Source organism: Schistocerca serialis, chromosome 10 (assembly GCF_023864345.2).
Source record: "Schistocerca serialis cubense isolate TAMUIC-IGC-003099 chromosome 10, iqSchSeri2.2, whole genome shotgun sequence".
Classification (NCBI taxonomy): Eukaryota; Metazoa; Arthropoda; class Insecta; order Orthoptera; family Acrididae; genus Schistocerca; species Schistocerca serialis.
Genome location: NC_064647.1, coordinates 57,493,078 through 57,565,166, shown reverse-complemented (window position 1 = coordinate 57,565,166; position 72,089 = coordinate 57,493,078). Strand labels below are relative to the sequence as shown.

Here is a 72,089-nt window from a genome sequence, read left to right as displayed (position 1 = left end):
CAACAAGTTTACAGTTAAAAATAAAAAATAGAACCCACTGACGATAGCACATAAGTGCTGATACATGGAATGGGTGAAACAAAAGAGAAAAGGTGCCTTGCATTAGGTGGAACTTTGCATCCCATTTTCTTAGCAAGCACAGAGACAACAAGAAGAACTGCACCATAAGATTGTTATTTCTGCACCAAGCCAGGTATTTCCACACTAAGCCAGGTATTTCCGTCGCAGCTCTTCAACAAATAACAGAACACAACTATCAGACTTCATAAAACCATACTCAACATTAAGTTCAATAAACTATGTTTGGCTTATAAAATAGTACCTGACTATGTAACAATAACTGTAAACAACATGTCACCAGCAGCACAGCAGACAAAACGTAAGGCAGAAATGATGTGGATAAAGCAAGAAATCTGGTCTTTGTATTCCAAAAAACAGACTCTGAATACTGAATTATACAGATTGCGTATAAAACTAGCTAATCACGTAACATATCCACCATTTTTTGATGAACTAGTATACAGGGTTAGAACATACACAGATACCATAATAGGCAGAAAACAGTCAATCCAACAAAAGAAAGTCACCAAAATGATAAATCACACAAACATCCACCAATACAACAAACACACCTTTCACAAAAGAGTGATTATTCTAAGAGACATAAAATTATCTGAACAAGAAAGCAGCCTACTTGAAAAGGGTCCCAAACATAACATTAAGCCGGCCGTAGTGGCCGAGAGGTTCTAGGCGCTACAGTCTGAAACCGCGCGACCGCTACGGTCGCAGGTTCGAATCCTGCCTCGGGCATGGACGTGTGTGATGTCCTTAGGTTAGTTAGGTTTAAGTAGTTCTAAGTTCTAGGGGACTGATGACCTCAGAAGTTAAGTCCCATAGTGCTCAGAGTCATTTGAACCATTTGACTCCTGAAGAAAAAACCTACAGAAAACTACAGAAAAAATTAACACAAGAAAATGCCATCATCACAAAATCTGACAAAGGTAATTCAGTAGTAGTCATAAACAAACAGGAATACATTCACAAAACATTAGAATTCATCCGAAGCAACAACATCACCGAATTAATAAGTGACCCAACAAACTGATACCAAAGTAAGTTACAGAACACCCTGAGAAACATAGAAACAATTTTCTCACAAACGCAGATTAAAAAAATGATACAGATAGATTATATAATGGTAAGACAGAGATTTTGGAACCAGGTTTTAAATTGTAAGACATTTCCAGGGGCAGATGTGGACTCTGACCACAATCTGTTGGTTATGACCTGTAGATTAAAACTGAAGAAACTGCAAAAAGGTGGGAATTTAAGGAGATGGGACCTGGATAAACTGAAAGAACCAGAGGTTGTACAGAGTTTCAGGGAGAGCATAAGGGAACAATTGAAAGGAATGGGGGAAAGAAATACAGTAGAAGAAGAATGGGTAGCTCTGAGGGATGAAGTAGTGAAGGCAGCAGACGATCAAGTAGGTAAAAAGAAGAGGGTTAGTAGAAATCCTTGGGTAACAGAAGAAATATTGAATTTAATTGATGAAAGGAGAAAATATAAAAATGCAGTAAATGATGCAGGCAAAAAGGAATAAAAACGTCTCAAAAATGAGATCGACAGGAAGTGCAAAATGGCTAAGCAGGGTTGGCTAGAGGACAAATGTAAGGATGTAGAGGCTTATCTCACTAGTGGTAAGATAGATACTGCCTACAGGAAAATTAAAGACACCTTTGGAGATAAGAGAACCACATGTATGGACATCAAGAGCTCAGATGGAAACCCAGTTCTAAGCAAAGAAGGGAAAGCAGAAAGGTGGAAGGAGTTTATAGAGGGTCTATACAAGGGCGATGCACTTGAGGACAATATTATGGAAATGGAAGAGGATGTAGATGAAGATGAAATGGGAGATACGATACTGTGTGAAGAGTTGGACAGAGCACTGAAGGACCTGAGTCGAAACAAGGCCCCCGGAGTAGACAAAATTCCATTGGAACTACTGACGGCCTTGGGAGAGCCAGTCCTGACAAAACTCTACCATCTGGTGAGCAAGATGTACGAAACAGGCGAAATACCCTCAGACTTCAAGAAGTATATAATAATTCCAATCCCAAAGAAAGCAGGTGTTGACAGACGTGAAAATTACCGAACAATCAGTTTAATAAGTCACAGCTGCAAAATACTAACACGAATTCTTTACAGACGAATGGAAAAACTAGTAGAAGCCGACCTCGGGGAAGATCAGTTTGGATTCCGTAGAAACACTGGAACACGTGAGGCAATACTGACCTTACGACTTATCTTAGAAGAAAGATTAAGGAAAGGCAAACCTACGCTTCTAGCATTTGTAGACTTAGAGAAAGCTTTTGACAATGTTGACTGGAATACGCTCTTTCAAATTATAAAGGTGGCAGGGGTAAAATACAGGGAGCGAAAGGCTATTTACAACTTGTACAGAAACCAGATGGCAGTTATAACAGTTGAGCGACATGAAAGGGAAGCAGTGGTTGGGAAGGGAGTAAGACCGGGTTGTAGCCTCTCCCCGATGTTATTCAATCTCTATATTGAGCAAGCAGTAAAGGAAACAAAAGAAAAATTTGGAGTAGGTATTAAAATCCATGGAGAAGAAATAAAAACTTTGAGGTTTGCCGATGACATTGTAATTCTGTCAGAGACAGCAAAGGACTTGGAAGAGCAGTTGAACGGAATGGATGGTGTCTTGAAGGGAGGATATAAGATGAACATCAACAAAAGCAAAACGAGGATAATGGAATGTAGTCGAATTAAGTCGGGTGATGCTGAGGGTATTAGATTAGGAAATGAGACACTTAAAGTAGTAAAGGAGTTTTGCTATTTGGGGAGCAAAATAACTGATGATGGACGAAGTAGAGGATATAAAATGTAGACTGGCAATGGCAAGGAAAGCGTTTCTGAAGAAGAGAAATTTGTTAACATCGAGTATAGATTTAAGTGTCAGGAAGTTATTTCTGAAAGTATTTGTATGGAGTGTAGCCATGTATGGAAGTGAAACATGGACGGTAAATAGTTTGGACAAGAAGAGAATAGAAGCTTTTGAAATGTGGTGCTACAGAAGAATGCTGAAGATTAGATGGGTAGATCACATAACTAATGATGAAGTATTGAACAGGATTGGGGAGAAGAGAAGTTTGTGGCACAACTTGACCAGAAGAAGGGATCGGTTGGTAGGACATGTTCTGAGGCATCAAGGGATCACCAATTTAGTATTGGAGGACAGCGTGGAGGTTAAAAATCATAGGGGGAGACCAAGAGATGAATACACTAAGCATTTTCAGAAGGATGTAGGTTGCAGTAGGTACTGGGAGATGAAAAAGCTTGCACAGGATAGAGTAGCATGGAGAGCTGCATCAAACCAGTCTCAGGACTGAAGACCACAACAACAACAACAACAACAGAAAAATCCCAAGGTCCCCGCCCTAAAATCATTGCCTAAGGTTCACAAACCCAGAATACCCATAGATCCATTAATAAACTTCACCAAAGCACCAACATACCACTTAGCCAAACACACACACACTCTGCTACAGACAATATACAAATACACTGACAGCAGAAATCTAAAGATCTCAGGTGACTTAATAGAAAAAATAAGAAATGAAAACATACCAAACACAGCAACATTGGTTTCATTTGATATAATTTCAATGTACACACACATCCCAACAGAAGAAACCGTCAACATCATAGAAAGAAACCTCCAACTGCAAGGAAACACACCCACAACAAACATACAAGAAATATTAGCCATACTCAGGCTCATCACAGAACAGAACTACTTCACATTCAACAACAGATTTTACTCTCAACAAGATGGACTACCCATGTCATCCCCAATCAGTGACCTCCTAGCTGACATTTTCCTCAATCAGATAGAAAAACAAATCTTTGACAAAATAGTAATACCAAAACAGTACAAAATAATATATTGGTACAGATATGTAGATGACATAATTTGCTTAACAGATGAACCACTGTCTCGCATAAAAGAACTTCATAATAACATAAACTCCATCCACCCACAAATACAATTCACCATTGAAACACAAACAGACGAAAAACTTAATTTCTTAGATCTCACTATACACAAGAGAAACAACAAACATGAATTCACAATCTACAGAATACCCACAATCACCAGCGCCATTATTCATAACCAATCCAATCACCCCATAACTCACAAAGAAGCCAGCTTCAGATATTTACTTCACAGGCTGAACAAAATACCCATGAACAAGCATGACTACACACAAGAACTGAACACGATAAAACAAATTGCACAGGAGAATGGATATGACGCAAAGAGAGTAGACAAAATAAACCACAAAATACAAAAACAAACAGCACATAACTATGAAACACACACACATACAAACACAACTCATCACACAACAAATCAGCAGGCAGTAAGCAACAAACGGCACAACGGCAAATATACTAAAGAAACAAGGACTCACCATAGCATACAGAACCAACAACACAATACAGAGCAGACTCGGAAGTAATACCACAAACACTGACAAATACAGCCAGTCCGGCATCTACCAACTTACTTGCAACTGCTGCCAATCTGTATATGAGGGCGAAACATGTAGGACCTTCAGAACCAGATATAATGAACACCTCACAGCACTGAAAAGCAATAGCACACACTCAACTTTTGCAGACGACCTGGTAGCATACAACCACCACCCAACAAACATTGAAACTGACCTTCACGTCCTAAAAACTAGCAGCAGCCTATACCAAAAATTAACTATAGAAGAAAACTACCACATCCAAAAATCAATAGCCCAAGGAAAGAGAGTACTCAATGAATACACATCACTGTGCAACAAAACCCTCTTCGCCATAATAGAAGAATTATACAAGTAACACACACACACACACACACACACACACACACACACACACACACACAACAAATCCTCTCTCTCTCTCTCTCTCTCTCTCTCTCTCTCTCCCTCCCTCTCTTTTTCTTTCTCTCCTTCTTTCTGTCTCTCCCTCTCTCTCAGCCCCAGTACTCAACACACACACGCAAACCCACACAAACCACACACCACTAAACCCAAATACAATTCAAACTCGCGCGCCTCACCCAGCAGAACACGCTACGAAACAAATGAACGCCACACAGCCACAACAACACGTAATGGCAGCGAAAACTCCGCATATGTTTTGAGTAATCGGAAAAAGTGCATTGCCACGCGAACACAGGCAAAGAGGTAAGCCTATTTACTTCGCCAACAACACAGGAGAACGCACCACAACTTCAAAACTGTAAGTTACAGAATGAAAACGTGATACAGTCTTATTTCCGTTCGTAAATGCATAAGAAACAGAAAATAAATTACGGTTTGCTGTTTGCAGATGACATGTTGTATATTGTGTAGCAGAACAGCTACCAAAATAAATGGACAATAACATCATGTAAGGTATGTTACTTATGCTTACACTCACTGTTCGCCAATTAAGTTATAAATGCAACTTTCACGTAATGTTGTAAACAACACAAGTGTTAATATGTTAACAACAAATTTACAGTTAAAAATAAAAAATAGAACCCACTGACGATAACGCAAAAGTGCTGAAACGTGTGTGGGTGAAACAAAAGGAAAAAGGTGTCTTGCATAAGGTGGAACTTCGCATTCCATTTCCTTAGCAGGTTCAGAGACAACAAGAAGAACTGCACCACAAGATTATATATATATAGTAAAGTTAAGTTTTAGAATTCATTACATTTCGTTTTCTGTTTTCCATTTTCATAGTTATTGTTTTTATTGCATTACTGTGTTCACTTCGTTTATTTCATTTCTAAAACCTTTTCCGTTTGTATTGAAATTTTGTCGAATTTTTGTCTTTCTGTTTCATGATAATGGACTTGACGGTTCCTAATCATGAGTTTTTTGGCAACGATAAATGTGGACAATGATTTTCTAATGTATTAAAAAAACACAAGGAAATAGAATTGACAGTTGATTATTTGCTTATTATTGCTTTGGTGTAAGAAGGGTGATTTTGCTTTTGCTTTTGCTTTTGATTTCACTTTAACTATTCCCAGCGAGGGCATTGGTGTAGCACCGAACACAAAACAAACACTGCACTCGGCACTGAAGGAGAACTTCACAGAAGCACTTTGACGGTTTTCCTGGGGTGGCTGGTAGGTGTGGCGAGGACGAGGGCGAGGGCGAGGGCGCGGGCGGGGGCGGGGGCGGTGGGCGGGGGCGGCCGCCCTCCCTCGGCTGGGCTCCGTCCGCGGCGGTCTGGCTGGTCGTGACCGCAGGGTGGAGGGGGGGGGGGGTTGGCACGGCCCTTTTGTAGCTCGCTTCTATGGCGATCCTCAGGAAGTTCGCGAATTCTGCTTTGTATCTTTTGGATCTTATGGCTTAATTGTTTTGAGTACGAGAGGTATTCCATGACATCTTCCTGGTTTTGTTCTATAATTGCATGCGCTGTTTGACCTAGGATCCAAGTGGTGCTTTGTTTCTTTGGTTGAGGGAAAGGTTTTATGTCCGGTGCAGTTAATAGTTCGATGTTTATCCTTTCTGGTGTACTTCTGTTTATCAGTGCCAGCATCGCTTTGCATGTCTCCCGTATTTGTTTCTTTTCTCCGCATCGAAAGCGATGTTCCAGGGTATCGTTTTCATTACAGGCCTGACATTCTCCTGATGGTCTGAGGTGAATTGCTGCTAACCTTTCATTTGTGGGTACAGTGTTGTTTATTGCTTTGTACCACTTCGCTTTGACGTTCGTATTAAGTTTGCTTTCGTGCAGGTTCAGCCACACTTGTCTCCAGTTGTGCGCGGGTTTCTTTGCTTCAATCTTGTTCCGTTTCTCTTCCCCTCTCAGTTCCGCGTAGAGCTTTTTGGTCGTCCTCGTTCTTGGGTCCCCTGCTGTGGCTAGTAGGTATCCTTTCTGGATGAAGTATTGTCTCAAGTGTTTTAATTTGTAGGGTACTGCTGATACGTTTACTGGTGCTTCTTCTGAGGCGGGTCGACACCTATTTATCAGGGCGGCTGTGAGGTGGTTTGGGTTCTTCTCTGTAATACTGATCAGACGTTGTATTAGCAGTGCGTCGACCAGGCCTACTCCTCCTTCGTGGATGCCTAGCGTGCACGTGGAGCGCTGCACTTTGAAAATTTCTCGACGCCAGAGGAAGTAATGTATTGCACATGGAGGTAAAAATAAGAGGAGTTGTCATGACGTCACAAACTTGAAGCCGATCCAAATGAAGATCCGCCATGTTAGCTACGCCAAAACATTCGCTCTGGTGGTTTGATTCCATGTAGTTGTGAAGTGTTTTGATAAAAAATGCCGGCTTGCGTCGCTTACGGGTGTACTAATCGTTCTGATCATATTTTCGTGTCGTATTACTGTATCGAATACGCATTTAAGAGCAGAAAAACGTTTGAAGTTGCGTTCCTTATGCTGTGTTGTCGCTAAAAAGTGTAACATTTACTATATAAAATAAATATCGCGTGCACACGACAGAAATAACGAAAAAGAAGCAATTGTAATCACTCGTCTGCTTATGTTTTGGGGGATCCAAGATGGCGGAAGGCCCCGCTCACTGGCTTCAAAACAACGTACAGTGTACTGTAGCGCCATCTTCCCTTGTTCTACCTCCATGGTATTGCACCTTCAACGGACCTTGCTATTTCCTTTGGCGGGTAGGACACTTGTGCTAGGAACCAAACTCTGGACAGGAGTTGCTCGTTAATGAGCCTCGCCTTCTGGAACAGGTCTAGCTCTCTATTGCCATTCGTTCTGGCTCAATCGTTCCATTTGCTAAGTCCTAAACTTCAGAGATGCTCACTCTCTCTCAGGCAAGCTGAGTAAAGAACGCCACGTCTGCACTCTAGGCAAGCTGGGAACGGAAGACCTCTACCGAGACTTCTCACAGTCCACTCTTCGCCTCGGTTTCCCCTCCAGCAAACTCACGCCAATTGCAGCGCAAGTCGCATTAATTATGCGTCGCTTCCCAGTGCCGACCAATGTCTGCTCTGGGAAGTGAACAAATTCCCACAAAATTTCCCTTCCTCTCAACTTCTGCTATTTAGCTCTGCTCAGGCCACCCATCACGATTAGCGTCCGCACAAACATCAATTTTTCCGGAATTCTGACTCCCAGGAGAGTACTTCAAATTCCTCGGTCCTACGTTCCCATCGGAGGCCAGCGTATTTCATTCTGTCGCTCTTCACCTGATTTACTTCAGGCTCTGCGGACCGTGAATTCAGCGTGAAGTTGCTATAGTCACGAACACGCATATTTTGACCTCTGTTGACCGCTCCACCGTAGCTTTGCGCGGCTTTGTCGCATGTTTCACAGAAGATGGAACGACGGACATTTATCAACAGGCGTACAAGTTCTCCGTCTGTTTCCCGGTACAACAGCATGTAGTCGGGGTCAACCACCCATGCTGTCACTCATCTTAAGGCGGCTGGAGGTCGCGGCCCGTTACCGCTTTCTCAGAACTTGAGCCGCCCTAAACTGCCTATTGTCGCTTCCCTTTGCCGCTCCCCAGCCGGCCATGGTCAACTCTAAATGCTTCCCTGGGGTAAACTAGCGTCCAGTAAATCGACTCATTTCCACAAAGTTTTCATGTCGTGTGAATTACTTTAAAATCATCAATCGACATTAATTATTCCAATACGTCGATACTATACCCTTTACAAGATGCATTGTGCCTTGTCAGTCATTTTGTTCAGCCCTACTGTTCGCTCAACGTGAGTTAGGTGATCTTTAATGACTTCATGTAAGGGGCATAGTTCTTGCCATCTTACATACTCATCTCTGTGTTTGGATGACTTTCGTATTTCGGCCATTTACTGACGCCTGTGATGTGGCACTCCTAAGGATGCTCTTAATGATTTTAATGAATGGTTCGGCGTGGCCGTATTTTTCCATCGTTTTGAATAGGAAATCGTGGCCTACGCGGTTGAACGCTTTATGGAAGTCTCTCGATATTATCGCAGCTTCTGATTTATTTACTGGTGTAATGCTGATGCAGTCTCTGTATTCGCCTATGGCCTCGAATATTGTCCTCCCCGGTACGGCACGTGTCTGGCGAGGGCTTATTATTTTTGCCATGACTGTTTTTAGTTTGTCTGCCATGCATCTTGCAGCTATTTTGTAATCTGCGTTTAGCAGCGTGATGGGGCGGTAATCTTCCACTTTCCGGGGCGCATCTTTCTTCGGGATTAGTATTATGTTTCCCATTGTGAAGTCTTCTGGCAGTTTCTCTCCCTGTATTATATCGTTGACGACTTCGGTGATCGTGTCGCCGATTATATCCTAGTATTGGATGTAGAATTCGGTTGGAATTCCGTCCATTCCTAGGGCTTTTCCAACCGCTCTGGATTTGACAATGTTGTGTACGTCGTCTTTTTCCGTGTTTGCCACCAGCTCCGCCTTTTCTGTGTCTGTCAGGACGGCCGGCAAGTCGTGGAGTAGGGTGTCTTCTCTCGCTTCTTCTCGCTTGAAGAGTTGGCTGAAATACTCGTGTACAAGCTTCAGGATCTCTGCTGGCGCTTCTGTGGTGGATCCGTCTTCTTTCTGCAGGTGTTTGATCTGTTTGTGTTGCGTCCTTCGGACTATTCTGTGTATGTGGTCAAATGTGACCGGTTCTTGTTCCACTGTCCATAAGGGCTGGCTGCTTCTTTTTATCGCTTCAGTTTGTTGTTTCTGCATGTTTACTAGTTTTGTTTTTATGCGCCTTAATTTTGCGTATTTTGAGACACAATAGGAAACTATAACACTTCTATCTGTGATGTGGAGAATAAATAAGTGCGATTGATATCCGTGAGCATGAACAGCGGTTGAACATATGGCACAACAAATCAGAAACGGAAGAATTTCGTTCCCACGAATATTTCGGTGTGCGATAAGTTGTTAGTTCGCTTCACATCATAACTACAAATTAGATGAAACTGAAACTTCCTGGCAGATTAAGGGTATACGGAACGCCCTATGCTTACAATGTTAAATTGAGCTAAAAGTTAGGAACATTTTCTCATTTGCTATTTCCACAATACTCTTGATTTTTTCACAGAACGCAGAGATATGTTCTGCTTTTATGCTGAATTATTAATTTTGAAAAAATAATGTATAGTTTTTCAGATATTTTATTTTTTGTAAATGTTAAAAAAGTTGTACATTTTAACAAGTATTTTAAAATTTACGTCCATTAATACAAAATAATTCCACATATCTTTTAATTCAGATATATTAGAAGGTCTTAAGGAACAACTACAGAAAATTTCATCTTTCTACTACTAATAGGCCCTGAGAAAATGTACCTTATACACAGAAAAACTAAAGTTACGGGAAATTAGCTTCAAAGTTTTTACTTCAGTACAAGCCTGCTCCATAGCTTGTATCATCAGAATCGTCCAACAGCTTCCTCTTGATGGCTCTGCTATGCTGTCTAGCCATCTTTGAATATACTTTTATGGCATTATCTGAAGACCTGAGCCACTCCTTGTCCAAACAAAGCATAGCTGCGGCCGTTCGTAGTCCTACACAGAGCCCCAACTTCTGCAGAACTTTGCACTCTGTTATATTGCCCTGATTGAATGATGAAACAGCATCATAAACGCCAAAGTGAAGTGTGTTTATACCCACAAACACAGTTTTAGGTAGTCTATTCCATATTTCACACACTCATTTGGGTTTTGAGTCCGGCCATGAAGACATTTCTTTAGTAGACTAATATCTGCGAGGTCTCGGAATATTGGTTTTATTTCATCCATTATGGCAGGTGATGAGAGTGATTGTGTTGTTTCTTAGTTACCTTGCCTCTGTTGTACTTGCACCAACTATCGTCTCCTTTTGGACATAGCCCATGTTGGGGGTTCTCATTGTTTGAAGCTGTATGAAAAAACAGAGCCCAGACTGCTCTTCTCATTAATCCTGCATCTGCTGTATTCTTATTGCTAGACCATAGCACTTCTGAATATGATCTATTGTAGCATCTGTCAGTCTATTTTTCCCATCTAAAGTTTTTGCATCGCTCAATTTCTTGCCTTTCATGCTAGCCCTGAGCCGCCGAAGTCTTGATCCCATCCTTTTCTGAACATGGCCAACACACTCCAGTTTGGAAATTTTCACATCGTTACCATAGGGTCTCAGTTCCTCAATTTCTTTGAAAGCCTTTGAGTCACCATGTCCAAGATAATTTATGTATCTAACATTGTACCATTTTACTGAGCATTGATAAATACTTCTTACACCAGCAACTTCCATACCACCACTTGACCCATAGTAATTTGCCATGCACTCCTCTTCATGTTTAGTTTTCATTTTCTCCTTGCATCTGCAATGCTTGGAAAGTATTGCCACATCAACTACCTTACCAGTGTCCACACTTGTAGCTGTTACTACACCATTCAGAGATGTGTGGCCTCTCTTCTGCCAGCTTTCATCAAAAGCTATGGACAAGTCTCTGCTATTATTATTTTCAACAATTGCTTCCTCAACAGCATCTTTCATGTTTTCCTGTGCCACATCTTCTACAGCAGAGCCTATTGCAATTATGTGTTTGTTAAATTTTGAAGGTGGAGGAGGGAGGTTCATCACACCGCACAACATGGCACCTGCAGCCCTGCCCTTTCCTATACACCGTAATCCATAAACCAGTCTAACGTTTATATCGTATAGTTTACCTGTACCTGCAGTAACATGTGAGAAATTGAAGAAAGTAACACTGTGTTTGCAATAACTGCACATCAACTCTAATTCACAAGCAAGTCCTACATGTAAGTTTGTTTTCATTGAAACACCACATTTTCCACATTGTTTACTGCAGACATTGTTCTCCAAAACGTCTGATAATAAAGAGACGTTAATTACCTCATATTTCGTAGTCCCAGCATTTAGTTTCTTGTATTCTTCTTCAATTCCAGCTAGTTTTCTTCTTGAAGCACTTTCCGGTGTAGTGGCAGCAGCATCACTCAATGTATCACTACGAGTGTTGAGGTTAGTCGCTACTGGGACATCAGATACTGATGAAGATGAATCAGACGAATTTTTAGTACACTTTACTTTCTTGCGCCAATGTACACACTTTCTAAATACCTTCAGACTAGGTCTTGGCACGTTGAAGGAAAGAAAACTCAATGACTTCTCCACATACGACTTTCGCAACAATGACATGGATGTACTCACAAAGGAAACAATACAAATGGTGCAGAATCTATTGTAAACTGTCTGGCAGTGTAGCCAACAGAAAAGCTAACTCTCTCGTGCTCAATTATATCTCTCGCAAGGCTCTCAATGTCAGGTATATTTCGCGTCTCATATACAAGGTGCGGAACATCGTGTGTCGAAATTATTTTAAAAATTATTTAAAATAGTTCTATTCACGTCATCCAAATATTTTATACATGGTATTAAACGGGAGAGTCTAAATTTTTCGAAAATGCATTTACCCAAAAATCGATTTTTTCATCGAAAAACTCATTCCGTATACTCTTAAAACTGTGTGCCGGACCGGGACTCGAACTCGGGACCTTTGCCTTTCGCGGACAAGTGCTCTACCAACTGCCAGGAAGTTTCATATCAGCGCACACTCTGCTGCAGAGTGAAAATCTCATTCTGGAAACATCATCCAGGCTGTGGCTAAGCCATGTCTCCGCAATAGCCTTTCTTTGGGGAGTGCTAGTTCTGCAAGTTTCGCAGGAGAGCTTCTGTGAAGTTTGGAAGGTAGGAGACGAGGTACTGAGAGAAGTAAAGCTTTGAGGACGGGACGTGAAGTTTTAATCTGCCAGGAAGTTTCATATCAGCGCACACTCCGCTGCAGAGTGAAAATCATATTCTGGATACAAATTAGATGTTTTTGAGGACACCTCCACTTTGGCTAACTAGAAAGCTGTTTCGCAGTTCCGCGGCAGTGTAATTTATTAGAAGCCTCGGCAATACGATCAGATGCAGTAGAAAATAAAATACAGCGGTGGCTATCCCTTCTTGTTTTGTCGATGAACGAGCTGTAGCGATTCCCTCAAAGAACTGACACGTCTTTGTATTTATCTTTCTAAAGCTTTATGCCGAGTTCACTCGTGACAGTGACTGCACATTACGAACATACGTATTAATAACGAAAACTTGATAAATGTTCTACAATTTATAGAGTAAAATTTTTCCGGTACTGGGAATCGAACCTTTTTTTTGTAACTATATATATTTATTTAAATATATTAACAACGATACATTAAAAAAAGACATTTTATTCTATTAACCTATTATATTCCTAGTGTTGGTTAATATTACTGTAATTTTATATGTTTTAGTTTTTATATTTTCCTTTTTCGTTTTTCTCTTATTGTTTCTTAACCCCTTTTACATGGCCATATGTCGTCTTTTTTTTTTTTTTTTTGAGGGGGTAGACATTGCAGGACAGGCATAACAGTTTATATTTGGCATCGATGCATTGATTTTGAGTTTATGTTTCTGTATGTGATGCACTTGTGATGCCACAGGCACATTGTGTATTCTGGTTTGATCTCTTCCTCTAGTTACACTGTTAAGTGGGACAGTATGAGGGAAACGTCACCATGATAGGTGGAGCAGAAGTGGAAGAAACGTTTTTTACATATACTACAGAATATACGTAAATTGAAGAAGAGAGAAAATTTTGTCATATTACATAAGAGAAGCAGAAAGGAGAGTGTGAGTACTCAATAGAATTTTATAGGCACAAAAAAAAATCTAATAATAATAATAATAATGAGTAGTTGGCACTTTCCACTAAGTAATGCTTGTTTCCTATTCAGTATAGTACAGATAATGAAAGAAAAGTTAATTTAAAAAAAATAAATGTTGAGCCTGCTGGGTGAGAGCCAGGTATCCTAGTCACTAGACCATACCGGATAGATGTAGGCTACTGTACTGAAGTCCTCTCACACGCTGACTGTACATCAACAAACATGGCAAGAGTGGCGAGCGATGTTGAGAGGGATACGATCGCAGCCTGGCAGCACCCCACTGTCCGTGCACCGCAGAGGATTTGCCGGCGAGACGGGGACCCTTTGGTGCACCGCCAGCTGCGATAATGTCAGCAGCGCACGCTCTGGCGGGCGCGCGGGTTTACACTAACTGCCGAATGGATCCTTAAGTTATTTTACTGCGACGATCTGTTTCTTTCGAGCGACGACTATATGCGAGTTTTAGTTTCTTCTTATTTTTTGCACACTGTTCCGCTACTTTTCTAATATGCTTGTTGATATTCCATCTCTACTAAATATTTTTTCTGCGTCGAAAACCAACTGTACCGAGAATTTCCTATCTGCAAACATTTCTCGGTTGCATTTCACCCTTGGACTGCCGTTCACCTTCTTCTTTTACTTGTTATCACTAAGGTACTCGAAGTTTTTTTGTATATAGAAACGCACTGATTTCCTTTTGTAGAACTTGCGTCAGTTGTGCGACTGGATTCGTGATTTCCTGTCACAAATCATCGAGTAAAACAGAAGTGATATCTGGCTTCCCCAGGGAAATGTTATAGGCCCTCTGCTGGTTTTGATGTATATAAACGATTTAGGAAACAATCTGAACAGCCCTCTTTGATTGTTTGCGGGTGGTGTTGTTATTTACCGCCTAATAAAGTCATCAGAAGATCAAAACCAGCTGGAAAATAACTTAGACGCGGTATCTGTACGGTGCAAAAAGTGGCAGTTGTCTCTGAATAAGTCATAGACATGAGTACTATAAGAAATCCGTTAAATTTCGGTTACATGATAAATTACACAAACTACAGGCTGTCAGTTCGTATGTAGTAATGCGTGTAAATTTTATTATTACTTCTTCATTTCCAGGCATATATGATCGTTAATGAGTCAGTTATATTCTGAACAATTAATTGCCTTCTTTTTCTTGCTGTATCGGTTCTCTTCTTATCCAGACCTGCTTCGCATCGTTCAAGCTAATGAACCTAAAATTACCTCTTCAGTTTACCTTATTTTCGTCTGCCTCCTTATGCTCAGTCTTACCCCCTTCCCCAATTTCAAACAAAATACTTACTTTTCCCTACTACACAAGCATTATATATGGTTGTTTACTAACTGTAAATCATTATACAGGGTGTTACAAGAAAGTACGGCCAAACTTTCGGGAAACATTCCTCACACACAAATAAAGAAAAGATGTTATGTGGACATGTGTCCGGAAACGCTTAATTTCCATGTTAGAGCTCATTTTAGTTTCGTCGGTATGTACTGTACTTCCTCGATTCACCGCCAGTTGGCCCAATTGAAGGAAGGTAATGTTGACTTCGGTGCTTGTGTTGACATGCGACTCATTGCTCTACAGTACTAGCATCAAGCACATCAGTACGTAGCATCAACAGGTTAGTGTTCATCACGAACGTGGTTTTGCAGTCAGTGCAATGTTTACAAATGCGGAGTTGGCAGATGCCCATTTGATGTACGGATTAGCACGGGGCAATAGCCGTGGCGCGGTACGTTTGTATCGAGACAGATTTCCAGAACGAAGGTGTCCCGACAGGAAGACGTTCGAAGCAATTGATCGGCGTCTTAGGGAGCACGGAACATTCCAGCGTATGACTCGCGACTGGGGAAGACCTAGGACGACGAGGACACCTGCAATGGACGAGGCAGTTCTTCGTTCAGTTGACGATAACCCTAATGTCAGCGTCAGAGAAGTTGCTGCTGTACAAGAGGGTGCTACGGGAGAACCAGCTGTTTCCGTACCATGTACAGCGTGTGCAGCCACTATCAGCAGCTGATTGGCCTCCACGGGTACACTTCCGCGAACGGTTCATCCAGCAATGTGTCAATGCTCATTTCAGTGCAAATGTTCTCTTTACGGATGAGGCTTCATTCCAACGTGATCAAATTGTAAATTTTCACAATCGACATGTGTTGGCTGACGAAAATCCGCATGCAATTGTGCAATCACGTCATCGACACAGATTTTCTGTGAACGTTTGGGCAGGCATTGTTGGTGATGTCTCGATTGGGCCCCATGTTCTTCCACCTACGCTCAATGGAGCACGTTATCATGATTTCATACGGGATACTCTACCTCCGCTGCTAGAACACGTGCCTTTACAAGTACGGCACAACATGTGGTTCGTGCACGATGGAGCTCCTGCACATTTCAGTCGAAGTGTTCGTACGCTTCTCAACAACAGATTCGGTGACCAATGGATTGGTAGAGGCGGACCAATTCCGTGGGTCCACGCTCTCCTGACCTCAACCCTCTTGACTTTCATTTATGGGTGCATTTGAAAGCTCTTGTCTACGCAACACCGGTACCAAATGTAGAGACTCTTCGTGCTCGTATTGTGGACGGCTGTGATACAATACGCCATTCTCCAGGGCTGCATCAGCGCATCAGGGATTCCATGCGACGGAGGCTGGATGCATGTCTCCTCGCTAACGGAGGGCATTTTGAACATTTCCTGTAACAAAGTGTTTGAAGTCACGCTGGTACGTTCTGTTGATGTGTGTTTCCATTCCATGATTAATGTGATTTGAAGAGAAGTAATAAAATGAGCTCTAACATGGAAAGTAAGCGTTTCCGGACACATGTCCACATAACATCTTTTCTTTCTTTGTGTGTGAGGAATGTTTCCTGAAAGTTTGGCCATACCTTTTTGTGACACCCTGTATAACTTATTTCCGGTAATCAAAAGTCATCGATGAGTATGTAACTCGGTTAGGGATGTATTTATAGATAATATGTCTTCACGAGTCATAATATTTCCATTTTCGAATTACTGTGCAACACTTTTCGGAGCTACAAGTCAATTTTGAAAGACTGTATAATGGCCGTACCACCTTCTTCAGTTTTTCTTCTGGCGGTAACAGAACGACATAGTTGTTAGGAGGAAGGGAGCAATGGGAGAGACAATGGAGAAATAAAAATAAAGTATTTTGCCTTGGACCATGATGTGTTGGTAAATGTGCCATCACCTTGTAGATTGAGGAAGCCGAAATGCACGCTATCTAACGCAGACGGGCGTGAATTCTGGAACAGGATAAGTAGTGAATTCTCATAAGAAAAGTATGCAGCTCCTCGAATACTTATCTTTTATTCTTTGATGTGAATACAGCATTCTTGATGAGACATTTCATACGATAACTATCAAACTATGTAAGGCTAATGGGGCCTTGCTAGGTCGTAGCCATGGACTTAGCTGAAGGCTATTCTAACTGTCTCTCGGCAAATGAGAGAAAGGCTTCGTTAGTGTAGTCGCTAGCAAAGTCGTTGTACAACTGGGGCGAATGCTAGCTCGTATCTCGAGACCTGCCTTGTGGTGGCGCTCGGTCTGCGATCACACAGTGGCGACACGCTGGTCCGACATGTACTAAATGGACCGCGGCCGATTTAAGCTACCACCTAGCAAGTGTGGTGTCTGGCGGTGACACCACATTCTCCCCCGCAAATCGGCGAACGGTCGTGTTATAAGGCTTCCGCCCGCCGTGGGGAGGACCCCATGTTGACGTATGCGATGAGGTGGGGAGCCTAACAACAGGCGAGGCTGTGCCACCCGCACCCGGCCATTCGGTCCGAGGGGAGCTAGGAAACGCCTGAAAACCTAGTCCAGGGTGCACGTCAACATGCAGTGTATGCGCCCGTAATGAGACAGGAGGGGCCGAAGGGTCGACCTCCATTGCGTCGGGGTACCCGACGCGCGATGACGTCATGTGGTCCGGAGCGGGCAAGAGGTCCATGGCGGAGGACAGCTGGTCACGGGAAGCGATCGGCGGCGCGTGACCCAGGGAGGCGCTTGGCGGCTGCAGCGAAGCGTCGAATGCGGTCGGCGCCGGCGGGAGAACAGGCGGCGGCGGCGGCTGCGGCGGCGCGTCGCCATGGGGCAAAATGGAAGGCATCGTCGGTAACACCTGGGGATGAGGCGAGCCAGTCGCTGAAAGCAGACGGGGAGCGGCAGAACCCGTGCGACGACAGAAGCGCAGCTGATTGAGATGGCGACGCACCTCACCAGAGGCCCCCAAAACCAAATACATCGCGCGGCCGAGGCAGCGAAGAATGCGCCCTGCGAGCCAACGCCGTAAACCTCGATAGTTGCGATAAAATACAACGTCGCGTGGAGCAAAAGCAGGAGTCTGCCGCTGCACTGGAACCTAATGCGGCGGATGCAGCAAAGACATCAAGGTTCGATGAGGACGACCGTGGAGCAACTCAGCCGGCGAGCGACCATCTCGGGGCTGAGAGCGATACGAAGACAAAAAGAGCAACAAGGCGACCTCCCGAGAATGCGACTCTTTCAATTTCAACATCTGTGACTTGAAAGTCCGGACCAATCGTTCAGCGGCACCGTTTGACTGAGGCGAAAACGGCGCCGATGTCAGATGTTGAATACCATTGGCCTGGCAGAATGACTGAAATTCTGCGGACATGAATTGTGGGCCATTGTCGGAAACAATAGTCTGCGGAAGACCTTCAATGCAAAAGATAGCAGACAATGCTTGGATGGTGGCAGAGGACGTCGTGGAAGACATCCGGACTACAAGAGGAAAATTACTGAAGGCATCTACCAGAACCAACCATCGAGCATTCCAGAATGGACCAGCAAAATCAATGTGCAAGCGTTGCCAAGGGGAAGTGGCTTTTGGCCATGCAAAGACTTTCCGCGGCGGTGCGGATTGTTGTTCGGCACACGCCATGCAAGAAGAACACATATTCGTAATCGCAGCATCGATTCCGAACCAAGTACAGTGCTGATGAGCAAGTTGTTTCGTTCGCACTATACCCCAATGTCCTTGGTGAAGAAGCCGTAAAACAGAGGACTGTAACGAACGTGGGACCACGACTCTGGACTGATCATTATCAGAACGCAACAACAAAACACCACGTCGAACAAAAAGTCTCTCCTTATGAGCAAAAAATCGGCGAACCAACGGATCCTCGATCCGAGACTTTGACAAAGGCCATTGCGTAGCAACAAAACGCAAAACGGTAGCAAGGACCGGGTCAGCAGCTGTGGCTGTAGTGACACGACGAAAATCAATCGGAAACGATTCGACCACTTCATCGGTTTCCGAATCAATGAACATGCAAGCAAGTTTGGAAGAATCGAATGCTTTATCCTCAGCAACAGGCAAACGGGACAACGCATCGGCGTTTCCGTGCTTAGCAGTGGACCGATACAAGATATCGTAGCGGTACTGCGAGAGGAAAATAGACCAGCGAATGAATTTCTGCGCTGTACGCGGAGGTACAGGCTTGTTCGGATGAAAAAGCGATATCAAAGGTTTGTGGTCTGTGATGATGGTAAAGTGACGACCATACAAGAAATCATGGAACTTAGTAACACCAAACACGAGAGCCAAAGCTTCTTTCTCTATCTGTGAGTAATTTCTTTGCGCAGACGAGGGCAATTTGGACGCAAAGGCAATAGGGCGATCATGCGAGCCAACTTTGTGCGCAAGCACAGCACTGATCCCGAAATCCGATGCATCTACCATCAACAAAAGGGGTTTCTGGGGATCGAATGGCGTAAGGCAAGTATTAGAAAGCAACGCCGATTTCAACTGGCGAAAGGCACGTTCGCATTCCGTCGTCCAGACGAACGGAACACCCTTACGGGGTCAGCTATGAAGCGGAGCTGAAATGGAAGAGGCATTGCGCACATTCACTCACACCTTGTGATTCTAAATCGTTTAATGTTCTTGCGACCTCATCACGCAATGCGTGGGGAACATTGCGCGCTCTGAAAAATTTCGGTTGCGCGTTTACTTTCAGTTCCAAATGTGCTTCATAGTTCTTAGCGCAACCAAGGCCCGGTGCAAAAATGTCTGCAAATTCTTCACATAGCCGAGCAACACTGTCTGAAGGCACAGTCTGATTCACTGATAGGACCTGATTTACTATAGACATGTTAAACAACTGAAATAAATCTAAGCCAAACAAGTTCACTGCAGTAGAAGAACGAAGAACATAAAATGACACAAGTTTTGTTTGTCCCTTGTATGTTGCAAGAAGGCTGCACTGTCCTAACACAAGAATTTTCTGTCCTGAATAACTTTTTAACTGAACATTTGCGGCACGCAACGGAGGTTTGCCCAGTTGTTTGTACGTGTCGTGATTGAGCAATGAAACTGCAGCTCCGGTATCGAGCTGGAATGGAATGACCTTGCCATTAAAGTCCAAATCTACAAAAAGTTTATTGTCCTGCTGACGACAAGAGCGACTGTCTCGTGCTATTTGAACTGATACAGGTACAGCATCACTCGCTAATTGACGTGATTTCCGGCGACGTCGATGCACACTTTTTGTGGGACGAACACAGTCACTGTTAGAGAAAGTGGCACTGGACGAATCGGAATGAACTACATGAATGTCCATGGGCGAAGGTCCATGAGCCTGAGTGTCCTTGGATCGATTCCGGCGCGAAGCAAAGGGCCTGGAATGATTATGATTGCCTGATCTGAGCTTTTTCTGGCAAACACTTCGAACATGTCCTGTCTTATTACAGAAAAAGCAAATAGCTTGGCGTGACGGGCAATTCGCACGCGAATGTCTAGTTGCACACCGCAGGCATGATTTCACTGTATTTGTGTGTTGGCGCGGCACACCTGGTTTATAGCGTGGCGGCAGCTGCACGGACGTGTGTGAGGGCAGTTTACCGGGCCGCGTAGCGCGCCCGGCGGGCCGGTTAATGTGACACACGGTTGGCGAAGGTGCAAATGATTCCTGAGCACAGTCAAGTGTGTCCTGTCTATCCAATATGTCTATCACTTGTTGAAGGGAGGGATTAACTAGTTTCAAAATTTGCTCCCGTATGCGAACATGAGAAACGTTCTGTGCAATTGCATCACGCACCATAGTATCTGAATAAGGAAGGCCACAGTCACATTCAAACGCACAATCGCTAGTAAGGACTTGCAAAGTTGCAACCCACTCCCGATTAGTTTGACCGGCCGTACGTTTTGTACGAAAAAACGTATACCTTTTTGCAACGACATTTACTGTTTCTTTGAAATAGGCGTCCAATGCCGACAAAATTTCATCGTAGTACAGAGTTGCTACGTCGCGTCGGGGAAACAATTTCACTATCACACGGTAGGTGGACACACCTACACACGCCAATAAATGAGGCTGCCGCTCGTTACCTTGAATTCTGTAGGCAGCGAGATGAAATCCAAACTGGCGTGACCACTTGGTCCAGGATTCCACGTCTGGGTCGTAGGGCCTAAAAGGCGGTGCAACTGCGAGTTGTGGCTGCAGTAGCGGTGAAGCGGCGGCTGCCGCATCGGTGTGAATGGCACGTTGATTTTGGACGAGCTGTCCAAGGGCATCCAATAACGCCTGCGTCTGCTGATTCTGCAAGCGATAAAATTCGGACAGTACATCTGGAGATTGTGGCGAAGCCATGACACAAGTAAATTAATCAATTAGAAAGAACAAGACCCTTTCCGTTGTCTCGTCGCCAACGATGTGTTGGTAAATGTGCCAACACCTTGTAGATTGAGGAAGCCGAAATGCACGCCATCTAACGCAGACGGGCGTGAATTCTGGAACAGGATAAGTAGTGAATTCTCATAAGAAAAGTATGCAGCTCCTCGAATACTTATCTTTTATTCTTTGATGTGAATACAGCATTCTTGATGAGACATTTCATACGATAACTATCAAACTATGTAAGGCTAATGGGGCCTTGCTAGGTCGTAGCCATGGACTTAGCTGAAGGCTATTCTAACTGTCTCTCGGCAAATGAGAGAAAGGCTTCGTTAGTGTAGTCGCTAGCAAAGTCGTTGTACAACTGGGGCGAATGCTAGCTCGTATCTCGAGACCTGCCTTGTGGTGGCGCTCGGTCTGCGATCACATAGTGGCAACACGCGGGTCCGACATGTACTAAATGGACCGCGGCCGATTTAAGCTACCACCTAGCAAGTGTGGTGTCTGGCGGTGACACCACAGACCACATAATATTGGTCTTCCACAATGGTGGAAAACTTCCACATATGCATTTACTTTTTGAACGACATGACTTGTTTTTAATGGTACTACATGACTGAAATAATGCGTACTTAAACTGTGTCACAGTATGTGATGGAGTACTTAATTTCCTATTATTTCCCTTTACACAGATTGACGAAATGAAGTAAGGAATAACATGAAGAGTAACAGTTAACAATTTTAGTTTTACATTTTTACGTAGCCAAGAGGAGATATGACATGCTTATTACCATAAACAGTGACTTAATATACAAAATACTCGTTATAGTTCACTGCTTCTATTGCCAAGTGTATAGTTTACACTTGATGAGATTGTAACACGGTAATAAGTTGATTTTGTTTTAGTTATACGTTGAAATAAAATTAAACTAACTGTAAAGTGACAGTGAGTATAGTGTACGAGCTGGTGGTTAGTAGGAGAGAGGAAGAGGGATGAGAAGTGTGTGTGTGTGAGAGAGAGAGAGAGAGAGAGAGAGAGAGAGAGAGAGAGAGAGAGAGAGAGAGAGCCTGTGAGAGAGGAAAAAGGGGGGGGGGGGAGAGAACACGCAAGATGGAATGAGGTTTACAAACCTATAAAGCCATTGAGGAAAGGGCTACTGTTGATTGAAACATGTATTTTCCAACAGACATGCAGGCAGGTAAATGCCTCGGAGAATATGCTATTCAGACAGAACTACACATCATTTTGATCTGTAACAAAGTTGCGCCGTGCAAGATATTATACATATTCCCTTTACAAAGGATGGGGCTCCTCCACACCCATACCAACGTGGTGACCAAACCAACAGTTCTACTGTGACCTCGGTATAACATGTTAGTTTTTGAATCAGGAGTCACACGATGCGGGCTGTGATGTTATCCATGCGTCTGGGTAAGATTAGTCATTTACATGGTCGATCAGGAGATAGAAAGTTGACGAAAGCTATCGAAGGTTAGCTGTTCTAAGGGCAGAGGAAGAAAAGTGCCAAGGGAAAGAAATACTGCGGCAGTAGTAGCGGCTTGCTAGCTGCGACAGTGCATGCAAGGTGAGGTAATGTTAGTGTAAGGTATCGTCATCGTTACCTATGTTGCTGCGTGTTCGTCACAGCTGGGTCAGTCAGGGTGCTGCAGCTGGGCTCCTGCGGATTCTCCTGGGCCTGCTGCAGTGGCTTCGTCGCTGTAACAAAGGCATTCAGTGCGGCAACGCTTGCGTTGCCATTGCGCCCTCTGCTGCGCCGTGTCGTCAGTGACTAGGCACAGCGTCATCAGGCTGGTGCCGCCGTTCGGTGTCCTCCACTACTGCTCGGCGCAGCTCCGCTTGTTCGCCGAGGTGCGGCGCATCCGCGTCGGAGAAATGCACGCCGTTCGCTCTCGCTTGCGCGATGAAGGCTGCCTCTTGGCTTCTCGGTCCCTTGCGGGGGCCGCCCCCACGGCGGTCGGCGTCGCCGCCGATGCCGCTGGGGTGGCGGTTGTCTTCTTTGCACCTTTCACCCGCGGTGCTGCTGGGGCAGGCCCGCGAACGTCCTTCTCTGAGGTCGCAGGAGTGTTCGCAGGGGTTCGAATCCCCTTCTGCTGCACGGAGAGCTCGGGCGAAGACTGCACGCAGTTGCCTCGAGGCCTCTTCCTTCTCTGCAGCCACGGCGGCTGCGAAGGCAGCCCTCTCTGCCGCCGTGACGGCTTTGAGGGCTGCAGTGGCCTCCTTCACGGCGGTGCCGAGTTCGAGACCACAGTTCGTCTCGGGAGCGCGAGCTGCATCCCGACTTCCCGCCTCCGGGCGGTCGTCCCCACTCCTGGCAGGTGGAGGTGGAGCTCCCTCAGCTGCGCCGGGCTGGTCTGCGCCCTACGTCGTTTCCGACGTCTTCTTCTCTTCTCCTGCTGCGTCGGCGCGGCCGCGGCCGCCTCGCCGCCTCCGGCACGGCTGCGGCTCGAGAAAGCCGGGCAGCGGCGCCAGCTGGCGACTTGCAAGCCACTACACCGGACGCAAGTCGGCAGAACGTTGCTGCCGCGGTCGCAGGCGCGGCTGTCGTGCTCGCCGGAGCACTTGACGCACCGCGCCGCGTTGCGGCAGTACTTCGCGACGTGGCCCTCGCCCTGGCACCTGAAGCACTGGGGCCGGGGGACCGTGGCGGTCGGGAGAACTTCTGTCGTAACCGGGAAGCCCAGCAACTTCTGCAGGTTGAAGATGTCGCTCTCGCCGTCGGCCGTTGTCACGGTCACGCCATAGACCGGCGCCCTCTTTTTGTTGTTCCGGTTGTGGAACCTTACGGTTGCATTGCCGAACCCGGCTCGCAGCAGCCCTCCCCGGACCGCTGCCTCGTCACAGCACCGAGGTAACCCCTTACGCCGTCGGCACACGGACCGTGCTGTCGAACGTTAACGTTGAGCATGCCGAGTTCAACGTGCTGCTGAACGCTCTGGAATGATGCGACTTGTGCACACGGTACGTAGGCCCCAACGTGGTATACGCGATCGCAACGCACTCCAGCGGCAGTTGAGGGATGTTTCTAGCTCGTAAATCACACTATTTACTCAACGGGCGCGCGTAAAATTCCCACGTTAGGTCTATTAAAACGCACATTTCCTCCATCGTCCACGAAGAGGAAAGTACCATATCCAATCAATAAGTACACAGGCTTACAAAAGTTCCATTACAAACAGTGCGGTACAAATTTGGAATACTTCTCCGGATGAGATAAACATTATTTCATCATTCCCCCATTTTAGTAAAATCCCAAGGTCACTCTTACTTGATCACTGTTTCTACCCAGTAGCAGAATCTTTGTAACATGCGAATTACGAAGCGTAAAAGAAAAAGGAGCAAAATATCTTTATACAAGCAGCGCAAGGTGTCCTGTAGATTAAGCCAATCGAACAAACTCATCCCTCAAAAAAAAAAAAAAAAAAAAGGTGAACTTATATTTACATATCGTCAACTATTATAGTATATACTTATATTAAACTAGTTATAAAGTACCAGAACCTAATAAAAACGCGAATGTTAGGAAAAAAATTTGGGAGTATCAAGAAGCGAACCACGGCCCTAATAAACAATTTTATCGAAGACAGAGACGCCACTCATTACGCTTTTTTTTGTTTTGTTTTGTTGATCTCATTTTGTTCTAGATTGTTCGCTGAATTTGTTCGTGGCGGAAGTCCGATGAGGCCTGTTCAGGTTGATCGTTGATTCGTTCACTCAGTTTTTTTGTTACAGAGGGTAGCTAAGCCCTCTGACCGAACACGCTGAGCTACCGTGCCGGTAGCTAAACCAACACTACATCCCTTGCACCAAATCATAGCTTGTTAGGCCTTTCTGAAAGCCTTATTCGTAAGTATGTTACGAATTGAAATTTAATTACAAGAAATTGTACCAAGAACAATGCGTTTTGGGTGGATCTTCAGTGTGTTGCTGCCTTCAAATAGCCTACTCTCATAATACGCAAGTTACAATAATTCTTTTGTCACGAATATGATATTTCTCATTATTTTATTGTAATGAATCACACAGTTAACAACGGGTTTTTCAGTGATTCTCAATTTGCTGGTGCTCAGAATCGGCATATATACATATAGGCTTGAAATGAATGGCAATATAGCGCACCACAACTCTGTACTGAAGGGAGACGGCGTGCATGTGACGTAGGTGGCGTTGTCATCTCATTGGTCAACGCTCAGACGCACGCTCAGAATATCTGACATGCTAGATATTGCTCTGCACGTTCGGAAAGACTCCCGAACGTGCTGTTCCACGCTATGACGTCAGAAACTCGGCACACTCAGCGCTCAACGTTCGGATGCACGGTCCGTGTGCCGACGGCTTTAGGAGTGCCTCGGTCGTCTTCTTCCTTCCAGCTGGAGGTGCCTTCTCGCGCGCTGGCGGCGCGTCGACAGTGTGGTCGGCCGCGTTTGCAGCTCGGACGCAGATCAGCGAGTCTGCATCGACAGACTCGTAGACCACCTCGTCCCTGCCGCAGTTCGTCATGGTGCCGAACAGCGCTGTCCGCCCGCCTTTGCACTTGACGTACAGTGGGGGGACAGGCCGCGACTCGTCTTCTCGGGAGTTCCTTGCTCGGTCGGCACACTCGGTGAGTTGCACAACAGAACGACCCTTCGTAGCAGCAGGTTTCCTCTGCGCGTTCTTCTTTCCCGTGCTGCGGGGCGCAGAACACGACAATCTGCTGGCGTTGTAAAAGCAACACACGACATTTTGCTTCCGGCGGCGCCCACAGCACAGAAACCTCTTCACCAGCTCACAATGGCCGAGTGAGCGTAGCTCGCAGGGCAGCGATGCGCACACCTCGCTGGCTCAGGCCGCTCTGCCCACATATTCCCAAACAAGAAATGGAAGACTGTTGCGCTGAAGGTGCGATTGATGTGCAAAACATGAAGAAAAATCACATTACTGTATTCTTACCTTCAGTATCAGAACGCTTCCATGGTATATCAAGGCAAGTTTCACTCGCTTGAACGTGATGTCGTAACTCACCTGTTTCTACGGGTTATTATGTTAAGATTAGAGTCGCCACCGACTCTAACCATAAAACTAATCAAAAGTTTGGCCGAATCGGAAAATAAATTAAATTGATCACAGTCCAAAAACTCATAAAAATGTATATGTCGTGATTTCGCTCATGGGGGATGCGATGTAATTAATAATATTGTCCGTGAACTGTTAACGAGAATCAAACATTTAAAATAAAATAGAAAATGTATCAACACTGTGCATAAGATCAGCTTCCAGCAACACACCTGAAAATAAGACTGAATCTAAAGCATTTGTTTTAAAGTAAAAGGGGAAACTAATCACTGGACCTGTGCGTAAGGAAACGCGTTGGATGTGCTAATGGGAAAGCTACGAGGTGAGTGGCTTAGGTGCAAAAATGTAACCTTGGAACACAAGAGAAAATTTTGGATAAAATCATTTATTCCTAAGACATGGATGTGAGGCATGTACACAATTCGTGATAACATTAATTCCTAAAACATTAAAGAAGAGCATCGAAACACACACCGTTATAATCTACACCTAAAATCATTGGTGTGAATGATTCATACAACTGCTGTTGCCTGTTAACTGATCGCAATAACTCGTGAAACGGTACACGTTTCGCAGTACACCCGCGTGCCCACGTGGTTTGTGGAGACGCAGTTTCCAGGAATCGTGGCCAAGTTGCAACAATATCTCATCACACAATCATGAACAGCTAACATTCTTTAAAACAAACATGAGACCGGACAGTTAGTGATGACGGTAGCCCAACAAACTCTAATGTTCAACCACGTGGTCTGCTCCCCACGGACGAAAGATAAATACAGCAAGGAAAATTTACGAGAAGGCAAAACTATAAATATTTAGAAAGGTGAATGCTTATACAGGCACAGCTGAAGGCAAACAGACATTCATACAGAAGCGAGTGCTCACTTCTTATCGACACCTTTGTGTGGCGCTCTTCCGGTGGATCCAAGTCTGCTATAGAAATTTACTAAAAGAAAAATCTCCCAAAGTTTTGCATTCCTTGCTGCGACAAGGCAAAGCAATCTTTCAGAGTTGAAAAGCGAGACCAAAAGCTAACAGCTCTCCTCTCGCCAAGTAACAGCGCGCCACGCGGTCAGTCTAACTCACCCTTCTTCGACTGGAGCACAGCTGTGGACGCGGCAGACTGCCTCCCTTTCTCTTCTCCAGCCTCCTCCACGCTCTGCGTGGACCGGAAAACCCAAGGATGCCATTTTCGCCACCAACCTAACGCAGGTGGATTTCTCACAAGTAGCGCAAACCTCTTTGCCTACTTGACCACTACGAGAGTTGGCTATTCTGTACAACTGCTGCTGAATCTGTACGACTATCGCAGTCTTTCTGCAGCAGACTACGCCACCGTCTAGCAACTTGACACACAACAACATTCATTCAGTCAAACCACTATGAGAGTTATGAGAAAAGAGAAACAAGGAAAAGAAAGAGAAATGCTAGTGAAAATGGGCTACCGGACTAATGAAATGTGGCTACAGGACCCTTTCAATGTCTTATATACCAAACCCAACACACTGTTTCGAATACCATCGCTTGGGCACGCCACTTGTGTAAGGGAAAATCGTCTTGCTGTATGCGTGGTATGGTCGCCCAGAACTGTTTGTTTGTCACTGTCCTACGAAGTGTGTTAATTTTTTTGTGGATCACACTCTCTGGAGTAGAAACTACAGCCTGTACTTTGAAGAAAGCAAGGTACAGGAGCAACAAGCACAAAAAATTGTACATCACATGGCGGTGCAAAAAAGATCCATAAAGCAGTGCAGCCTCCAGTTGTTACTATTCGTTTGCTTCAAGTCTCAAGAAGCCTATTCAGAAAACCGATGCCGTTACGTAAAACGTTAATACAGCAGCGCTGTCATTGGTACCTGTACTTGTAAGTTCTGCTCCAACAGTACCGTTACTACGAAGCCAATACCTCCCCCCAGAACATCAAAACATGCCGCGAATGCTGACATTGTAGAGCATCTAGCACTTCAGCAAGAAGACTCCAGTATACAGACAAGCACTGGTGTTGCCACTGCCACCAATAATCCTCCGAAGTCTCATCTGACTAACAAACCAACAGGAAATCTTCATCATCCGAAGAAGACAGCCCATAAACCGTCAGATCAGGCAGATCTCATTCTGTCTGATAGTTCTAATGATTCCGAAGCACAAACAATGGAATACAAAGCCTGCCTGACGTAACCATCTGTCCCCACGACTGAGCCTCCAACCGTCGCCGGATCCCCACGACGCTGGAGAGGTTGTGTGAAAGGAAAAAAATCAACACTAAAATTGATTACATACTGTAGTTGAACACGAATGTGATCAGAACGCATGTGGAGGAATGATGCGAAACTTTCAAACAGTATCGAAGGATATCTTCCTAGACGTTTATTATTTCGATGTGGGAAACAGAAAAATTTCCCAACTCGTGAAACTGTGTAAGAAAGGCCGTAAGCGAATGGTCAACCTTCGTCTGGTCTGTATATTAGGGACCAGGCAGCTCCTTAGCCACTATGAGTGGATTCAGGAGGTGTCAGTCCATTGTCAACAACCTGACTCCTAGCGATGGCTGTCTACAAGGCACAAGTGCAATAGATTCCGAGATGATTACCTTATAGAAAAACTCCGCCGACCATCCTCATGCTACGAGACTTCCACGCCCATAACGTATTATTTTTGTTGTAAGTGAACACGCAACCACATTTACCTGTGTTACAATTCTAGCTTTTCCTCCTGCATTACTTGTGTTTTAGTTTTGTTTTAGAACGTCTGACCATATTTACACTTTCTTAAACGATGTGAGGTGATGTGATTGTGCGGGTGACGGCGAGTGAGATTGGGGGAGAGTGAGAGAAATTTTATGTCAGATTGACTCTATCTTGTTTTATAACATTTCATACTTTTTAACCACATTCATTTTTACTGATTTTCGTAAGGGCGCTGATAATCTCGTCAATGAGCATCACTAACCACAAATACTTATGGGTAAAACTGTGTGTATATTCAAAAACAATAACTTTAAAAAACCCTCTTGGAAGCCACATTTTAACATGTTTGGGCAATAAACAAAACGAGAACTGTGTTCTTTGAAGGAAGTTGACTGGTTGATTAATTTGGACGAGGGGACCGAACAGCGAGGTCATCAGTTCCGTAGCATGAGGGGAAGATGGGGAAGGAAATCATGGTTCCTTTGAAGCCTGAAGGGATTTAGGGAAATCACGGAAAACCTAAATTAGGATGGCTGGACGCGGGTTTGAACCATCGTTCTCCCGAATCCGAGTCCAGTGTGCTAACCACTGCGCCATCTCGCTCGGTTGAAAGAAGGCAGACCCTCATTATATCCTGATTATTTTCTACATGCGGGGAAACAGAGCTTTAAATAAGCCATTATGGTAGACTAGGCATAACGTCATGAACACAAATGAACATCGAGAAAGTAAACTCTGAACAGCGGACGAAATAAAGCGAAGAGTTGCTCGGCCACTCCATCTGACCATCAGCGGTCTGATGCAGCACGTAACGATTTAGCGCCAGAGAGACCGCTCAGGCGAAAGTCGTTCAAACCCGGCGCCATGCCCAGATCTTCAGGACCAAACACTCTGAAATGAAAACCATCTCCCCAGGTGGGAATCGAACTCGGGTGTCCCGCGTGACAGACGGGGCTACTAGCCATTATACTACCGAGGATTGCGTAAATGTTCAATGTGCAGGTGTACAGTTTTAATTTTTCGTAGTTATTATGGACAACAATATAAATTTTTAAATTGTTTTGTGTACTGTTGACAATTTTGAAATCTCAGGCACGAATCAAGATAACGATTCTTCAGGGAGGCTGCGTCTCGGTTTTTTTTATCTTCCTTCCCTCTCCCCTTCCAGATATAACATGTTTGCAGCAACGTGTTTACGTAGTTGCTTAGTTCATCACTGTAGCACAACGTCAGTTTCAGGCAAATAAATAATTTGAAAAGCAGTCGTCTTTAAGTTCGAGAAATGCTTGTCTCATGCTGTTGACTTAAGAACTATAGTAGCAAAGAACTCTCACATCTTTGACGATGTCATAATTTACAAAATGTAAAAACTATCTTAGCAGTATGGTTGTGAACACAGGTCTGCACACTACAAGAAAGTGAACACCTAAAAGGAGGGATGCTGTTTCTTTCCGCCTATCTTCGAGACATTTTGTCTTTCTGTTCTTATTTCTTAGTGTCTCATGTCTTACTCCACTCCTCAGGTTTGCCGGTTGCACATGTGGACTCATGAGCCGTGTCAGTAGTGGCAGAACAGTTCAGGCAAATCCTGGTGAAGGTGTCTTTTGTGTACATAGTTCCGCGTAGTCAGTGCGTACACAACTTTCCCAATAGAGCGCGCCCCGCTAAGCACAACAGTGCAGACGCAGCGCTCGTCCGTCTCCGCACTATGAGATGGTGCTGCCTTAGAGACGGACCAAATTCTGCTTCCGCCGATCCGCATATTAATATGTAACGCAGCCAATGAGATTGCTGCTAACGTAGAACCTTTTCTCCTCGCGGATCACACTCGCGCAGTGATACCTGAACGCTCGAGGTATTATAACGAGTGTACAGAACTCCGATTAGTCAGTCTCTGCATTAGTCTGCATTTGTCTGCATTAGTCTGCATTTGTCTGTACCAGTCTATAGTCAAGTTTCAGTGTGCGCCTAATAAGATTACCATATTCCTGTACATAGCCATGAAGAGAAATGAATAGACACTTTGTCAAGTATCAGAGATAAGTGGGAATAAGATTAACGTAGCAAGACAAAAGGAACTTCAGATTGTCAATTGTAAATAGCATCCAGAATAAAGTTAAGTAATGTTTATGCTTATTATTATTTTAATAAATGTGTGTGAAAAGTAATCAAGTTCTGTTTATCAAGTTGGTCACTGTCAATCTGCTACTCTAAGCGTGTAAGTGGCATTTCTATCGTCTGACCTAATGGCAGAAGATAAACACGCCACGATAAGACCACGAGACCTATTGCTGACATTCGCCTACTTCGTTAGAGCAACAAGTCAATTAATCTGATGGTGTGTGTACCGAAGGTCTTACAGTATGCACACCACAGTTTCGCATAAATTTTCTCCTCAGTTCATAGTAGTACAGGAAGATCTCAACTTACCAACTATAGACTGGGAAATTCAAGTGATTATGGTATGTACGCGGGGCGTTCTGTAAGTAATGCAACACATTTTTTTCTGAACTGATTTTGGCTAAAAAAAAAAAAAAAGAGGATGTTGTTGTGGGAGATGGTGGAATGTTCCCGCTTCGGCCTCTGTAATTTCATGAAGTTCCCACACGTGGCAGCTCTATACGTTGCCTTCAAAACGGCATCTGCAATGGAGGTGCGTTCCTAGCAAGAAGTGACACTGAGTTTCTTTTGGCGTAAAACCAGAGCATCGCAGATATTCACGGGCGCTTGCAGATTACCTACGGAGACCTCGCAGTGAACAAAGGCACAGTAAGTTGTCGGCCGAGGCGCCTGTCATCGTCACGGCACGGTCACGCAGACCTGTCCGATCTCCCGCGTACCACGCGGCCGCACACAGCTGTGACTTCTGCGATGTCGGAACGTGCGTACACTCTCGTCCGAGGTGATCGACGGATCGCAATCAAACACACTGCTGCACAACTGGACGTCTCTATTGGTAGTGCTGACAGACTCGTGCACCAGTTGGGGTGCCCAAAGGTGTGTGCCCACTACGTTCGTCGCCGGCTAACTGAGGACCACAACGGGCAACGGAGGACCGTCTGTGAGGAATTGCTTGCGCGTTACGAGGCTCATCGTGGCGACTTTCCCTCTTACTTCGTCACAGGGCGTGAAGCATCGATCTATCACTTCGAACCGGAAGCAAAAAGGCAATCCACGAAGTGGAGCCACAGCAGCTCACCTCCGAAGAAAAAGTTCAGAGTCATACCGGCAGCCAGTAAAGCCACGGCGGCGGTCTTCTGGGACTCTGAAGAGGTCATTCTGTTTGATGTCCTCTGTCGCGATGCAACGATCGACTGTGAAGTATACCGTGCTACTCTCAGGAAATACGATAAGGAACAACTTCTCCTTCTCCAAGACGACGCATGACCTCGTACAAGTCTGCGCACCTGACAGGAGCTCACAAGCTGGAGTATTCTTCCTCATCCACCGTACAGCCTGGACCTCGCACCTTCCGACTTTCATCTGTTTGACCCAATGAAAGATGAACTCCACAGGCAGCGGTGCGTGGATGACGGGAGGTTACTGATGCGGCAAGACGATGGCTCCGACGTCGACCAGCAGAGTGGTACCGTGTGGGCACCCTGTCCCTCCCAGTGAAGTGGCGTAAGGCCGTCACATTCAACAGAAATTGTGTTGAAAAATAGAGCTTTGCAGCCAAAAGAGTGGTGGATAATTTGCTGTGTTGGAATCCTGAAGAAAACGAACCTGCTTACAGAACAAAAGAAAATGTGTTGAATTATTTTCTGAACGCCCCTTGCTGTAGAGACAGAAAATCGTGTGAAATTGTGCCAAAAGCGTTACCCAAAAATTATATTCAACAGTAGAAATAGATCTGGTGCATACAAACAGAGCTGAACTTTTGGACTCGGTTGGACCCAACAGGGAATTAGTGATCGTAAGACCGTTATGCCGTCACCGACTGCGAGCGGTAATAGGAATTTAAAGAAGGGCAAGATGATTTTGTGGTTAATAAGTGCGACAGGAAACAGATTTCATATTTCCAGAACAATACACGTTAAACATTCATTTGTGGGATTAAAAATGATTGTCCTTGTATTTATTTAGCGCATGACATTACGTGTAAATACGGATACAAACGTAACAGAGAGAAGCTGCACAACATAGTAGGAGAATTAACAATTTTCACAAACAGTTTAAACGTAAAAGGAGTTACAGTGAAGAGCCAACGAAACTGGTACACCTGCTCAGTATCGTCTAGAGCCCCCGTGAGCACGCAGAAATACTACAACACGACGTGGCATGGTCTCGACTAATGTCTGAAGTAGTGCTGGAGGGAATTCACATCGTGATTCCTTCAGGGCTGTCTATAAATCCGTAAGAGTACGAAAGAGTGGACATCTCTTCTGAACAGCACGTTGCAAGGCATCCCTGATATTCACAATAATGTTCACGTTTGGGGAGTTTGGTGGTCAGCGGAAGTGTTTAAAGCCAGAAAAGCGTTACTGGAGCCACTCTGTAGCCATTTTGCAAGTTTGGGCATTGTCCTGCTGAATTTTCCCAAGTCAGTTGGAATGCACAATGGACACGAATGGATGGAGGTGATCACACAGGATGCTTAGTTATGTGTCACCCGTCATACTCGTATCTAGGCGTATCAGGGGTCCCATATCACACACCTCACCATTACATAGCCTCCACCACCTTGATCAGTCCCCTGATGACATGCAGGTTTCATGGGTCCATGAAGTTGTCTCCATAGGCGTACACGTCCATCCGCTCGATAGAATTTGAAACGAGACTCGTTCGACCAGGCAACATGTTTCCAGCCATCAACAGTCCAATGTCGCTGTTGACAGGCACAGGTGAGGCGTAAAGCTTCGTGTTGTGCAGTCACCAAGGGTACACGAGTGGGCCTTCGGCTCCGAAAGCCTACATCGATAATGTTTTATTGATTGATTCGCACGCTGACACTTGTTGATGGCCCAGCCTTTACATCTGCAGCAATTCGCGGAAGGGTTGTACTTTTGTCACGGTGAACAGTTCTCTTCAGTCATCATCAGTCTCTTTCTTGGAGGATCTTTTTCCAGCCGCAGCGATGTTGGAGATTTGATGTTTCACCGGATTCCAGATATTCACGGTACACTGGTGAAATAGTCGTACGGGAAAATCCACTCTTCATCGCTACCTGTGAGATGCTGTGTCCCATCGCTCCTGGGCCAGCTATAACGCCACGTTCAAACTCACTTAAACGTTGATAACCTGACATTGTATCAGCAGTAACCGATCTAACAGCTCAGTCAGACACTTGTCTTACGTAGGCGTTGCCGACCACAGCGTCGTATTTTGCCTGTTTACATATCTCTGTATTTGGATACGTATGCCTATACAAGTTTCTTTGGGGCTTTGGTGTGAAGTCTGAAGATGCTCATTCCATTTTAGCGCCGATGCATACAGCTCCAGGAAGACTGTCTGGTCTCTCTTCTAGGAGTCCAAAAAACATTCAGTATGAAGAAGCTGGGTGGACTGTGTGCCACAGCCATAGTGCTTACATGTCGTTTTTCCCCTTAGCAATTTCTCCCCAAATAGTTCCACGGAGTTCCTGGACTACGTTATTTCGAGTTGATATGTTTACTGTGGCATTGTGAAGGTGTGTTCTGTACGTAAGTGTGTGGTCAGGTGTCATTGCTAGATATTTGGGATGTTTGTTATGATTCAAACCAACTCCTCCAAGATGCACACTTGTTCTTAGAATTCCCAGATCATTATTAAGATGAAATGTCGAGACCTCGTGTTAGATGGATTATGTTTAAGTCTCATTTTGATGAAGTACGTATGCAGTAGCTACAGTAAGTTCGTTGTTGAGAACAACTTCTGTGGGTGGCTACAGTAAATTTGTCTCTAGTGGACAACAACAAATAACAAAACTTGTGTCCCTCTGTTTCGGGGAAATCGGCTATATAATGGAGGTTGAAAGTGAGCGGTGTAAGAAGGACCGTTGTGGTAGTCCCTTATAGATAATCCTGGTGCTGCTCATACTTCAACCAGTATGACCTGATAAAATCTGTTACTGAACATCTTCTCTATTATGCGTGCCATTTTTTGACAGGATATGACTTTTAGCAGTTTGTAGATGACCCCGTCGCTCCACGTCGTGTCTGACGCTGATGTGAGGTCCAGGGTGTTTACAGGTTTAAAACCGGCTACTGTATAAGACGTTAATGCCAGCACCAGGTCTCAGCAACTGCAGCCCGGTCTGAATCCTCCTTGTTCTGGTGGGAGGCGTTCTGTGATGGCATCCGAGATTCTGTTACGTCAGAGACATTCGAAAAGATTATACATACAGCTGAGCAGCGCTGTTGGTCTACAGCTTTGTGGTTGATTGTTTTTTTTTATTTCAACACAGCGATAATTTTCGACTTCTCAACTCTTTGGAGATATGTTCATTTGCCATTATAATAGAGAAGATGTGTACGAGATACGTTATCTCCGGCAGGAGCAAGGAGAACGATCTGGAAATGTTAGACTCGATCGGAAAATTTCTTCTTAGTGTTCTTAAATCTCCTTTTACGCTATGTCGCATGTCAGCCTTCATGAGGCAGTCTGGATGTTTCCACAATTGTATCTGCGGCCTGTTATTGTCTAATAAGACAGGAGACTGTTTCTGACTGCACTGAAATCGACAAGTTTATGTAGGGCTTCATTGTTTCCGGCCTGCTCGGAGGACTTCATTTCTTCAACTGTCTCTGTCCATCGTTGTCTTCTAGAAGCATCGAAACTATGCAGAAGGTGGTCAGCGATTTCCAGGTCACCACTTTTTGCATAATCTTCATAAAGTTGTTATACAAGCTTTATACACTGAAGCGTCAAAGGAACTGGTATAGGCATGCATACTCAAATACAGACATATGTAAAGGGGCTGAATACGGCGCTGCGGTCGGCAACGCCTATGTAAGACGTCAAGTGTCTGGCGGAGTTGTCGGATCGATTGTTGCTGATACAATGGCAGGTTATCAAGATTGAAGGGAGTGTGAGTGTGGCGTTATAGTCAGCGTACGAGCGTTGAGGCACAGCAACTACGAGGTAGCGATAAAGAGGGGATTTTCCCGTACCACCATTTCACGAGGAATATCAGGATCCTGTAAAACATCAAATCTCCGACGCCGCTGCGACCGGAGAAAGATGCTGCAAAGAGGAGACCAGCGACGACTGGCGAGAATCGTTCAACGTGACAGAAGTGCAACCCTTCCGCAAATTGCTGCAGATTTTATTGTTGGGCCAAGAGCAAGTGTCAGCGTGCGAACTATTCAACGAAACATCATCGATATGGGCTTTCCGAGCCGAAGGCCTACTCGGGTACCCTTGATGACTGACGGACACAAAGCTTGACGCCTAGCCTGGGCCTGTCAACTCCGACACTGGACTGTTGATGACTGGAAACATGTTGCCTGGTCTGTCGAGTTTCGTTTCAAATTGTATCAAGCCGGATGGGCGTGTACGGGTGTTGAGACAACCTCATGAATCCATGGACACTGCATGTCGGCAAGGCACTGTTCACGCTGGTGGAGACCCTGTAATGGTGTAGGGCGTGCGCAGTTGGAATGATATGGGACCCCTGATACGTCTAGATGCGACTCTGACAAGTGAAAGTACGTGAGCATCCTGTCTGAGCAGCTGCATCCATTGATGTCCATTGTGCGTTGGGCAACGCTCTTCTGAGTTTAAGCACTCCCCCTGGCCACCAGACTTCCCAGACATGAACATTATTGAGCATATTTGAGATGCCTTGCAGCGTGCTGTTCAGAAGAGATCTCCACCGCCTCGTACTCTTACGGATTTATGGACAGCCCTGCAGGATACATGGTGTCATTTCCCTCCAGCAGTACTTCAGACATTTGTCGAGTCCATACCACATCGTGCTGTGGGCGTTGCGCGCACTCGCGGTGGCCCTACACGATATTAAGCAGTTGTACGAGTTTCATTGGCTCTTCAGTATAGATACAATGTGAAGCAAATATAGCCACATAATAATAGTTTATAGGCGCTAAATACTATCAGACCAAAAATTAGCGACTTCGACGGCGTTGTTCGCGTCCAACAACGGGTTCTCCACCGTGCAGGAAACTGGACACTGAGGGAGAGTCGTACAGATGCTTGATGGTTTGTTCGACTCAACATTCGCATACAGTTGATGGCGAAGATAGTTCCATTTGGACATATTATCCTTTGTTTTACTAACACCACTTCTTATTCTGTTGAGGGACCTCCACTTAGTCAGATAGATGATAGAAACGTGATGGTACATCAGCTGGTAACCGTTTCATATGCTGAACTACCATTTTATGATTTTTCACGCAGACAACTGTAGCGAAACGAGTTTATTTACGAAAAAAGGAAAGGAAGACTGGAATTTTCACCTCGCATCGACAGCGCTGTCGTTAGAGACGAGTACCAGCTCGAATTACGAAAGGGTGGGGAACGAAATCGCTCGCGATCGTTTAAAAGGAACCATTCTGGCATTTTTCTAGAGTTATTTAGAGGGAAATCACGGAAAACCTAAATCTGTATGGTCCTACAGGGATTTGACTGTCAACCTTCCGGCGCCCTCCCAGGTTTTTTTGTATCAACCAATCACTGTGCACGACGTGAATTGGCATGCGAACATCTTTCTGAAGCAGGAGGGAACACCGACAACGTTTATTTTCATTGGAAAATAACTACAATAATCTTTTCATAAGTTGGTGATGACATATAAACCTAAAGCGTAGATAAAAGAAGACAGTATCACATATATGACGAAAAGGCCACTGACCTACTATGGACATTTCACCCGCATAGACACCAGCATATCAAGAATAGGATCTTCAGTACGATAGGTAGAGGGAAAGATCCAAGAACAAATGCATCGAGACAGCGAAAACAGCTCCGGTTCAACTTGAAATTTCGCTATAAACTATGCAGAACCGGTCCAAACTCGGCACTTCAATCTTCAAGCTGAATTTCCTTTGTTCCTTATCAGCAGAACGTGTATGGGTGCCAGCAGCCCGAAGTGGACAGAGGAGAGGAAGCTCGCTCGCAGCCAGAGAGTGAAAATGGCTCTGAGCACTATGGGACTTAACTTCTGAGGTCATCAGTCCCCTAGCACTTAGAACTACTTAAACCTAACTAACCTAAGGACATCACACACATCCATGCCCGAGGTAGGATTCGAACCTGCGACCGCAGCGGTCGCGCGGTTCCAGACTGTAGCGCCTTTAACCGCTTGGCCACCCCGGCCGGCCAGAGAGTGAAAGCTTTTTGGACTACGAAGGAACAGAAGACTCTTATAAAGAGTCGGAATGATCCCCCGGGTCTTCAGTAGGCCCAAAGGGAAAGAAGAAGAAGAAGAAGAACAAGAACAAGAAGAATCCACCCATGCCCGGCAAACTGCAAAGATTTACTGGGCTACTAATGACGTCAGCAAGGAAATCCATCGCTCGTGGATGAAGGAAAAGGTACATCCTTGCTGGTCAGAGGAATATGTGATACTATTGGATGATTTTAAAAGCACTGAAGACAGTGAAATTGGTGAGCGTAGAATCGACATCTTAGATCAAGAACCAAGAAACAGGTGGCAGGAGACAGTACTTCTCTTAACTTTACACAGTGTAATCGTAAGGAATGAAATTTACTACGAAAACTGGGAGGAGCAACCCAGATGACAGCTGGAGCTGCCAGTGTCTCGTTAAGCTAGGTTTCTTCCACACTGACGGAAAATGAAAAATTAAAAATAGGATTTCACAAAAGAAGGAAATGAGAGGAAATCTGAAGAGCTAGTGAGAAAATTGCTCTAAAAAAAGGGGGGCTGAGGATACAGTTGATATTGGTGGAATAGACGCTGCTCTCAAAGACGTGAAAAGCCATAAGGCTCCAGGTGTGGGTGGTGCGCTACCGGAATTTTTTAAACAAAAAAAGGAAAATAGAAATTGGCCAAATTCTTCACGGATTCTTCACTACCTAAGATATAGGACGCAAAGGTGATTGCAGTACTTAAACCTGGGAAAACAGCAGACGACTCGAAGAACTTTGGACGTATATTTCTACCGTGCACAACCTGTAAAATGTCTGAGAGGGTGTTGGTCCCTAGATCAGTGCTACGTATCGAGAAAGTCCCGCCAGTGGAACAAGCTGGCGTCAGGAAAAACGGGAGATGCTGTGAAGAAGTGTGACTATTGGCGCTGATGAGATACATAGAAAGAGGTTTTCAAGGTGGAGTAAAGGGAGCAGCAGTGCTGACGGGTGTGCCATGTGCGTATGACATAGTCTGGATCCAAGGTCTCTCAGATGAACTCGCGAAAGTCGGCAAGTGCAGGCAAACACAGAGCAACGGAACTGTGTGCTACTGGAGAGAATTTTCAGAGTCTACTTGAGAGAGAAAGTAAGCGCTGTCATAACGTTTCACAGCGGCCTACTTCAGGTTCATTGCTCGCCCCCCTTATTTTTCACCTTACAAATACTGAACCCAACACACACTCACATAAATTTGCCCATGCTGATGACTTAGCAGTTAAAACACAGCCCAAGTCATTTGAACATCTAGAAGCTACTGTGAATAGTGATCGACCTAACTTAATGAGTATTAAGCCAATTGAAAGTTTAAGGGAGGTAGGACGTTAAACGGGCCGTCTTGGAGCAGGAGAGACACCACAGGACTTTTTAATTCCCACTGTCTATACTTTTACAAATAAATTCATAAAACTTTGTCAGCATGACCAGGAACGATTCAGGATTCATACTCATAGCAGTGGAAGTTCAAAAACATAACAAAATTAATTTTCTTTTACATGTGAAAGTTCATCATTTTTTCATTTACTATTGGTTGCGTTTGTTGCTGTAGGTACACGTTTCTTCATAAGTAAGAGAAATTCTTCGATGAATTTTGCACAGCATACAAACCATACTTATAGGTGTATGAAAGTCTAGAAATTATTTAATTTATGAAAAAATGAAGGTGCTGTTACATTTTAAACTTCATGTTTAGAAAAAGCTCAAATTTTATAGTTAATTATGTCAATTTTTACCACAGTTTTCAATAGATTTGGAAAATTCTAGAGTTTCATACACCTGTAAGTATGGCTTGTATGCTGTGCAAAATTCATCAAAGAATCTCCGTTACTTATGAAGAAAAGTGTACCTATAGCAACAAATGCAGCCAATGGTAAGTGAAAAAAGGTCAAATTTCAAATGTAAAAAAAAAAAATTCTTATATTTTTGAACTTCCACTTCCATGAGTGTAAATCCTGCATCCTTTCTGGTCATTTTGACAAAAGTTTATGAATTTATTCGTAAAAGTATAGACAGTGGAAATTAAAATGTCCTCTGGTGCCTCTCCTGGTCCAAGTCGTCCCGTTTGACGTCCTACCCCCCCCCCCCCCCCCCTCAAACCAAATCCTTCCGAATCGAAAGTATTACTGGCTATTCATCTGAACAGTATAGAAGCCAACAGGAAGGTGAGCGTTAAAACTCATCGCAGAGCCAGTTACAACTCTTTATAAATAGTTAGGAGCTAAACTTGAGTGTACACTTTCCCGCAGGTAACACCTAAAAGAAGTGAAGTAAATGCTGAAATCTAGAAATTCTCTAGTAGCCAAACCAGCAGGCATCTCCTGCGGAAGCGACGAAAGGCTTGGCCACGTCAGCATTGACACTAGTACATAGGACTAGGCAGTCAGTGTCCACAGCAAAAATAGTCGATTGGAACTCAGTTAATCGATGAGGATCATAAGTGGCTCACTGAAACCGACTCCCATAACCTGGCTATCAGTACTAACCAATATCCAGTCACCAGACGTCAGGTGCAAAGCTGCAATGGAAAAGCAGTGGAAGAAGATATCAGACCAGTGTTGCGTCCCAGTTCGTCGTCATGGTTCATCCGCAATGCCTCTGGAGAGGCCCTCCAGTGGCTGGGTAGTCTTCAATGTGCTGTTTGACTGTAGTGCTGTCTGTTTAGTGTATCTCGCACCTCATTAATAAACGTTTATTTTTTTAAATAATTGCTGTAGATACATGATTCATTATGTTTTTCAGTTCAGACGAGCTATGTGTGTGTAGAGTGTATGCGTATTTTCCTATATGCTAAATATTATTTTTCTCATATGCTATTTGGCTCGTTATGATCCGTCTATCAATTGTATTTTGTGATGTATTATTTATCATAACCCAAAGGTTTATTACTTTTTTTGTAAACTGTCTTTGTCATAAAGAGCGAATATATACAGGGTGGTCAGAAACAGTCAGAATAGCATGTAAGAGTGTTGTAGGGGAAGTTGTACTGAGAATGACTTTTTAAGAAACAATAATTGGTATATGCGCTGCTTCCGAGTTAATTAGCATCGAAGTTAGCCAATCAAGCTGCTGCGCTCACAAATTCAAACACCTGCACGCGCTAAAATGCAGTAATGCGCAGACATTGGGGTTCGTGAGCTACCGCATGTTCAAACGCCCATTTGGGAAGTTTGAAATTTCAGCCAGGTAAGCAAAAGCCACGCTTCTTCATTTTGAAGAAACTAAACGGAGAGCAAGTTTGGCTGCACTGTCTCTGGCAGGCTTCTTGGATTTGCGTGCGTGACGGCCTGATTGGATGACTTCGGTGCTAATGGTGCTAATTAACTCGGAAACGACGCAGCGTGTCGATTTTTTTCTTAACAGTTATAACTCAGCAGATCCTACTCTAAAACATCTCCACGAGCTTTTCAGACTGTTTGTGACCAAGCTAATTGATCTGCATACCATCTTTGATTATTTTAAGATAGCGTAAGAGTTTATTTGACCGATCGGTTTCACTACTTTTTCTATTTTTACTTTCGGTTTTTATGTTTCCTTTCTTTCCTTCGTCTTCTTCTTCCTTGGGGTCCTCGGGAATCGCCCATTGTGCTCCAGACCAGTCCCGATCTGTTATTATCGCTGGATAGTTTCGTTGAGTGCGCGGTAATTATTTTCCACAGGTCCTCTAAGAGTAAACAACGGATCGGGACGTAGTTCCTAACAATACAGGGGTCCGTGCAATGAGCCAGGCTGTTGCTGGGCATGAGTATGAGTCGTGACGGTTGGGGAGCAGCACGAACGTGTCCGTCCACAGCCAGCAAAAACTGAAGGGGACCGTGGAGTGGAGGAGGAGCACGAAGCAGCGACAGCAGGCAGAAGGTAAGACGTCAACAAACATTCGAATTTTTGCTTATCCAAGGCACCCACAACACGAGCATCAGATTGATTACTACTTGCAAATGTACAACGCAAATTCTCACAAGGGACTTCAAGAAGTGTAAGGGGCGTTCGAAAAGAAACGAGCCGGAGGCTTAATTACAGAAACCAGTACCTGTATGTTAAAAGTAGTTGCCCTGGCTGTTCAAACACTTGTCGCACTGTGACACAAAGCGGTGAATGGCTGTCTCATAAAATTCCCGGGGCTGCGATGTTAACCAGTTCCGCACGTACAGCTGGACGTCGTCGTCCGAGATGAATCGTTTGCCCCTCAGAGCCTTTTTAAGGGGACCAAAAATGGCGTAATCACAGGGAGAGAGGTCCAGACTTGGCAGAGAAACTCCCATTTGAATTTCTGCGGGAGTGCGGCGACTGTACTGGCCGTATGAGGCTTTGCATTGTCGTGGAGCAGAATGAGTCCACGGGTGAGGTTGTCTGGTCGTTTTGATTTGACAGCTTGGCGAAGGGTGGGCAAGGTTTGCGAGTAACGCCGGGCATTCACTGTTGCCCTGTGCTGCAGAAAGTGAATCAGAAGGGGTTTGGTCAAAGAAGAACGTCAGCATAACCTTTCCTGCACTCGTGTGAACGGCAACGTGCAGCTGTACGTGCGGAACTGGTTAACATCGCAGCCCCGGGAATTTTATGAGACAGCCATTCACCGCCTTGTGTCACAGTGGGACAAGTGTACCAACAACCACAGTCAATACTTCCAACATATAGGTTCTGCCAGTTTCCGACACAGGCGCCAAGACTCTATAAACAACGGCTGGAGCGTTCTATCAATCGCTCAATACCTCGACGATAGATGATGATAATGATTATGATAATGAGTTTAAAGGGCCTAAACTAGTGGGTCATTAGTCCCTCGACAATAGAAATCTACTTCTTAGTCAGAGAGCCTTCCGGGAACCACTGTTGGAACGTTCTCATCATTGGAAAATGTCTATACCTCTTGATGTTCTTTCGACTTCCCGAAAAGTTTGGAATCGCGTGGAGCGAGATCTGGACTTCCCAGTCAGCATCAACCATGTCTGTGCTGTCTTAATCAAAATGGTGGCACCTTTCCCTACGGCCAGTCGCGACAACGCGTTTCGTCCATATACCGCCATAATTTCACGGTGAATCTGTGTGAAATTTACCTAGACGAATCGCACACTTTACCTAGACGAATCGCACACTGTGATGCCCTGTTATCCTTTACCGCAGCATCAGTCGCACACTGTGATGTCCTGTTATCCTTTACCGCAGCATCAGTCGCACACTGTGATGCCCTGTTATCCTTACCGCAGCATCAGTCACACACTGTGATGCCCTGTTATCCTTTACGGCAGCATCAGTCGCACACTGTGATGCCCTGTTATCCTTACCGCAGCATCAGTCGCACACTGTGATGCCCTGTTATCCTTTACCGCAGCGTCAGCCACACACTGTGATGCCCTGTTATCCTTTACCGCAGCATCAGTCGCACACTGTGATGCCCTGTTATCCTTTACGGCAGCATCAGTCGCACACTGTGATGTCCTGTTATCCTTTACCGCAGCATCAGTCGCACACTGTGATGCCCTGTTATCCTTTACCGCAGCATCAGTCGCACACTGTGATGCCCTGTTATCCTTTACGGCAGCATCAGTCGCACACTGTGATGCCCTGTTATCCTTTACCGCAGCATCAGTCGCACACTGTGATGCCCTGTTATCCTTACCGCAGCATCAGTCGCACACTGTGATGCCCTGTTATCCTTACCGCAGCATCAGTCGCACACTGTGATGCCCTGTTATCCTTTACGGCAGCATCAGTCGCACACTGTGATGCCCTGTTATCCTTACCGCAGCATCAGTCGCACACTGTGATGCCCTGTTATCCTTTACCGCAGCGTCAGTCGCACACTGTGATGCCCCGTTATCCTTTACCGCAGCATCAGTCGCACACTGTGATGCCCTGTTATCCTTTACGGCAGCATCAGTCGCACACTGTGATGTCCTGTTATCCTTTACCGCAGCATCAGTCGCACACTGTGATGCCCTGTTATCCTTTACCGCAGCATCAGTCGCACACTGTGATGCCCTGTTATCCTTTACGGCAGCATCAGTCGCACACTGTGATGCCCTGTTATCCTTTACGGCAGCATCAGTCGCACACTGTGATGCCCTGTTATCCTTTACCGCAGCATCAGTCGCACACTGTGATGCCCTGTTATCCTTTACCGCAGCATCAGTCGCACACTGTGATGCCCTGTTATCCTTTACCGCAGCATCAGTCGCACACTGTGATGCCCTGTTATCCTTTACCGCAGCATCAGTCGCACACTGTGATGCCCTGTTATCCTTTACCGCAGCATCAGTCGCACACTGTGATGCCCTGTTATCCTTACCGCAGCATCAGTCGCACACTGTGATGCCCTGTTATCCTTTACCGCAGCGTCAGCCACACACTGTGATGCCCTGTTATCCTTTACCGCAGCATCAGTCGCACACTGTGATGCCCTGTTATCCTTTACGGCAGCATCAGTCGCACACTGTGATGTCCTGTTATCCTTTACCGCAGCATCAGTCGCACACTGTGATGCCCTGTTATCCTTTACCGCAGCATCAGTCGCACACTGTGATGCCCTGTTATCCTTTACGGCAGCATCAGTCGCACACTGTGATGCCCTGTTATCCTTTACCGCAGCATCAGTCGCACACTGTGATGCCCTGTTATCCTTTACCGCAGCATCAGTCGCACACTGTGATGCCCTGTTATCCTTACCGCAGCATCAGTCGCACACTGTGATGCCCTGTTATCCTTACCGCAGCATCAGTCGCACACTGTGATGCCCTGTTATCCTTTACGGCAGCATCAGTCGCACACTGTGATGCCCTGTTATCCTTTACCGCAGCGTCAGTCGCACACTGTGATGCCCTGTTATCCTTTACGGCAGCATCAGTCGCACACTGTGATGTCCTGTTATCCTTTACCGCAGCATCAGTCGCACACTGTGATGCCCTGTTATCCTTTACCGCAGCATCAGTCGCACACTGTGATGCCCTGTTATCCTTTACGGCAGCATCAGTCGCACACTGTGATGTCCTGTTATCCTTTACCGCAGCATCAGTCGCACACTGTGATGCCCTGTTATCCTTTACCGCAGCATCAGTCGCACACTGTGATGCCCTGTTATCCTTTACGGCAGCATCAGTCGAACACTGTGATGCCCTGTTATCCTTTACGGCAGCATCAGTCGCACACTGTGATGCCCTGTTATCCTTTACGGCAGCATCAGTCGCACACTGTGATGCCCTGTTATCCTTTACCGTAGCGTCAGTCGCACACTGTGATGGCCTGTTATCCTTTACGGCAGCATCACTCGCACACTGTGATGTCCTGTTATCCTTTACGGCAGCATCAGTCGCACACTGTGATGCCCTGTTATCCTTTACGGCAGCATCAGTCGCACACTGTGATGTCCTGTTATCCTTTACCGCAGCATCAGTCGCACACTGTGATGCCCTGTTATCCTTTACCGCAGCATCAGTCGCACACTGTGATGCCCTGTTATCCTTTACGGCAGCATCAGTCGCACACTGTGATGCCCTGTTATCCTTTACGGCAGCATCAGTCGCACACTGTGATGCCCTGTTATCCTTTACCGCAGCATCAGTCGCACACTGTGATGTCCTGTTATCCTTTACCGCAGCATCAGTCGCACACTGTGATGCCCTGTTATCCTTTACCGCAGCATCAGTCGCACACTGTGATGCCCTGTTATCCTTTACGGCAGCATCAGTCGCACACTGTGATGTCCTGTTATCCTTTACCGCAGCATCAGTCGCACACTGTGATGCCCTGTTATCCTTTACCGCAGCATCAGTCGCACACTGTGATGCCCTGTTATCCTTTACGGCAGCATCAGTCGCACACTGTGATGCCCTGTTATCCTTTACGGCAGCATCAGTCGCACACTGTGATGCCCTGTTATCCTTTACGGCAGCATCAGTCGCACACTGTGATGCCCTGTTATCCTTTACCGTAGCGTCAGTCGCACACTGTGATGGCCTGTTATCCTTTACGGCAGCATCAGTCGCACACTGTGATGTCCTGTTATCCTTTACGGCAGCATCAGTCGCACACTGTGATGCCCTGTTATCCTTTACGGCAGCATCAGTCGCACACTGTGATGTCCTGTTATCCTTTACCGCAGCATCAGTCGCACACTGTGATGCTCTGTTATCCTTTACCACAGCATCAGTCGCACACTGTGATGCCCTGTTATCCTTTACGGCAGCATCAGTCGCACACTGTGATGCCCTGTTATCCTTTACAGCAGCATCAGTCGCACACAGTGATGCCCTGTTATCCTTTACGGCAGCATCAGTCGCACACTGTGATGCCCTGTTATCCTTTACGGCAGCATCAGTCGCACACTGTGATGTCCTGTTATCCTTTACCGTAGCATCAGTCGCACACTGTGATGCCCTGTTATCCTTTACCGCAGCATCAGTCGCACACTGTGATGCCCTGTTATCCTTTACCGCAGCATCAGTCGCACACTGTGATGCCCTGTTATCCTTTACGGCAGCATCAGTCGCACACTGTGATGCCCTGTTATCCTTTACGGCAGCATCAGTCGCACACTGTGATGCCCTGTTATCCTTTACCGTAGCGTCAGTCGCACACTGTGATGGCCTGTTATCCTTTACGGCAGCATCAGTCGCACACTGTGATGTCCTGTTATCCTTTACGGCAGCATCAGTCGCACACTGTGATGCCCTGTTATCCTTTACGGCAGCATCAGTCGCACACTGTGATGTCCTGTTATCCTTTACCGCAGCATCAGTCGCACACTGTGATGCCCTGTTATCCTTTACCGCAGCATCAGTCGCACACTGTGATGCCCTGTTATCCTGTATGGCAGCATCAGTCGCACACTGTGATGCCCTGTTATCCTTTACCGCAGCATCAGTCGCACACTGTGATGCCCTGTTATCCTGTACGGCAGCATCAGTCGCACACTGTGATGCCCTGTTATCCTTTACGGCAGCATCAGTCGCACACTGTGATGCCCTGTTATCCTTTACCGCAGCATCAGTCGCACACTGTGATGCCCTGTTATCCTTTACCGCAGCATCAGTCGCACACTGTGATGCCCTGTTATCCTTTACGGCAGCATCAGTCGCACACTGTGATGTCCTGTTATCCTTTACCGCAGCATCAGTCGCACACTGTGATGCCCTGTTATCCTTTACCGCAGCATCAGTCGCACACTGTGATGCCCTGTTATCCTGTACGGCAGCATCAGTCGCACACTGTGATGCCCTGTTATCCTTTACGGCAGCATCAGTCGCACACTGTGATGCCCTGTTATCCTTTACGGCAGCATCAGTCGCACACTGTGATGCCCTGTTATCCTTTACGGCAGCATCAGTCGCACACTGTGATGTCCTGTTATCCTTTACCGTAGCATCAGTCGCACACTGTGATGGCCTGTTATCCTTTACGGCAGCATCAGTCGCACACTGTGATGTCCTGTTATCCTTTACCGCAGCATCAGTCGCACACTGTGATGCCCTGTTATCCTTTACGGCAGCATCAGTCGCACACTGTGATGTCCTGTTATCCTTTACCGCAGCATCAGTCGCACACTGTGATGCCCTGTTATCCTTTACCGCAGCATCAGTCGCACACTGTGATGCCCTGTTATCCTGTACGGAAGCATCAGTCGCACACTGTGATGCCCTGTTATCCTTTACCGCAGCATCAGTCGCACACTGTGATGCCCTGTTATCCTGTACGGCAGCATCAGTCGCACACTGTGATGCCCTGTTATCCTTTACGGCAGCATCAGTCGCACACTGTGATGTCCTGTTATCCTTTACCGCAGCATCAGTCGCACACTGTGATGCCCTGTTATCCTTTACCGCAGCATCAGTCGCACACTGTGATGCCCTGTTATCCTTACTGCAGCATCAGTCGCACACTGTGATGCCCTGTTATCCTTTACGGCAGCATCAGTCGCACACTGTGATGCCCTGTTATCCTTTACGGCAGCATCAGTCGCACACTGTGATGTCCTGTTATCCTTTACCGTAGCATCAGTCGCACACTGTGATGCCCTGTTATCCTTTACCGCAGCATCAGTCGCACACTGTGATGCCCTGTTATCCTTTACCGCAGCATCAGTCGCACACTGTGATGCCCTGTTATCCTTACTGCAGCATCAGTCGCACACTGTGATGCCCTGTTATCCTTTACGGCAGCATCAGTCGCACACTGTGATGCCCTGTTATCCTTTACGGCAGCATCAGTCGCACACTGTGATGTCCTGTTATCCTTTACCGTAGCATCAGTCGCACACTGTGATGCCCTGTTATCCTTTACCGTAGCATCAGTCGCACACTGTGATGCCCTGTTATCCTTTACCGCAGCATCAGTCGCACACTGTGATGCCCTGTTATCCTTTACCGCAGCATCAGTCGCACACTGTGATGCCCTGTTATCCTTACTGCAGCATCAGTCGCACACTGTGATGCCCTGTTATCCTTTACGGCAGCATCAGTCGCACACTGTGATGCCCTGTTATCCTTTACGGCAGCATCAGTCGCACACTGTGATGTCCTGTTATCCTTTACCGTAGCATCAGTCGCACACTGTGATGCCCTGTTATCCTTTACCGCAGCATCAGTCGCACACTGTGATGCCCTGTTATCCTTTACCGCAGCATCAGTCGCACACTGTGATGCCCTTTTATCCTTACCGCAGCAGAACTGTCTCTGCGGAGAACCCTGAAAATGTACTCGCTTTCCGACAATGCGCCACACTGGTTGCGCGATGGCTTTAGCGTGAGAGTAATTGTCTAACTTATTTTTTGAAGCCACGTCGTATTAACCCGGCTCGTAACATTCAGGATAATTTGATTTTGCAAACCAATCATCCAGAGTGTTTTTCATTCCTTGTATCAAGCAGTTTGTGTTGAAAGGATGAATGTTATAAATTTCTTAATTACAAATTACAAATTCTCCTGCCAGGTCTCTGTGCCAAGTACACTTCTACGTTCCCACGTACAGACTGTGTTCAACAAGTTGACCATGGTGTCTTGAAACATATGTTTTCCATGCATATATCACAACAAGTAACAAAATTTTGTACAGAGTTCTAACATATTGCAGTCGGGTTTCATGAAATTAGCTGTTTAATTGACGTTTAAATCATAGCATCTACCACTTTCGAGTCTTGTGTAGGTACGCCTACATGGTATCTTTTAGTTTTTTTGTACTTAATAGTAAGGACAAAACAGAAAACAGATTGCGGAAATCTTATTTCTACAATCGGTCTGTGATGTCTAGGGAGACAGAGCATGTAAAAAGAACGATCAGAGTCACTTGCCTGAATGATAAAATCCGTGGAGTATCGCTGATTGTGGAGGGGCCACATAGAACGGAAGAGTGGTGGATGTTTGCAAGGATCAATAAACAATTGTGTGCCTAGCGAATTCCACAAACGTGGTTACTAAAAGAAGAACATTGTCCGAAGAAAAATAAGCTGTCCAGATTCGAGAAAGTCTGAGAAATACAGAGTTGTTATATGAGAAGCAGTAACGGGCTGAAACGTTATATTAAAAAAAAAAAAAAACACCCTATATTCCAGAAAGCCTTAGAAATGCTGTCATAACAAGATATGTTGATATATGAGAACAAATAATGGGCTGAAAATTGAGGTTTGATTTTTTTTGCTGGGAATCTGTGACGACGATTGTCAATGTCGTGCTAATCTAGTCCAGGGCTTAATTTCGGCCATAACGTCGTTCCAACATCTCCTAGGAAATTTTTATCTAGAACTCAGAGGAACAAGTTGGCACCGTGGATTTAAAACTGTACTATATTAAATCGGAACGTAACTATAATTTGCCGCCGCGTCGACACCACTGAACGTGACAGTGGTTGACAAACGGGATGCGATATGGTTGGGCTTGCAGCGAGGTGCTGTGTGTGTGTGTGTGTACAGTATACCCAGCAAAAGTTCACAATGCAACATGCAACTGTTCGAACGTTCCCGCTGGCAGCAGTTGAAAAGATGAAGTCACAGTAACGAAGACTACCGTCTTGTGCCAATGTGTGTCGATCGGAGCAAGGGAGCTTTGTGAAACTGCTGTGGGGACATACGGTAGCACCTGTTATTTAGATGAAATCTTGTGATTTTATTGTTCCGATTATAAGAAAAACCTCAGTTTCGGAAACAGTGTTTTGTAAAAAATTTCTCGATGTAAGTTTTATTACAAGTGTTAATTAACGAAGTGCGTTCCAGCACATAAAATTTTAGAAATGAACCCTCGCCATACCAGGGGGGTACTTTATGCCCATCCTTTGAAAATATTGTAATCTAGTCAGTTGCGTTATACTATAACATTTTGAAAGAAATATTTGTTGTTTTTAATGAATTCTTCTACCAGATCGCGTCAATGTTTTAAATCTTTCACGTAAATTTAACCTAAAAACTTAAGTCGTAGTGGCAGATGTCACTTTCCACAGTGAATGAAGTATTTAGTACTTTCAAGTTCAGGACTTTAATTACACATCAGTATCTCTAAAAAGTGTGTTGTGAGTAAAAGGTAACAACAGTTACCGAAATCTGCATTTTTAAATTTTTTTGTAGTCGTCATGAAGCACCCCAAGCTTTGTAGTACACGTTATTGAAAATGCGTAGATATTGCTAAGAGATATTTTCAGTACACATCAGTACCTAGCTATGTTGTTAATATAAGCCAACAACAAGTAACGAATTTTTTTTCACGTTTTTGGGGGGTAGACACATAGACACACAGTACACCCCCCCCCCCCCGCCGGCACTGGTAATGGGCGTTATGGAAAATTTGTTGGTATTGTTGGGGTTAAGCAGTGACACCAGCGTATTGTACGTCTGGGGACCGACCTGCAGCGTTGCACTTAGATCGGTGCCACGTCGCACGGAGCTGCCGCCACGTGGTATTGCGAGGGCGCCTACCCTGTGTGTTCAGCGCTCCGAATCACTGTGACGGAATGAGTGAATTGTTAATATTGTAGCGAAAATGTGTGTCACGCATTAAGTAGTGGATAAGTACACCGAGGTGGAACTGATAAGTGTAGCAATCAATTAAACGTGAAGTCCTCGGTAGTATAGTGGTTAGTATCCCCGCCTGTCACGCGAGAGACCCGGGTTCGATTCCCGGCCGGGGAGAAATTTTTTATCGGATGAAAAGTGTTTCTCGTTGCCTCCTGGTTGTGGAAAAAATGCGTGTTTGGATACTGTCGATCCCTTGTCGTTGCCTCCGGAAGTGAATGGCTGAGCGTTGGGAGATTTCTGTTGCTACCCATAATCGTTAGTGATGTCGTAGAGTTCTTTTTACAAGTTGTCTGGTTTAATTACCATCTTTTGCAGCTGCAATGAAAGTTACGCATTATTCTAAAGCATCATCAGTGGTCATTTTACAATATGGTTTTTTTCTCTTAACAATTTTGTTGGATTGTTAGCATGCGTCGCTTATTACTATAATGAGTTTTAATATTTATCGTAACTCACTTTTTTGTTTTCTACTTCATTCTTGTTGTTCTTCCATGTGTATGTTTTGGATATTGACGACACAGCACTGTACTAAATATTTAGCTTTCTGTGTTGAGAAGTCTTCTCGGTATTTCGTGTGTTTTGTTTTACTGTTGCGGTATGCGTTCGTCTTTTGTTTGTTTTGATAGTGGTGGAAGCCTCTGCTATCGGACTATGAATGTTAATGTTTTCCGACTAGAAAGTGTGTGTGTGTGTGTGTGTGCTTTTTTGTGAGGTGTGGTGGTTGTCCTTGAGTGTGTGCGGGTTGGGGGTGAAGGGAGCTAGAGTGATATTATTCTGTGGTGTCGAGAAGTTGGAAGTTATCTTGTAGTTTACAGATACACAGCAGTCAAGACATGTTAGCACCCTTCACACACACGGAAAATATAAATATTACAGAGCTATAGCAGACGCTTCCACCACAATCAAAACAAACAAAAGACGGGCGCATCCCGCAATTACAAAACAAAACACGCGAAATAGTGAGAGGACAGTAGTTGTAGTTCTTCTCAGCATTGAAGCGTAATAATTTAGTGCAGCGAAAGTGCTGCGAGCAGAATACCCAAAACATACACATGGAAGAAGAACAAGAATGAAGTTAAAAAAATGAGTTAACGATTAGAATTAAAATGGTTTGTAGCAGTAAGCAAGGTATGCGCAGTGTTCAGGATTCTGTCTAACAAAATTGTAAGAGAGACAAACCGCATTGTTACAGTGGCTACTGAAAATGGATTTAAAATAAAGCGTAATGCGTCTGTCCGCAGCTCGTGGTCTCGCTGCGTCCCCAGCATGGGGTCGCGGTATCGTCCAAAACCAAGAGGCGAAGCAGTGACTCAGGCGACCAGAGGATGGAGGCCTGAGGCGGGCAAGCGTCGGACACATCTCCGGCGAACGCGAGTGAAGCAAAACACCGAACCGGAGGACCTTGTCCGCCGGCCGGACCGCCCACAGCAACCACAACTCCCGCCTCCACACAGCGCCTACATGCAGGAACGCTCTGCCTATAACGTCATCACGTGCAGTGTAAACAGCATGAATTCGGTTGTCAAGACAGAGTTTCTGCAGCATCGAGCTGCCGACGTGGCAATACTGCAAAAAGTTGTCACCACCGACATAGAACAACTACTGGGATTCGACGTCTTCGCGAACATAGACGCAGAAACGACAGAAACGAGAAATGGAACTGCTGTAATGGTGAGAAATGGGATCGATACGGAGGACATCGAGACCTATCAAGATAGCAGGGACCTTTTTCGTAAACATCTACGCGCCGTCAGGCACGGAAAATAAGCGGGCCAGAAGCCAGTCCTTCAATGAAGACATCTGCGGGCTCCTTCCACACGACAGCAGCAACGTTGACCTTGGAGGCGACTTCAACCGCGTAGCTGCTCCACAAGATGAAATCCCGGGACCAAATCTGTGCGTGGAACCGCAGGAACTCGTAAGAAGACTAAAATTAGACGACTCGTGGCGTCTACTGTACCCCAACGCAACTGAATTTCCACAACGCATGTGGAAGTCTGAAGCTACAGCTGACACCCAGAAAAACCTCAGGAGGAAGATCAGCGTGGAAACTCGACACGCAACATCTCAGTGAATGTGCAGGAGCTCCATCGTGCACGAACCACATGTTGTGCTGTACTTGTAAAGGCCCGTGTTCTAGCAGCAGAGGTAGAGTATCCCGTATGAAATCATGATAACGTGCTCCATTGAGCGTAGGTGGAAGAACATGGGGCCCAATGGAGACATCACCAACAATGCCTGCCCAAACTTTCACAGAAAATCTGTGTCGATGACGTGATTGCACACTTGCGTGCGGATTCTCGTCAGCCCACACATGTCGATTGTGAAAATTTACAATTTGATCACGTTGGAATGAAGCCTCATCCGTAAAGAGAACATTTGCACTGAAATGAGCATTGACACATTGCTGGATGAACCATTCGCGGAAGTGTACCCGTGGAGGCCAATCAGCTGCTGATAGTGGCTGCACACGCTGTACATGGTACGGAAACAGCTGGTTCTCCCGTAGCACCCTCTTGTACAGCAGCAACTTCTCTGACGCTGACATTAGGGTTATCGTCAACTGCACGAAGAACTGCCTCGTCCATTGCAGGTGTCCTCGTCGTTCTAGGTCTTCCCCAGTCACGAGTCATACGCTGGAATGTTCCTTGCTCCCTAAGACGCCGATCAATTGCTTCGAACGTCTTCCTGTCGGGACACCTTCGTTCTGGAAATCTGTCTCGATACAAACGTACCGCGCCACGGCTATTGCCCCGTGCCAAACCATACATCAAATGTGCATCTGCCATCTCCGCATTTGTAAACATTGCACTGACTGCAAAACCACGTTCGTGATGAACACTAACCTGTTGATGCTATGTACTGATGTACTTGATGCTAGTATTGTAGAGCAATGAGTCGCATGTCAACACAAGCACCGAAGTCAACATTACCTTCCTTCAATTGGGCCAACTGGCGGTGAATCGAGGAAGCACATTACATACCGACGAAACTAAAATGAGCTCTAACATGGAAATTAAGCGTTTCCGGACACATGTCCACATAACATCTTTTCTTTATTTGTGTGTGAGGAATGTTTCCTGAAAGTTAGGCCGTACTTTTTTGTAACACCCTGTATATATATGTCATTGTTCATTGTTTTCTTAGATGTGTGCCATAGTCAGTAAGATATAAGTACTATCAACTTTTAAGAGATGCCATACTGTGGCACCAGACCAATCTCTCCAAGTGTCAGAAGTTTTGAAATGACAGAATTAACAAACTCATAAAAGTATCCAAAAAACAAACAAAAACTGAAGAAAAAGAAAGAAGAAGTCAATGTCCCTCCACCATTGACACCTGAAGGTCTAAAACTAAAATAAAATCACAGAAACATTATAAATCAATTTGATAGCAAACAAAAGCTAACAAAATAGACATTTTAAAAACAAAATTTGTGTGTGAGGAAATAATCACAGCGAAGAGAAAAAAAAAGGTTCTTGATAACTAACAGCAGATGTACACAAGGAACTTAAAGGTATCTTCATATGCATCATTGTATTGTTTATTTGTAAATAAAACTTTATTACCTTACAAAAAGAGATTCTTGGATTTTCACCTGTCTCGAGATGACTGGGTGTTGTGTCGTCTTCGTCACCATCATTCATCCCCATTACGGTCAGAGGAAGGCAACGGCAAACCACCTCCATTAGGACCTTTGCCTAGTACGGCGGTGCGGGTCTCCCGCATCGTTCCCCTACGCTCCGTCAAGAAGCATAGGAATTCATTTCCATAACGCCTCTGGTCTCAATAAGACATTCATTACGGTTGCAAAAGACGATAACTAACCTCGACAACTTGTATATCTGTAACTGCGGAAAAAGAGGTAGAAGAACAAAGAAGACAACACGTATACATTTAGTGTTTTTACTGCGAAGGAGCTTTAGTACGTCCCTTCATCATTACGTTGCTTTGCCTCAGAACGTGAATGACTTTCACATTCAGATGTTGCACAACCTCTCTCCTATTGACAACCGTTTTCTCGTTCGTACCTAACAATCATAGCTGGAAGAACGGCACAGTTCCTACGTGGTGGTGCGAAGCCACTGTAATCCGTATAACTTAGCCTGGTAAACATAGACTCTCTCCCAGTCGTCGTCCCATTTACCTCATCAATAGTGTTCGCAACGTGACCGAACGAATGATCAGTAGGCGGATAATGTGGGTCGCTTTAGTCACAGAGATAGCTAACAAACATGCAGTGTGTCTTTCGCAGTCATAGAGCTGCATTCGACCATCTGGTCTCGCTGGGCGACAGACGTCGTGCACGACTTCCTGTGGAAGCGCCAGACTGGTTTTTTGTTTGGAAACGATCTACGACACTTGCTGGAGGACGGGAGTCCTCCACACATGGGGCTTCGGGGGACCGCCTGTCCCACTTCATCAGTGAATTTTTAAGAGACCGGGTTTTTAATGTATGTGTGACATCGGATTTATTGAACCCTTTTAATTCGGATAAACAGGGTTTCCAGGGGCTCCTTGTTAGGCGTGACCTTATTTGCTATAGCAAATCAACATTATTGGCTGTCTCCGGCTGGGCGCTTCAAGTTCTCTTCGTTGATGATCTTGCAGTCTATTGCAGTTGTCGGCGGACCTGGTTGCTCGAGCGGCGACTTCAGCGGTATTTTGACTTCGCTACTGTTGGAGCATGGACATGGCTTCCACTTTTCCACCGAAACAGCTATCAGTATGAATTTCTGACGGCGAAAGGAATATGTCCCGGCTCTTTGCATCCTGGTCCCGCTGCCTTCATTGAAAAAGATGTTCATCAGCAAGACTCAATCATGAGCCAGGCCATAGACCCAGAGATATGTATATATATTTCACAGAAAGTTTCGTAATAGCAAAAACTCTCATTGTGTAACTAGTGTTTACTTTTATACGTAGACTAGCAGTCACGTGAAGATGCCTGGCCACTGGGGAAACATTCCAGTGGTTGGTCTTTGGAACAAGAATTGCAGCAAATATATTATTTATAATAAGTAACATCGACTGCTGAGATAATAATTCTCTTAAATGAATAAGATATACCCAGAATCTTTTAGAAAACGAGAGGTGAAAAAAATTTGGAAGGAGGTGGACACATACCGACTAATATCTTAGCAACTCAGAACTCAGGACCCTACCAACTGCACTGCAGCTTCGACATAGCAATTGGGTCTCCCTATTGCCATACACTGTCTAAAGGACTGTATGTACATATGCCATTACTTGATATTTAATATACAAATTGTACCAAAAAGACGCGTTTTCGATAGATCAACATCTTGCAGTGGCACTGAAATGGTATACTTTCGTACCGCACAAGTTGGGACACAGAAAAATGAAGTACAAGAATCCTTTACGTAGCGATGTGTAGTTTCCTGTCTTTGTACTATAATAAAGCGTAGCTAAAAGGACGCGTTTTTGAGAGATCCTCAGTTTTCTGATTCATTGAAACAGCTTAAACACATACTCTTATGAGAAAGAAAACAAACCAAATACGATGTTTAAAGCCATACAATATGGCGGCTCGTGACGAAAAAGGTTGTCGCATCCCATTGGCCACGTTCCTTGTCGTGATGAGATCACTTCATCTTCTACTTTTATTTCACGCTGCACAGTGTAGTGAACCGTGGAATATGACGCTGTGACATCACCAGCCCCTCGTCCACATTTGTTTTCACGTCCCGTGAGAGGATGGCTTAAGCATGACCGTGAACTGGATGCGCCTTCGTTTTCGGCAAAGTCTTTTTTAGGTATCACCTTTTAGACCACTGCCTGATTTTTACTGCACAGCTGTTTCTCTTGATCAGGTCTCCTTGTTATCTGGCGAATCGGAATCTCTAAATCATCTGTATGCTCTGATTCCATCAGCACTTTTCACGATCTCTATGTGATCCACGTACCAACCTGTAGTACAAAATATCCAGAAATTCTTTCACTCGGCCACATATGTCGGTTTACTCTAGTGGTATCCTGGTCAAGATGGACACTATGTAAAAGCTCACCAACAATTCACTTTCATTAACATGAAGTTATTTTAGATGTTCTACAAAGTAAATGGAATTGCGGATTTGACGTTGGCATTTCACCACAGATGGTGCCATCTGCTGTTTGGCCAAACTGTATGTTGCTGTTCCTGTATTTCTGACTATGGGTTGCAGTACGACATCCTATTCATGGGCCTTTAGCAGCCCAAATTGTCATGGCAGAGAAGCAGCTCGTGATCGAAGTTTTTTGACAGGCTTTGTATCATCACAACAATCAGATAAGGCGTTCATTTAGACAGGCTGTATACAGACAACAGCAGGAACAAAAAAATGGTTCAAATGGCTCTGACACTTAACATCTGAGGTCATCAGTCCCCTAGAACTTAGAACTACTTAAACCTAACTAACCTAAGGACATCACACACATCCATGCCCGAGGCAGGATTCGAACCTGCGACCGGAGCAGCAGCGCGTTCCGGACTGAAGCGCCTAGAACTCCTTGGCTACAATGGCCAGCTCAGCAGGAAGAAAAAGAGGAGCATAAGCCACTAGTATTCTTCCCTTTTGTCGGCAATAACACCAGAAAATTTAGCAGAATCTTGAAACTACACAATGTAAAATGTAATTCTTCAGGCTTTCCCGGCGATCTAATGACATCTTGGGTTGTCGGGTGTCCTGCCGGATATCAGCCTCGTGCTTGCACGATATTTCGGTAGCGTAGCTCGTTACCTTCATCAGGTGCGACCTGAAACTACTCCACGAGTGGATCTAGTCCAGTATTTATGCCTGTGGCTTTCCCCCTTCACCAGGCGTTCCTTCTGCGGTCCGCGCCCGTTCGCTGCGATCTTCCGGAGCACTGCCGTTCCCTTTTCCGTCCGCTGCAGTCCCAGGTGTTTTCTTTGCGGTCCGCGCCCGCCAGACACGCTCCTGGGTGTTCCATCTTCGGTCTGGTGCGTTTGGAATCCCGTGTTTGGTACCAGGCACTCCCCCTGTGGTCCTCTCCCGCTCACTGTGATCTGCTGGAGCGTTGCCATTCCATTTTCGGTCCGCTGCGGTCTAGATGTTCTCTCTGCGATCCGCACCGGTCAGACCCTACCCTGGGCGTTCCATCTTCGGTCTGGTGCGCCTGGAACTCTGTATGGGGATTGTCCTCCATGTCCATGGAGAACGACATGGGCATGGACTTTTAAACTCTGTCAGTTATTTTCAAAAATGTGTGTGAAATCTTATGGGACTTAACTGCTAAGGTCATCAGTCCCTAAGCTTACATACTACTTAAGCTAAATTATCCTAAGGACAAACACACACGCCCATGCCCGAGAGAGGTCTCGAACCTCCGCCGGGAACAGCCGCACAGTCCATTACTGCAGCGCCTTAGACCGCTCGGCTAATCCAGCGCGGCCCTGTCAGTTATTATCAATGCTTTATCACGTGAGTACATAGCATATATGTGTCCTTCATAACAACCCCTCAGCATCTGATACTGTTGATGCCGCTTATTTACCCTATCAGGCCTGATAACAACGCCGGCCGTGGTGGCCGTGCGGTTCTGGCGCTGCAGTCTGCAACCGCGGGACTGCTACGGTCGCAGGTTCGAATCCTGCCTCGGGCATGGATATGTGTGATGTCCTTAGGTTAGTTAGGTTTAATTAGTTCTAAGTTCTAGGGGACTGATGACCTAAGATGTTAAGTCCCATAGGGCTCAGAGCCATTTGAACCTGATAATAACGCTATATGTGATCAGCACTAATTTATTCTGTTGGGTATTGTACCAGTCACAGAGAATTGCAACTCTAATCATTTACATACTCGCCAATCATGTGTATGTTTACGATGTTACATGTAACTGTGTTTCTGGATGCTTCATTATTTTATCAGGCAGTGTATTTGTGATTAATAACATGTGTAAGTATTGAGGCTAATGGTCACATTGTCTGGATTATAGGTAAAACAAATGACAGGCTGAGATTTATTGGTCAAATAGTGGGAAACAGCAGCCTGTCTACAAAAGCGATTGAAAGTAGTGGGACAGGGAGAGAGCTGGCAAGCCTATGTTGTTGCCATATCTCCTCCAAGTTTCAGGTCACCCACCCCTCCCGATCTTCCTTCTCGCTTATCGTTCCCCCTCGGTTCTAGTACAATTGGGCGATGTGTAAATTGCGGATATTCAAAGAGATGTTACCCTATTAGTTACAAAAGCAGGCAGAGGCTGCATGGTTCCCAGATTTATCCAAGATGGCGCCCAAATAGTATAATTTATGACCTCAGTCATGCCCCCACTATAATTTATAGCTCAATTACTGCAAGTCGCTTTCAGTCACATTTCTTTTATAGCTTATGACCCAAAACTGGCTGCCTTTCCCCTAAAATAGTTGCTCTAGCTTCATTTATTTTGTAATCTGACTCAAATTTCCTATCAAAGACTATGACATCACAGTGCATGTGTAAAAATAGTGAGCAATTAAAAAAAACATTTATCCAGAGTTTAAAAATGATGGACAGCACTCTGATGCAATATACATGGTCTGTTGCTGTAGGGCATTTGTGCATGAGTAGTATGTTAAAAACATGCTATAGATCTCTCATAAAATATTGCTAAATTACACTGTGGTGATGCATAAACACCGATATTTCACGATTTATAATTACCACAGGTGCTTATTTATGAGGTCGCACTGTACAGCCAGGTGTAATAGGATAGCATTGGTACAGTTTGTATCTACATTTTCAACTAGTTTCGTGACAGCTCCATCACCTCATACCACCGTCATCCCAAAGAGCATTCGCCATACTAGCGATATGCGATTGAGAACCAGGACTGAGTTGCTGAATGATTGCCTCCCATCATATGCTGCGAGGCTAACACTATCTCAGAGGTCAGAGACGCTACACTGTCAGAGAGACCCGGTGTGCAATGGCCACACTGTGTGTGGAAAGGAGGATGGGGTATGGTTGGAGTTCAGAGTGATATTGACATATTACACGGAGCTAGAGCCATACAACCCAACGCCAAGCAATGCTTCCCCCACATGTGCTGTGACCGCTTGCCTGCCAAAGGTAACAAACACTGATACCTCGAAAACCGATGTCCGAGGAGCATTCAATAAGAAATGAAAAAAAATTTTTTTTCTGAAAACAGGTTGGTTCTATTCAGGACTCCAAAACAACACATTATTCCCCAGTATTTTTCTACAATACTGTATTTTTCAACATAAAGTACATTCAATATGATGGCCTTATGCCACCGTGCAGAGAGGGTTTGTATGCACGCATGGTACAACTCTTCTGGTTGACGTCAGAGCCAACATCTTACTGCATCGATAACCTCCCCATCATTACAGGTGTTATTTCCTGCAGAGTGCATCCTTCATTCATGAGAGTGCTCACATTGCAGGAGTGGTGTGCAGACAGCCAGCACACAGGAGACTGAACATGTTTGTGCTGTCTTGTTGCGATGACGCCAGACACCTCGCCCAACGACTCACCATGCGTTTCTCCACTGCCAGGTCTCTGTAGGCATTCTGCAAGCGCCCACGAGTATGCTGCGACAGTCTGGTTTTCCGCCAAAACAAACTCACTGACAGCTCTCTGCTTGGAACACACCCCAATAACAGACGCCATTTGAAGGCTATGTATAGCATGTATTGGACATGTATTGGAACCCCATGAAACAACAGGGGCTGAAGCAAGAATATTCCATGATATCCCACAACAGTTCCACATCATTTGAACAAAAGTGGCGGAGAAGAAATGTATTGCATTGCTTATTGAAAGCTCCATGTTCAACTGAGCAGTTGCCACTGCATTTTTATATGGAGGACAGGAAGAATTACCATGTTTTTGCTATGCAGCGTTTTGGTTGTCCCTACTGGTCAGTGGGCATAAACACCAGCCACTCTGCCCTGCTTCCACCAGAGTTCTCATCCTTCACAGAGTGCCACGTGTGTGCTACAGATTATTTCCTAGCGAGTGAGAACTGTGCCAGATACCTGACACACTCTGGCCACCCCTGATGTGTACAGACGTGGTATATACGTAAGTCCCACAAGATGGCAGCACAATGCAGTGAGGAATCGGAGCTCCCATAGAAATATTTAAATGTGTAGTACACACATTACTTTTTTTTATGAAACGTCCCCTTTGAACAATTCTACATGACTGTGCTTAAACTGACACACAATATTTTGTTAGCGCAATGCAATCTGACTTTCAAAATTCCCTACAAAAGAATGGCCCTGACTAACATTAAACTATACCTTTCACAAATCACTTACCTCACAAAAATCTTCGCTGCTCAAGCTACTGCAATACAGCGAGCGCCACTACTGCCAGCTAAATAAAAGATTCAAACTATGGAAGGCACTAACTACTGATAGGGATAGTTAGCAAATGGAAGATATTAATAGAGAACAAACAATGTATTTACCTTGATATCATCATATATAAATATAGCAGTTCATGACAAATTTCAAAACTCCGCCATCTCTCTCCCCACATCCACCACTGCTGGCGGCTCACCTCCAACTGCGCAACGCTACGCGCTGTTCACAGCCAGCTGCCTAACACTACAATGGCAGACAACAATGCAAACTAGACACAGTCTGCTCTGCACACAGCACAGCCAGTGATTTTCATACAGAGGTGGCGTTACCAATAAAAAAACATAAACAGCCTACTTATATTTTTACACTAGTTATATCATAGAATTTGTGACTGTATCTTTAACGCAATGTTAACCATGCAGAACATCCAAAATGTCTACTTATCTTCAATGCCTGTCTGAAGTATCATGTACAAGGTATGTTAGAAAAGTATCTGACCGTTGGCTGGGAGAAAATGGCTTACTTAGAGTGTTAAATACCTAATCACCCTCAAAGTAGCTCCCTTACTACTCTACGCACTCCTCTCAGCGGTGCAGTCATTGCTGGAAGCATGCTGAAAAAGCCTCTTTCACAACTGAGTTTACATCAGCTGTAGTTGTTGTCATAATGTCCTCTCTTGTCTGAAATCATATTCCTTTCAATGGCCTCTTGAGTTTGGGGAACAGCCAGAAGTCGCAGGGGGCCATATCAGGAGAGTAAGGAACCTACTGAAGCACAGGAAAGTCTGATTCAAGTGCGTAGAACGTGATGGAGCATTGTCTCGATGGAGACGCCAATTTCCTGTTGATTGCAAGTCTGGTCTCTTCTACTGCACAGCATCACCTAGGCAACAAAGGACACCTCTGTAGTACTCTATGGTGATTGATTAACCCTGTTGTGCATACTCATGATGTATCTCACCATGGGAGTCAACATCACTCTGGCGTTGCCGCACGCTTGGCGGGTCTTCTTTGGTCTTGGCAACGAGGAATGCTTTCACTGTGACGGATGGGATTTAGTTTCCGGGATGCACCTGTACACTCAGGACTCGTCACCGGTGATTATGGTGTTCACGAAGCCGTTGTCACTGTTTGTGGAGTCCAGCATGCCCTGTGAGACTTCAGCGTGAAGATGCTTTTGCTTCGCTGTCAGCAGCTTCAGCATGAATTTCGCCGACACTCTCTTCGTGTCCAAATCTTTGATCACAGTGAAATGTACCAAAAAAGTGCTGATGCCCGCCTCTTCCACAATTTCTTTGATAGTCACACCACAGCATTCACATTGGTAATGAGGTGGTCATTTTAGCATGCTGAGATTAGATTAGATTAGTACTTGTTCCATAGATCATGTATACGACACTTCGTAATGAGTGGAACGTGTCAGGTTAATAAAAGGTGTCTATACAAGATATTACATTGCACAAAATATTACATGACACTTATTTTTTTTGTGTGGGTTAGGGAAATTACCCACTCATTATATCAAAAAATTCATCTAATGAGTAGAAGGAGTTGCCATTAAAAAAATTCTTTTAATTTCCTTTTAAATGCTATCTGTCAGACTTTTGATGCTATTATGTAAGTGACCAAAGACTTTCGTGGCAGCATACCCTCTTCTGAGGCAAAGTTAGATTTAACCTTGAGTAGTGAAGATCATCCTTTCTCCTAGTGTTGCAGCCATGTACACTGCTATTACTTTTGAATTTGTTCAGATTGTTGACAACAAATTTCATAAGTGAATATATATATATATATATATATATATATATATATATATATAGTGACGCTATAATGAAGATCTCTAGCTCTTTAAGTAAGTGTCTGCAGGATGATCTTGGATGAGCTCCAGCAATTATTCTGGTTGCACGCTTTTGTGCAATGAACACTCTTTTACTCAATCATGAGTACCCCAGAAAACGATGCCATAGGAAAGCAGAGAATAAAAATAGGTATGGTAAGCTAATTTACCCAGATGTATATCGCCAAATTTGCAATGGCCTTCATAGCATAAGTAGCTGAAATCAAACGTTCCAGCAGATCCTGAGTGTGTTTTTTCCAGTTCAACCCCTCATTAATGCATACACCTAGACATTTTGAATATTCTACCTTAGCTACCGATTTCCGATCGAAGTCTATATTTATCAATGGTGTCATTCCATTTACTAAAAATGGCTCTGAGCACTATGGGACTCAACTGCTGAGGTCATTAGTCCCCTAGAACTTAGAACTAGTTAAACCTAACTAACCTAAGGACATCACAAACATCCATGCCCGAGGCAGGATTCGAACCTGCGACCGTAGCGGTCTTGCGGTTCCAGACTGCAGCGCCTTTAACCGCACGGCCACTTCGGCCGGCATTCCATTTACTGTGTGGAACTGTACATACTGTGTTTTGTCAAAGTTTAATGAGAGCCCATGTGCAGAGAACAACTGAATGATTTTCTGAAAAACATCGTTTACAATTTCACCAGTTAATTCTTGTCTGTTGGGTGTGATAGCTATACTTGTATCATCGGCAAAAAGTACCAGCTTTGCATCTTCGTGAATATAGACTGGCAAGTCATTAATATATATTAAGAACAGCAGAGGACCCAGACCGAACCTTGGCGGCACCCCGTTCTGGATTGTTCCCCAGCTTGAGAAATCACCAGTTTTTTGCTGATGGCTGGTTCAAATGGCTCTGAGCACTATGCGACTTAATTTCTGAGGTCATCAGTCGCCTAGAACTTAGAACTAATTAAACCTAACCAACCTAAGGACATCACACACATCCATGCCCGAGGCAGGATACGAACCTGCGACCGTGACGGTCACTCGGCTCCAGACTGTAGCGCCCAGAACCGCACGGCCACTCCGGCCGGCTTTTTGCTGATGGCCGACTGGAGTGTGGCTCGCTCTCTACTGATGTGCAATCATCTTTAAACTGGTGATACCACTCCTTAATCTGTGTCATGCCCATAGCATCGTCACCAAAAGGTATCTGAACGTTCTGAATGGTTTCCAGAAGGTTGTCACTCAGCTCTTGGCAAAATTTTATGTAGTAGCGCTGCTCCAGTCATTCCATTATTTCTCCTGCAATGAACGATTGACACAAGCTCTGCTCACTGCCTCACTCTGCTACTCCTGGCCAGGAGCTGATACTGTCGTGGCAGGAAAAGATTCACACATGCACGTGAAGGTTCGAGGTCGGCTCATGCAAGTGTGCCGGATTCAAATCCATCAGGTGTTCCCATAAAACGAGAAAGAAAATAAGGAAAGGTTAGAGACTTTCGTAACAGACCTCGTAAGCTAATGCGAATTGCTCTGTATCACAATATTGCTGTGTTGTGTCACTGGAACAGTGCATTATATAGTAGCCTCCTTCAGTCAAGTTAGTAATAATTATGCATTGCTTAGTGTGTTTTGTGTTCTAAACAACATGTCTACATACATAGTTTGCTGTCAAACGTTTCATACCCAAAACGTCCGAAAACATTTCATGGCATAAGCCAGTTCATAAGCCGACATGGTCAGCGACTTCTGCGGTTTTGATTCGGCGGTCGTTCATAATCATTTCTCTTTTTCCAAATCATTTCTCTTTTTCCACGGTTTTGTCGGCTGATGATGTCCTAGAAGGGCGTTCGTCATCTTCACCGCATTCATGGTCTTCTTTTAGACACTTATACCACTCGTAAACGTTTCTTGGACTCATACACCAAAAGCAATATTTGTTGTTGTTGTTGTTGTTGTTGTGGTTTTCGGTCCAGAGACTGGTTTGATGCACCTCTCCATGCTACTCTATCCTGTGCAAGCTTCTTCATCTCCCAGTACCTACTGCAACCTACATTCTTCTAAATCTGCTTAGTGTATTCATCTCTTGGCCTCCCTCTGCGATTTTTACCCTCCGCGCTGCCCTCCAATACTGAATTGGTGATCCCTTGATGCCTCAGAATATGTCCTACCAACCGATCCCTTATTCTAGTGAAGTTGTGCCACAAACTCCTCTTCTCCCCAATTCTATTCAATAACTCCTCATTATGTAAGCGTAGGCTTCCGCGGCCGTTGTCTTCTTCAATAAAATTCTTCAGGGTATCAGACCGCATCGTCATAATTTTAAAATGTGCCAACGTTTCGGCCAGCGTTGCAGCTAGCCTTCATCAGGGCCTTACGTTAACTGCTAAATGAACACACTTGGATTCCTTAAATAGCTGCACGAGAAAACCGTGTCGTTACTTGATTGGCTGTACTAGGAGGAGGAGGAGGGGTGAAAGGTATGCTTTATTGGTGTTTCCTTTATTATCTGTCATTGGCTGAAATAGCTGTTTTCTATTGGTCTTTATATTAATCCACCCCATTGGAGGAGACGGACGAATAGCGAACAGGTGATGGCTGTGACGTCACACTGTTTCCATGCTGTCCAGAAGCCGGCTGCGGCGTGCCATTGCTTTGTGTGCTCGCGACCACTACTGCGGCTCTCCGCGTGTCCGCATGGGCCGCCACGGCTCTGCCGCCGCTCCGTAGCCCTGCTATTGCAGGCAGCCAAGACCTCGGAAGCTTGTACCCGTCCTCTCTATTCATGTTGGCGGGTCTTTTGGCTATTTCTATCGCCTCTCTAATCTTTCTTTTGAAAGTGAGAGGCTGTTTCGCCAGGACGCGGGCTTCTTGAAAAAATATTGGTTCCCCGCACTCGTCTCGGTGTTCCGCCACTGCTGACTTAGTGTGTTGTTTCAGGCGGATATATCTTTCATGTTCTGAGAGCCTAGTGCTGATCGGACGTCCCGTCTCACCTATGTAAACTAATCCACACGCACAACCAATTTCATACACGCCAGCTGTGTGTAGTTTGTCAACTGCATCCTTGGTAGAACCGAGCATGTCTGATATTTTGTGTCTGCTTCGGAAAATTGGTTTGATGTCGGCTTTTCGTAGGATTTTGCCAATACGTTCGGTGACCCCTTGTACATATGGTAACACAGCAATGCTCTGTGCCTCCTTCTCCTCTTCCCTATTAGTCTTCTCCCTTGTCGACATGGTGCTGTCTATCATCTGCTTCCCATAGCCATTAGTTCCGAAGATGGACCTGAGGTGTTCAAGTTCTGTCTTCAGATGTTCTTCGTCGCTTATCCTGTACGCTCTCTTCGTTAGCGTGTGCAGGGCGGACTTCTTCTGCGTGGGGTGATGGTGGGAGGAGGCGTGAAGGTACCTGTCCGTATTGGTTGGTTTCCTGTACACTTTGTGGCCAAGTTTACCATCAGGTTTTCGATAAACTTCCACGTCGAGAAAAGGCAGCACCCCATTCTTCTCTGTTTCCATTGTAAACTGGATTTTCCTATGCTGTTGGTTAAGGTGCTTGTGGAAGTTCTGTAACTCCTCTTCTCCGTGGGGCCAGATGACGAAAGTATCATCGACATAGCGAAGCCAACAATTTGGACGTAATGGTGCGGACTGGAGGGCTGTTTCCTCAAATGCCTCCATGAAAATTTCTGCTGCGATAGGCGATAGGGGTGAGCCCATAGCTACACCGTCAGTTTGTTCATAAAATTGACCTCTCCACCTGAAATAGGTGGTCGTCAGACAGTGGCGCACAAGCTCACATACATCAGGTGCCACGCGTTCTTCTAGGATGTTCACAGTATCTGACACTGGGACATTCGTGAATAGGGATTTGACGTCGAAGCTAACCATCAGATCTTGGTCCGTAACACGCATTTCCTTTAGGAGAGACACGAAGTGAGTGGAATCCTTAACGTAGGACTCGGTTTGATGCACTAGGTGTCGGAGCCTAGGTGCCAGTTCTTTCGCTAGGTAGTAGGTCGGCGAATTTATACTGTTTACTATGGGCCTTAAGGGGAAGTCGATTTTGTGTACCTTCGGTACACCATATATCCTTGGTGCCTGTGTCACTTGCGGGATGAATCTTCTGGCCTTGTCGAAATTGATTCTAGAGTGCTTCAGCAGTGCCTGCGTCGTTTTGATTACCTTGGCCGTCGGATCTCCCTGAAGTTTCTTGTAGATAGGTTCTGCGAGAATATCTTCCATTCGTTTGTTGTAATCAGTCGTGTCCAAGACTACAGTGGCGTTGCCCTTATCTGCCTGTACCACTACTAAGTGGGGGTTGTCCCTGAGTTCCTTGATGGCATGGTATTCCTCAGCGTTGATGTTTTGCTTCGGTGGCTTTGCTTTATTCAGAACTCTGACCGTTTCCTGCCGGATCTTCTTCGCCTCGGCCTGCGGCAGATGACGTACCGAAGCCTCTACGGATTCTATGATATCTTCTTTTGGAACTCGCTTAGGTGCGACTGCGAAATTCATCCCCTTGGCCAGGATTGCTGTGGTTGCTTCGCTCAAGGTGTGGCTGGAGAGGTTGACCACTGTCCGTCGCCTGTCCAGCGTCAATGTTTCGTCCGTGGCTTTCTGTTGTAGTTTGTCGTACTTTCTCATCTGGCGGTTAGTAATACTATTGCTGGTCCTTGATGCTTGCTGAAAGGTTAACCTGTCGACTTTATCCCAGTCTTCCATCTGAAGTTTTCCGGCCAGAAATAGGTGCAGATCACACAAATTCCTGTTGTGAGCATCGAGACTTATGCGGATGTGGCGAATCCTTTCCCGTAGCAATGCTTTACTGGCCCTGATGAAGGCTAGCTGCAACGCTGGCCGAAACGTTGGCACATTTTAAAATTATGACGATGCGGTCTGATACCCTGAAGAATTTTATTGAAGAAGACAACGGCCGCGGAAGCCTACGCTTACATTTAACCAACCTGTATGGGCAGGAAATCCACGGAAACATCAAGAAGTTAGAAGCACTGCGTTTAAAAAGATGTAAACTGCTGAATGACCTTGCTTTTTTGAAGAGATGCAGAGACACGAGTGTTGTGCCGCATTCTTTGCGGTTGACGTCTCACATACAAACGAACAAGGCTAGGAATATCTGTGTTAAAGCCAGTAAAGCATTGCTACGGGAAAGGATTCGCCACATCCGCATAAGTCTCGATGCTCACAACAGGAATTTGTGTGATCTGCACCTATTTCTGGCCGGAAAACTTCAGATGGAAGACTGGGATAAAGTCGACAGGTTAACCTTTCAGCAAGCATCAAGGACCAGCAATAGTATTACTAACCGCCAGATGAGAAAGTACGACAAACTACAACAGAAAGCCACGGACGAAACATTGACGCTGGACAGGCGACGGACAGTGGTCAACCTCTCCAGCCACACCTTGAGCGAAGCAACCACAGCAATCCTGGCCAAGGGGATGAATTTCGCAGTCGCACCTAAGCGAGTTCCAAAAGAAGATATCATAGAATCCGTAGAGGCTTCGGTACGTCATCTGCCGCAGGCCGAGGCGGAGAAGATCCGGCAGGAAACGGTCAGAGTTCTGAATAAAGCAAAGCCACCGAAGCAAAACATCAACGCTGAGGAATACCATGCCATCAAGGAACTCAGGGACAACCCCCACTTAGTAGTGGTACAGGCAGATAAGGGCAACGCCACTGTAGTCTTGGACACGACTGATTACAACAAACGAATGGAAGATATTCTCGCAGAACCTATCTACAAGAAACTTCAGGGAGATCCGACGGCCAAGGTAATCAAAACGACGCAGGCACTGCTGAAGCACTCTAGAATCAATTTCGACAAGGCCAGAAGATTCATCCCGCAAGTGACACAGGCACCAAGGATATATGGTGTACCGAAGGTACACAAAATCGACTTCCCCTTAAGGCCCATAGTAAACAGTATAAATTCGCCGACCTACTACCTAGCGAAAGAACTGGCACCTAGGCTCCGACACCTAGTGCATCAAACCGAGTCCTACGTTAAGGATTCCACTCACTTCGTGTCTCTCCTAAAGGAAATGCGTGTTACGGACCAAGATCTGATGGTTAGCTTCGACGTCAAATCCCTATTCACGAATGTCCCAGTGTCAGATACTGTGAACATCCTAGAAGAACGCGTGGCACCTGATGTATGTGAGCTTGTGCGCCACTGTCTGACGACCACCTATTTCAGGTGGAGAGGTCAATTTTATGAACAAACTGACGGTGTAGCTATGGGCTCACCCCTATCGCCTATCGCAGCAGAAATTTTCATGGAGGCATTTGAGGAAACAGCCCTCCAGTCCGCACCATTACGTCCAAATTGTTGGCTTCGCTATGTCGATGATACTTTCGTCATCTGGCCCCACGGAGAAGAGGAGTTACAGAACTTCCACAAGCACCTTAACCAACAGCATAGGAAAATCCAGTTTACAATGGAAACAGAGAAGAATGGGGTGCTGTCTTTTCTCGACGTGGAAGTTTATCGAAAACCTGATGGTAAACTTGGCCACAAAGTGTACAGGAAACCAACCAATACGGACAGGTACCTTCACGCCTCCTCCCACCATCACCCCACGCAGAAGAAGTCCGCCCTGCACACGCTAACGAAGAGAGCGTACAGGATAAGCGACGAAGAACATCTGAAGACAGAACTTGAACACCTCAGGTCCATCTTCGGAACTAATGGCTATGGGAAGCAGATGATAGACAGCACCATGTCGACAAGGGAGAAGACTAATAGGGAAGAGGAGAAGGAGGCACAGAGCATTGCTGTGTTACCATATGTACAAGGGGCCACCGAACGTATTGGCAAAATCCTACGAAAAGCCGACATCAAACCAATTTTCCGAAGCAGACACAAAATATCAGACATGCTCGGTTCTACCAAGGATGCAGTTGACAAACTACACACAGCTGGCGTGTATGAAATTGGTTGTGCGTGTGGATTAGTTTACATAGGTGAGACGGGACGTCCGATCAGCACTAGGCTCTCAGAACATGAAAGATATATCCGCCTGAAACAACACACTAAGTCAGCAGTGGCGGAACACCGATATGAGTGCGGGGAACCAATATTTTTTCAAGAAGCCCGCGTCCTGGCGAAACAGCCTCTCACTTTCAAAAGAAAGATTAGAGAGGCGATAGAAATAGCCAAAAGACCCGCCAACATGAATAGAGAGGACGGGTACAAGCTTCCGAGGTCTTGGCTGCCTGCAATAGCAGGGCTACGGAGCGGCGGCAGAGCCGTGGCGGCCCATGCGGACACGCGGAGAGCCACAGTAGTGGTCGCGAGCACACAAAGCAATGGCACGCCGCAGCCGGCTTCTGGACAGCATGGAAACAGTGTGACGTCACAGCCATCACCTGTTCGCTATTCGTCCGTCTCCTCCAATGGGGTGGATTAATATAAAGACCAATAGAAAACAGCTATTTCAGCCAATGACAGATAATAAAGGAAACACCAATAAAGCATACCTTTCACCCCTCCTCCTCCTCCTAGTACAGCCAATCAAGTAACGACACGGTTTTCTCGTGCAGCTATTTAAGGAATCCAAGTGTGTTCATTTAGCAGTTAACGTAAGGCCCTGGTGAAGGCTAGCTGCAACGCTGGCCGAAACGTTGGCACATTTTAAAATTATGACGATGCGGTCTGATACCCTGAAGAATTTTATTGAAGAACTCCTCATTAGTTATGTGATCTACCCATCTAAACTTCAGCATTCTTCTGTAGCACCACATTTCGAAAGCTTCTATTCTCTTCTTGTCCAAACTATTTATCGTCCATGTTTCACTTCCATATATGGCTACTCTCCATACAAATACTTTCAGAAACGACGTCCTCACACTTAAATCTATACTCGATGCCAACAAATTTCTCTTCTTCAGAAGCGCTTTCCCTGTCATCGCTACTCAACATTTTATATCCTCTCTACTTCGACCATCATGAGTTATTTTGCTCCCCAAATAGCAAAACTCTTTTAGCACTTTAAGCGTCTCATTTCCGAATCTAATACCCTCAGCATCACCTGATTTAATTCGACTACATTCCATTATCCTCGTTTTGCTTTTGTTGATGTTCATCTTATATTCTCCTTTCAAGACACTGTGCATTCCGTTCAGCTGCCCTTCCAGGTCCTTTGCTGTCTCTGACAAAATTATAATGTCATCGGCGAACCACAAAGTTTTTATTTCTTCTCCAAGGATTTTAATTCCTTCTCCGAATTTTTCTTTTGTTTCCTTTGCTGCTTGCTCAATATACAGATTGAATAACATCGGGGATAGGCTACAACCCTGTCCCACTCCCCTCCCAACCACTGCTTCCCTTTAATGCCCTCGATTCTTATAACCGCCTTCTGGTTTCTGTACAAATTGTAAATAACCTTTCGCTCTCTGTATTTTACCCCTGCCACCTTCAGAATTTGAAAGAGAGTATTCCAGTC

The 72,089-nt window shown here is 45.2% G+C and overlaps 1 non-coding gene across 1 annotated transcript; it reads left to right on the top strand.

The window, feature by feature from the left end:
- Positions 1-51,519: 51,519 nt before the first annotated feature.
- Trnad-guc (transfer RNA aspartic acid (anticodon GUC)) lies at positions 51,520-51,591 on the top strand. Its single transcript has one exon. It is a non-coding gene; the product is annotated as a tRNA-Asp (tRNA).
- The last annotated feature ends 20,498 nt before the right edge of the window (positions 51,592-72,089 follow it).